We start from the raw sequence: 72,089 nt of genomic DNA on the forward strand, positions 1-72,089 counted from the left end.
ATGCTGAACAGGTTCACTTCCTAAGGCAGTCATGACAGATGCTCAGCATCTTTGAAAATTCAGCTGCTTGTATTTAAAAGCCAACATCAAGCACCTGGGTTTCAAAAAGTTTGGCCTGCCCATAGCATAGCATGTGCTACTGGGTAGCAGGAAGAATAGGTGTACTACCTGCTTTGGCAGAGTAGTCTTTCATGATAGATGGTCCTTATTTTGGGGTTTATTGAAGAATTTTGTTTTATGCAGCATAATGGGAAAGAAAAATGTTTTTTCAGCCTTTCTTTTTTAGGCAAATAGAGCCATTGGATGTCAGACTGGCTTGATTAAGAGAAGACAATCTACAGCACAAAAGAAACCAGGAAATTGCTTCACAATGTTGTTATAATACTGAATGAAGCGTTTTGCTTCTATTGGTGACTAAGGAATTTTATTTTATTGATTTTACTTTGTTTTCTGTTTAAAATTAATGAAGTTTAATTTTGTTTAATTAAAAAAATTCTATATATTTGTTGAGATGCCATGATCTCTTTCATTTTTATTTGATTTGGTAATTAGAACCAATAGGAAGAAGTAGGCAATGTATTGGAATATGAACATTTTTCTTTGATTAAAATTGTGGTATTGCAGTGTATAATACAAACCTCATATAGGATAGTATCTGAATAATGTGACAGGTAACAAATGCTGGCTATGACAATCTTTGTTGAAATTGTTGGAGCTCTGTTATTTCTTTGGTGATAACTCAGATGACATCAACTGACAATACAGAGAAAAATAGTCTGCAATTGGATTAGGTTTTGAAAAGGAAGTCATCAGAGAAGGAAAGCACAAGTGCATTGTTGATTAGGTGAGTGGTTTAGATGGAGGTTTGGGTTTGGGGGTATTGGAAATGCTGACACTGAGGAGAGAGGGATGTGTACTCTGGATCCTTTATTTCAATATAGAGAAAATCAGTTTTCAGAGGAGTAACACAGTGAAAAGATTGCACACTGGAGCATTCCTTGTAAAATCAGGATGCAGAGTAGGAGAATGTCATTGCCACCCGAGGACAAGGGGAGAAAGATTCCTTCGCTGGCAAAATGCTAATGGTTGGGGGTCTAGATAATAAGCAAATGGGAATTCCTCACTTGTGAGGATAAACGAGACGTTATTGGTATGACTGAGACCTGGATGAGACATGTGACTGGAATGCTAAAATCAATGGCTTAGAAAGGACCAGGTGAGGAAAAACTAATCAAACTGTCACTCTTTGTTGTGTATAACTCAGAAGTGAGTGACTGTAAAAACTTGAGTTGAGTCCCAACAAGTGAAACACATGGTGTAATATAATAGTAAGTAGTGCTGGTAGCAAATGTAAAGGAAACCTTTCATCCTCAATCTCTCTCTGATGTATAGGAGACTGACCTGTACTAGCACAGGAGGTGTCATGTGGAACATGTTTGCCAGTACTAAAATATGTTTAGCTTCAGAAAATGATCGATGAGAGTTGCTTAAGTAAGCCTAACTCTGGGAAATTTTGTATTAAAATGGCACTCTGACATGTCTGTGGTTTTTGCGTGTGTGTGTTCTTTGTTTTTTGTTTTTTTTTTAAATAATCATAGAACACTTAAGAAATTCCAGAAGCAGGAAAAAAAAGCTGAGGTTTTGTCAGAGGGTAAATGGAATTACTGTCAGATAGTCTGGCATCCATCCCAAGTAAAGTTAGGAAATGGTTGATGTGAGACTTGATTGATGAAGAGTTTAAGGAGTGGAATATAATGAATGCTGATCTACAGGGATTTGTGGGAAGTAGACCTTAACAAGTTAGACATCACTTTTTATGAGGTTACATGTTTGGTTGATGAAGGCATCTGTAATAGATGTCTATAAGGGTTTGAACTCAGTAGTCCATGGCATTTTGATTAAAAACTAATATTGCCATGGCCCATTCTAAGTGGATTAAAAACAGGCTAATATATTGTGGCGGACAGATGAGTGAACTTTTGCCTTAAACATTTCTTGGTACATAAGGTGCAAGCAAACCAAAACCCCAAACAAGCCATCTGTTCCCAGCGGAAACAGGACTGAGCTGCTGCGACCCCTGAAATGGTCTCCCTGCGACCATTCGGGACACACCGAGCCTGCACTGAACCGGACCACGATCGGACAGAGACTTTGGGACCTGGACTGCAAATTACTGCCGCTTAACACAACTTTTATAAAACTTGCTTAGCCGCACTCCCTAGTTCAGTGAGAAGGGGCCCCAGAGCTGGTGCAGACTGGAAAGATAAGGGAGTTACAAGCAGTTTGCATTCTTATGCGTCACACTCCAGGAGGGAGGATGTGAAGGCTTTGAAATAAGGCCTGCTTGGGCGCCAGGACCCTTGGAAACAAAGCCTCCCCTCACTGCTGAAACAGTGTTAATTAGGGGGGGTCTGGATTATACCCTCCTCGTCAGGACCTTGGAAGATAACACCTACTGTCACTGCTGGGGCAGTGCTAATTGCTGGAACAACACCTGTTTGTCAGGGCCCTGAGAAAGAAGGGCAGAACCCGAGGAATCAACACATTTGTCAGCAGAAACCACAACAGTAAAGATAAGGGAGAAAAGCAGCCTGCCTGGGAACAACGAGGAGACCCAATAGGGAGCAGGAGACCCCAGACCCAAAAATTACTATTGGTCTGAACTACCGCGTGAGGGGTGGGAAACTTAATTTGAAAAAGCTATAATTGCCCAGGGATTTCTTTGTTCAGGGTCCCTCTTCGGAGGCACCCAACTCGAGCTGTAACTACTGCACGTGTGTCATTACAATTTATTTATTTAATTTGCCTTGATTTGGCTCCGAACTTTTCAGCGGGAACCTAGGGTCGGACCCTGCTCGAGTTGTAATTACTGCACGCGCATCACTAAAATTTACACCCAGGGTGAAGAGCACCAACGGGACGCCGCTGGATCCACGGGTGGTGATATCTCTTTCTCTCCCCCCCTTTTCTCTCTCTCTCTTTCTCCCTCTCTCTCCTCCCCTTTGCCTTTCCCCACCTTTATTCCCCACTCTGTGGAAAATAAATTTAAAAGGTTGTACGATATTTGACCGGTTTTAGCGTCTTAATCTCATCCTTGGGATCGTAACGAAACCCTCCCGATATTGGATCGGGACATCTAACTCAAAATATAATTGTAAACAGACAATCATTTTCACACATCTGTGTTTTTGGTGAAGTCTCTGGAGGGACAGCTTTTTGATTCTATGATATTTTACATTTTTCGTTTTGATCTGTAAGAGAAAATGAAAAATTGTCACAAATTAAGTTTGCAGAAGACTCAGATTTGGGGGAACTGGGTCAGTAATGAAGAGAACAATCTGACTGATGCTGAGTAATGCTGAATCCCTTGGTAAACGGGGCATAAGGAAACAGTTTTCAGTATGGCTGAATAAAAAATCAGACTTGTAGCAAGGAATGCTGGGCACACTTAAGGCATGGGACTCTGTCCCATGAAGAAATTTTAAGGGTACAGATCAGCTGAAAAGGATTTCCAGTATGACCTTGAAGGCTAATTTGACAGTTGGATTTAAGAACAGATGAATACAAAGCTGAAGCAGAGAAAGTCAGTGTTTGACATGCTGCAATCAGGATAACAAAATGCTGGAGCATTCTCTATTCAGCAGGTATATTCTCCATCACCAGAAATTTTCATCAAGGTTAGCTGTTTTTCCTGAAAGATACCTGGTTCATTTGGGAAAGCGTGTTTCTGCATGAAGGCTGGGGCCCAGCTGCCACTCACCAATCAGACCTGCTGAATGAAAGATTACTTTTGGTTTGTGAAAAAGGTGAGTGAGATGATCCTTACAGTGAGGATGAATAGCTATACTGGCTTGCCAAGGCACTTCAAAGCATGAATAGAGTGATCCTGCTTTGTCTCCGAAGAGGTGACTTTCCTATCAAAATCTACATGAGATGTCAAAGTAACTCCATTTCTACTACATGAAGATTTGATCAGGTCTTGCACATTGTCATAGGGAAATGCAGGTTCTTGTGCTGTTTCTCAGGTCCTGGTGATGTCAGGTGTATCCTTGATGATGGATCTTCTTTTCCAGTGTTTACTTCTTTCTGCTATTGTACCACAATATACCCTCTTTATAAGCTCTTAAATGCTATGCATAAATAACTTCTATTTAGTCAGAGGCTCTCACAGGTAACTCATACTAGCTCTGCTTTCCCTCTAGCTCGTTGTAGTTTTCCAGCTGTCTTCATCTAGTTTGTCATCACTAATTTTGGTTCAATATAAGCAAGACTTTCTTTGTTACAGGGTCAGTTTGTTTTCAGTTTCTCGCTTGCCAACTTATTTGGTTGTCTCCAGTGTTATCTGAAAACCAATACTACCTATAGATTATATAAACAGCTTTAGCATGAAGTGCTGCAAAAACTTTTAAGAATTTTGGATTATTACCTTTGAACCCTTCTGGCCAGATAATGTGCAGTGGTGGAAGTGGCTTTTAGTGGGTTTTAAAAGCTGTTAGATATTCCATATACACATGTTCTCACAGGTTGTGAGAATGTTTTTGTCCCACAGTTATGTGCAGAATGAAAATACATATGTGAATCAAAGTTGATAATGCTTGATAACTTCAAGGTGGGGATTGATAATGCTTGATAACTTCAAGGTGGGGATTTACATTCATGTAAATATAATCATCACAGAAGTATCTGCTCCTAAATATGCATCTATGAAAATGGAGTATGTTGTATGAAAATAAATCATGAAGGAATTGATAGCAATGCAGAAATAGCACTGCCACCTGATGAGGCTATTGGCTTCAGCACTGTGTTCTGTTAATGTCTTTTTGTCCCTTTCTGAACTTCTTAAGAAAGAGAAAGCAAGTGTCTCATTTCACATCTTTCATGAGAGGAAGAGTGTATTGATTTCTTTTCCCTTAGACTCTTTCATTTCATGATTTTTACCTCATTCCTTTATATGTATTTACTTGCTCTCCAGATTGGGCAGTTGCAAAACACTGGCCAGCATTGATTCTTTCAACCTTCCTATGTGTCTCATGGCACCTTGTGTGAGGGAAAGTATACACGTCTAACTAAACAAACCTAGAAATTGGGCCTAATGAGTGGTTGCTTATACATATAAAATGTTGGTGTAGTCTGTGTGACCATAAATATTTCCAGGCATTGAACATATTCTTCTCCTTCCCAGAATTCCACAATGAGGACAACCTTTTGTGACTGTCAGAAGGGTCCAAGAAAAGTCAAGATAAAGACCTTTCATCCTTATAATTGTTTTTTCCAGGTGAGATTGTGTGGAAATCTTACCTGCATGTATTCAGAGTATATGTTACCAAGAATTGTTGAGTGGGCATCTTTAAAATTTTCAGGAAAGATATATAGTAACATTGAAGCTGTTGTTGTATGGTGAAGGCACATAACACAACTTTGCTCTGCAGAAGTGGTCATTGACAAAGTGCTGTAACAAGTACTCATTTAGGAATACTTTGCTGTTTTCTGATCAGTGGTAATGAGGAAGTTAAGGTGGGATCTGTCTGCACACAAATTTGCAATAGTTCGTTCATTGGTTAAAGCAAAGTGGTATGAATCATGATGGACAGACTTGGTTAAGAAAGACTGCTCCTAATTGAATTGAGCTACCCTGAGGGTCTGGCTTTAGTGGAAATGAGAGGTTCCATATATTTGTTTGCAGCAATTCAGGTGATGTGGTTTAAAATTTAACAGGAGCAAATTACCATGCAGATGGCCTTGTATAGATTTGAACTATGAACATGAGGATAGATTCCCAGCTAATGATACAGGCCTGCTAAAGTTCTTACCATGTTCATAGTGGTATCTGCAAGTTCTGCTTCCTTTCCCAGGTATTTTGTGCTCCTGGTGCCAAACACAAATGATGGGGGAAGATAAATGTCCTGTGAATCACAGGCTTGACGTGGTGCCGAGAGAGACTAATTGTGATTCCAAAGCCATGTTCAAATGTTTCTGCATTGTGCTTCCTCCTGATGAGGACAGATTGCAAATTCCGTCCTTTTGCATCTGTGCTCCTTGTCGCTGGAACACCCAGTTGTGGTTCTGCAGGATGGAATTTCATATATTTAAGTGATGGGCACCAGTATAATGCCCAGTGGGTGGGAAACACTTCTGAGAGTTGCATTGACAGTTACATGCATCTACTGATATGAACGAGCAAACATGAAATTCATTTGTTTAGGTAAAAACAACCACCCCCCCCCCCAATAAAAGTAAGCAACCACCCTTTTACACATGTGGAAGGTGTCACAGAAAGGTAGACATTTAAGTTTATCAGATTTCTCTAGCTCTGTAATCCCTGTGGACCTATGAAGAAAGTGTTTACATGTATATATTCACTCAGGTGCCAAGAAACTTTTTGCATGACAGTTGCTAGTTTCAACAACAGCAAGAAGAGTGAGGGAAGTTCATATGTGTGCACTAAAATACTGATTCTGGTACCTTCTTGCATGTGAGAGGCATCCTGTGATGTCAACAGAAAGTCCTGGCGATACAGGGGTCTGTCAGAGCAAAACAAGGCTTCAAGGTTAGTCGTGTGCAGCATGTTAATGTGAAGAAAGACAGCATATCAAAAAATTTTCTATGCATAGAGTACATAGAACGTTAGATTTGGGCAGTGTTTAAATATGTCCAATATACAATACAAAATCAGTAGCATGATATATTTTATAGAATATTATATACTTGTAGTGGTTCAGAATGACTGTAGAGCACATTCATGATGGCTTACTTCCATGTAGAGGGAGGAGATAGTATGAAAGAAGCAGTTCAGGTATCCACTCAGATGTTTCAATCAGTTAGTCAAGATTAGAGCTGTCAGTTGTGTAGTTTAAAAATACATTACCGAAGCAGTAATGCCCTCCTCATTTTTAATCATTTTCACCAAAGCAAATCCCACTCCAGAGGTTTATCTACTTTAACAATGCATTTGATACAAACTTCCCTAAGGCACAAAGCAAGATGGGCAACCGATTTGGAAATTATAATAATCCAGTCAAGGTTAAGATTGCCTTACTCTTCTGGGATATTATAAAATTTGAACCATGTACATACATCTAAAATAAATTAGCTGTGGGTGGCTGCTGGAACTTTATCACTCTAGGGAACAGTTTCTTTAAATTTGAGATACATTGGACTTCTATTATCTGGTAATGCATTAATTTTAGTGGCATATATTTTTAGATTAATGTTGGCTCAAATTATTTGAGTATTTGGGATAAAATGGGGTCAGAAAAAGATATTTTGAAAGGCAAAGAATATAATTCTTATTGCCAGTGGTCATGAATTTTAAATGAGATATTTAAGTTTCCCCTCTGTTTAAAATATCTGCTATGTTACTATGTGTTTTTTTTTTTTTTTTTTTTTTGGGGGGGGGGGGGGAGAAGCATCATTCAGCTGAAGCTGACCTAATGCTAATGGTTATGGCTTGCTGTAAGACAGTGCCATATCTATGTCATTTTAAATATATGCCTTACATTATAAACCAGATATGTTCTTACTCCAAAAATCTGATTATTCAAAGCCTCATATTCCCCAAGCTGCTGCATGTAGTCCTTCTCTTGTGCCTGTGTTAGGTTCCATAGTGGGGCTGCAAAAGAGCCTGTTCCCACAAATGCTGGAGCAGCTCAAGGTCTGAGCTAGTCAAGTGGATGCAGCAAAAGAGCAGACAACAGTCTGAAGAACATGGCAGCCAGCTGTAATATTTTATGAATGTTTTTTTTAATTGTCTCATAGTCTGTGTTGCATGTACATACAGAAAGGGATAACTGAAGGACAGGTTAATGTCATGGTGGTTATGTTAATCAATGGGAAACACAAAAGCTTTGACATACACTCGGGCTGCACCTAACCAGTGCTCAGGTACGCATTCTGGTTTAACCCAGGCTCATGTTGCTCAGCTTGTGGTTCCTGTCCTCTCCCCAGGGGTGGAGGAGGTGGCAGCAGTGGTGCACATCTGCTGTAAAATCAGGATAAGGGTAAAGCACCGACAGGGCCCGGTGGGTTGGAAGTGCTCCTGGGTGTCTTAGTTTAGGTAAAACCTTTGAGACCACATAGTGCTGTGACCTGTGATTAAGAGCTCTGATAACACCTGGAAGAAAGGGATGGATAAGTGCATTTAGTGTCTCCTTCTCCAAAGTGTTGACCCCTTTCTGGAATCTGTTGGGCACCAGATGGATCGTAGGAGGATTTCAGGCTGTTTCAGTATCTTACAAGATCCAGACAGCAAATTAGCTGGCGATTATTAGTGACATAGTTAAAAGAAGATAAAGGAGAAAGCTGGAGGGACATAGTTCTAAGCAGCAAAAATAAATAGCCTGCTCTGGGGCAAACAGAAGGGAGTAAGATGGTACTTAGGGAAGTGAAACTGAATAAATGTTGTCGTTATTTTTTTGTTTTTGTTTAAGATTGGGCAGGCCAAATTATGGTTAAATAGACTGACAAAGAATCTTTGAAGGTGGAAAACAGGAAAAAATACTTGAGAGGAAGTCAAGTAAAGAAGGAAGTGCAAATGTAGGAATGTAGAAAAAAGGGTACATCTGTGGATTAAAAGCAGCTATGAGAAGAGAAAATTAAATCTCAAATAGAAGCAAAAATCTTTGCTGGGTATTTGTTTGCTTTTGAGGGAACTAATGAAGTGCTGTGGAGCATGAGAAGGAGCTGATGATGAAGAGGGATAAAGTGTGGGCAGGAGTCAGTGGAGGTAATGACCTAAGAACTGCAAAGAGAGGAAAGAGAAGATACTCAGAAGTAGAAGAGACAGGATGAGATACGAGTTAGGGAACTCTGAAAGCAGAAGTTGGTGCAGTCATGAAATTTCCCATGAAGTGCGCGGTGACTGCATGAGGAATGGAAGGTAACAACAGAGGATGAGAAATGAAGTACAGCTTACGTCCTGGGTGTGTGTTTAGGGTACGTGTGATAAATTACTTCCATTTGTCCAGCCACCCCGTCTAGCAAAGGGCAGCACAGTCATTTTCTCTAGCTGTTAACTGTGTATTTCTCACTGGAATGTCACAGAGAAAGAGAGCTGGTATGGCTTCTGCTAATTCCCCAGACAACCAACCCATCAAAAGCAATCAACATAATCCACTTCCAGCTAAAAACAGTAGCAGCCCTTTGTGACAAATTTTCAAGCCACCCTGTTTTTCAAAACAGAAGTTCTTACAGAATATAATGAGGCTGCTGTTGCACATTTACAATAATTACTCCTTTTTTTGTTGGTGCTTTGTAATCTCTACACAAAAGTAATTTTGTATAAAAAGTATCTTGCTTGGGAAAAAATATTTTTCCCAGATTATCTAAACTCTTATGCATAATAAGATTTCTGGGAATTCTTGAGGAAGACGGCTTGTTACATTTTCTCCAGTAAAGAACTTTGTCTATATATGTGGTAAATGTAATTGCCCAAGCAAAACTGGCCCATGTAGCTGGTTGTTAGAGGGAATTGTGTATCATGGAATTTGTGTGTTGAAGTTGTGTGTTTCATACCTGACTTCATATACTAATAAAGAGATGAGTATCCTCAAAACTCTGGCATTTAGTCCAGAGTACATGTGTGTGCTTTTTTCATTGTGCTCGCTGGAGAATCTGTGCATCTCTGTCTGTGGAGCACCTCTCCATGAAGGTGCCTTTAATACATAGTCTCAGTGCAATGAGCTTAAATAAAGGCTTGCCCTTCGTGTGCCCATCAAACCCTGTATGACAGGAGCACTCCATAATCTGCAGCCACTGTAGCAATATGGTCGGATGGAAAACAGCATATAAAAGCCATAAAAATAGTTAATAAAGTTATATTTAACATTAACTTTAAAGTATTTTTCATGTTGAAGTGTATTAAAGAGACTAGAGCCTTTATGTCCATTTGTGCAGAGAGAGGTTCTTTCCCAAGGGCTGCTGAGTTAATTGGCTGCTGAGCAAGAGTGTGAGTATATGCTGCAGCAGGGAGGAATAGATGCAAAGCACTCAGACTTGTGAGCCTGATAATCTTTATTACCCCTTGTGAGATTAAAAGAGTTTGTCTTCATCTCAAAGGAAATGGCAAAGTGCAGCAGTATTTACACAATATGATTGGTATTCAGTACATCGTAAGGCAAATTCAATTTCACTTCATAAAACTCTTACTGTGTGTTGCTATAATCAATAATAATAGTAAAAACTGTATACAAATAGTATATACAAATATTATATACACAAATATATACAAATACTCTTGCTTCTGTGTCACATGGTAGTGGTATCCGGAATCTTGCTGATTCACTTCCTCGTGGAAGGTAGATCAGTGACATGGAATCTGTAAATACTGTAAGTTTTAGCTGCTTTCTTTAACTAAAAACACAGGTTCTCAAGTGGAGAGAGAGTTAAGTTGCTTGATGAGCAGCTCCTCTGGGAGTTTCAGCCCAAACAGCCCAGTATTTTTTAGGGAAAATCAACTCTACTCAGAAACCAAGCTAGAGAGCAGTCTCTCCTTCTGCTCTTAGAGCTTTTTTTTGTAAGAGTCATTGCATTTGTGCAGAACTTGAGTTACCAAAATGAACTAAACATATTTTCCCAAGATTAATTATGTGTTTCCAAGCTAAAGGCTTAGTAGTGGTGACACCTGTGTAGCTATTTTTTTTTCTTTTTTAAAAGCAGTTTTAAAAGGCTAAGCTGTCTGTAATTTCTGCATCTAAAAACTAGCCTGATTTTTTGTTTCAGGATGAAAGGAAAATGAATAACAATGATCATATGTTTGGGGTGGTTATGAATGTTAAGAAGAATCTGTTTGGAAAATCTTCCATTTTCTGGAGGAGCTGATTGTTATTAATAGTTCTGCAGAAATCTAGAAAATTCATAAGAGCAACCAAAATGTTGAGGTGCGTAGAGGTCACGGTGAAGAATTACACCAATGCAGCTTGATATAGAGCTAACTTTGAACATGGCATTAATCTCTGTCTATCCTAGCACAGTAAAGACACTGCAAAAGTCAAACTGCTCACTAAAAAGAGAACACAAATCATTGTGTTATAAGCATAGAAGTACTTGTATATAAACAGAAGCTGAAGAGATTCTCTGCTTCAGGAAGGAGACTAGGTAGGGGGACAACAGAGACGAATATACAGTGATAAGGTGCTGAGAAAGTCGCTAAGATATACCAGGTGCCCTTCTTTGTAACACGAAACCAAGATCCAAAAGTCTTAAAATACTGGAGGTCTGTGTATGACCTCCAGTTTAAAACATGGATTGGATGTTTTCATACTTTAGGAGTCGAACTATTCTTGTCTTCCAAGGACACACAGGTATAAAAATATCATTTGAATGTCTGAAGTTCTAGCTTATACATCATAAATTTCCTGCTGATTTCAGTGACAGTAGTGTGAGATTGGTAGGGCTTTTCCTTTTCCCAGAAATGTTGAGTGCCAACCACTTCAGATGCCATCAATGAAAATGATCAAGGACTGGCTTCTCTGAGAAGTTAATCCTTAATTTCTTTTGTAAATTGAGGTTTTATACTCTAGAGCAAAATTAATAAGTAAGAAAGTGGACCATTTAATTGATTCACAAAAAGGACTGTGATCATAAATTCTGATTCTTAATGTATTTGATGGACTTGAGGTACAGGCATGCCTTGCTACCAGTTGAAAATATTTACATTTTGAATATTCTGATGCAGGCATGGCCTCGTGATAGTTCATGTGATAATCTTAACTGACTTCTGATCTTTTATAATTTGGGTAAAAAGGATATTTCTGGATGTAACCTTTACTGCCAGTAAACAAAGGCTTTGTTTGCTAATATATCTTAGGTTGCTGCTTCACTCCTTCAATGTTGGAACACAATGGCAGGAATGTACTGATATTCTCAGTTAATACGTACTGTGAATCACTTATCAATTATTTGACTTTGAAAGACGAAAGGAGAATTCAGTAAATTCCTCAGCACAGTTAGATCTTCCTTCTCTAGAATCATTTTTCCTTTTTTTTTTTCTTTTTTTCTCTTCTGACTTCTGTATGACTGGGGCTGAATGTCTGAAAAAAGTTTTCTTTTTTTTTTTTTTATTTCTCTGTTGTACTGTAGGTACTGAGTATTTGAATTCTTCAGATTCTGGACTTCTGAACAAAGTGTTCTGCACTATGTTGTTATTGCAGTTGTATGTAACTTATTTTGTTTTGTTTCTTGGCCCCCCAGTCAGCCCTGCGGTGCTGTGTTCCCAGGGAAGAAGGGGACTGAAGGGGATCGAGGTGAGTGGGTCCTGCTTGCATCTTCAAAAGCCTAGTGGGAAACGCAAGTGGATAGTAGCACCTCTGGCTGGGTGGGATTTTGGCGCGCAGAAACCTTTGCAGGCTTTGAAAAGGACAGTGCTTGCTAGGCAAAGCCCTTGAGCATGTTGTGTGTTTCACTGCACAGCGGTGGTAGCAGCAGCAGCTCCTGGCTTTGCACAGCAGGGATGGTGTGAAATGTAGCTCCTCATGTGAGCAAGGCAATCGGTACATAGTAGAATTAGGTTAGCTATGTGTGGTGATTTCCTGACTCGCATGAGATTAATGTCCAAACAGCCATTAACTGAGTTGCCTAGGATTTCATTTTGTTTGGATGACATCCAGAGAAAGGAGAAGGAAGAAATAAGGAGGGGAAGATACATGGGGAAGATGATACTTTCTTTCTGCAGCCTCATTTCAGATGCTAGCTGGAGCTGGAATCTTATTCTAATCTTTGTTGGATAATTTGCAGTAGGGAGAGTCTTTTAACAACCATGAGTTGCCTCTTTTCTTCCTGTTTTGAAGAGTTCTTAATGCAGTGGAGCACACTTGCAGTATTTGTGCTCCATGGCACTATGCTTTGCCAGCTATACAGTTCGGTGTTGCCTGTGTAGCTCGGTATCGCTTCTGAATCCACCAACTTCAAGTGCTTTTTTTCCCCCCATTGTTCTACTGTTCTGTCCTTGAGTTATAACATAATGCATTAGAAGTGACCTACTGGTATATAAAATCCATATTTCTTTGCCCTTGTAAATCTGCAGTGCTCAGTTGCAAGTCTATTTTGAAAATCTTATTTTTACAATAGGGTGTGGGTGTCTTTCTTTGGGGATAACTTTTGCATTTTTGTGTGCTGCAATTTATGGGGGAGAACACTGAAATAGCAATGCAGTCATGGCCAATCAATAACTTTTAAAATCCAGCTGGTTTATAATTCAATATCTGTAGTATTTTTTGTTTATTTATATGCACTTGTAATAGAATTAAAAAAACACTGGATTAATAATAAAAAGGAAAGAATTTGTCCTTATGCTATCTTGTTATTTAAAATAGAGAGAGGCCTTGAAATCTTCTCAAATGCATGTTCAATATTTTTATGCAGCACATTTTCAGAATGTTTTTTCACCTCACTATACAAGGCAATGGGTTGAGAAAGGCTGGGTATGATTTTTTTTCTTTCTTTTGAAAACAAAACAAACAGCTCCAACATCAAGTCTAGTGCCAGAGAAGGCTAGAAGTGTGCTCATAAGGATTTCTGTTGCAGTGTCATATTGTGCTTGGTCACACCGTTCTGTCATGTCTCATTGCATTATGTCTGATTTGATACAGCATACCCATAAGTAACCAAAGAAAAACAATATGATGTGGTTAGAAACCTTTCAATCCTTTGAAAGTAGAGGGTTTTTGATGTTGTTTACTCGTTACCATTTTATTTAAAAACAATGACTTTAATAATCATTTTTTGTTTTCTCTTGAACAGACCCGGGGATAATATATCAGTCCAATATCTGTCAACTACGTGGTGGTTTCATTTATATTCATCAACTGATCATAGCTTGCGACTGGGCTTCTGAGGCTTTGTACCAGCCGGCACACAGTGACAGGCACAGGGGTTTCTGCAGAGGTCTTACTCACCTGATGCTGCTCTGTGGATGGTCCCTGGAAGTGCTGCTGCACCTCTGGGCAGGGCAGCAGCCCCTCCTCCACCTACTGCCATGGCTAACTTATGCCTGGGAAGTGGAGCCAGGCATGAGTTACAGCTGGAGGACAGAGTTAGGATCATGTCTTGGTCACACACTTCCAAAGCAGGTTTGCCCTTCCATAATCTTACCTACATTTTTCTTTGTCTGTCTGTTTTGTTTTTGTTAGTGCTGGAGCACTAAACATGGACCAGATGAATCTTAACGAAACCAAGTCATAAAGGGCTTTATTAATACAGAACCTGTGTTGGTCTCAACACAGCAGTACTTCCACCCATAGGTGGAAGAAAATATGATTGTCTTTAATTAGAAAATAAATATTTTAGCTGGGACATTATGTTAGTTACCTTTGAGCCTTATAATCGCAACAGGTGGAGAGGAAGGTTTAATTTCTTTTTGAGTTAATCATTTGTTGACACGCATATTGAACCTTGTGATTGGAAGAAATTAAGTGAATTTATGATGTCAAAATAGATACCAGAAAAATATTTTTAAAATTGTGTCCCAAAATCACTGATGAAATAAATCTAATTCACATCGAGAAGCTTAAGTGAGAAGTTAGTCTTTTTTCTTTTTTCCTTGCTATCTGGCATGCACAGTAATGTCCTATTACTTCTACTACATCTGGCATCCAACAGCAATTGGAGCCTTATTATGTTAGACACTGTATCTATACATTTTAAGGAGTTTCTAGACATGAAGAGTTTATATTCTGAAGTAATATTACAAGAAATAGAATTCTTGGATACTCTTCTTCACAAGAAGAGGGAATGATGCTCAGAATGTCACAAGACTTTTCCAGATGCCATAGTAATGGTGCTGTCAGAGCTGGGAACTGTGCCCAGATACCTCCAATTCAAGTACAGTGCCTCAGCTGCAAACCCCATCTTCCTCTCTAATGGAAAGATTCTTTTCTTTTCTTTTCTTTTCTTTTTTTGTTACAAAATTATTTGTAGTACAATTTCAGATGGGCACAGTTTAAAATGAATTTTCTGCTTAGCTCCTGTTACTACTTCGAGAACAACCTGGTGAGCATCTTCCGCTTTTTGAGAGGAGCTCTGTGCTTGAGGAGATGTGGCCGTTCCAGGACAGCTTCAGACCTTCTCCTGGACTGACCATCTCTATTACTGAAGGAAACAGACAGGATTTGTGTCATAACAGATTGACTGTATAAAGAAGACACATTCTCCGAGCTTTTTGCATAGAATGATGGAGAATTCAGTGTGCTCAGCCTGACAAATGTATTGGAGGTTCTTTTAACAGTGTATTAAGCTCATCTGGAGAGAGAGATGTTTGATTTTTTTTTCTTATAATTTTTGCCCATATCCAGTTTTTCTATAAGCTACATTTGATGTATTTGACCAACTTTATTAGGAAATGATGATCCTGTCCTGGTTCTTTGCATTTAGATGCAAATCCAAATACTAGGCAATGGAAGATATTTACCAGTGGCAATGTTTTATGCCTTGGCAGGAAATGCAGGCAAATGAGGTAATTGTGATGGCTTCTGGAGATGCTTTTGGACTCTGTCACACAGTTCATGTAATTATGTGCTGATTGGGCTGCCTTGTCCTCCTGGACACACTTTGGCTTGGATTCTTCATTAATTCTGTAGGAAAACAGGCTGTGGTGCCAGTCCCATTCAGCAAGGCACATTCACAGATGGCTGTTCATCATCAAAAAGAAACAGTATTTTCTCACGGCCATATGTTCATTGGGATTTCCCCCTCTGCCTCTCTCTGGAAGTCTGTTGTCCTCAGAGATGATGTATATGAAAGCTGAACATTGGAATTCAACTCAGAAAGGGATTGAAAAACTAATAAATGTATGAAAAAATGCTTATTCTAAAAGAAAAGGATTTGCATATTGATAAACTGGAAATGAAGTAGTCAAAAATTCATGATGGTACATTGTGGACTCAACTCGTGTCTTTGTGATTAAAAGCAGACCCACTGAAAAACCAATTATGAACCTGGAGCTTAGGATGGTCTGTTTCCAAAGTCCCTGAGGAGCCCTTCAGAACCTGGCTAAATTTAAATTAAGGGGCTCCACTGTTTTAAAGTACAAGCAATCAGCAAAACTCAACAATAACAGAATTACTCAAAAAATTCATTTTTCTTTGGGTTTTTATAACTTGGACAATGTATTTACCATAAGCAACAGCTGCCTCCATTTGTTTTACTGATAATGGAGATGTATTTAAGTGTTTATACAGTAACTGAACATATTTTAAAGCCGTCTTATTAAAGTTTTATTATTTAAAGGGTCCAAATTTCTGTTTTAAAAAGGAACAATAGCAGGAAGCAATGCAAAAGGGAAAAATAATTTGTGATTGTAATGTAAATGCCAATGTAGGGGACAAGTTCTTCTCTTTGGATACAAATTCTGCATTCGTTCTTATACCTAGGAGACAGTATTGAAATTTATCCAATAGGCAAAGTGGCTGACATTATGTAGTTGAATATTTTGAGGAATAAATTCTAAAGGTAAAGAGAACATTCTTTTATGCTGCCTAAAGCATATCTAATTATATGACAGTTCCCTTGTCTTTCAGGGTTAGGAATATTAGGGATGCAGACTTCTAGGGGTGTATGTGTAACTTTCACAGTGAATTGGGAAACATACTTTCTACAGCCAAAAGGGATATGACATACAGATCTACTGGAATAACGGATAGTTCTTTCCATTGTTCCTCTTTCCCCTTTTTTTAATTTCAAGGGGAGTGTCAGTGGAGTTGTGGTACTGACCTTGAGTGCTATGTGATTTAGAGGTAATAGTCCAAGAGGACAAGGTGATGGAAACTGCTGGTAAAGATCAGAGTAGCCAGCCAGTCAGAGATGGTAAAAATCTCATTTTTTTTTCTGTGTTTGTGACAAAAAGGAGAGATGTGGACAATTTGGTCAAGTCCTTTAAAAACCTTGAAGGAAATATGTGCTTTAAAGGCACGTAAGACATGCTATTGATATCGCAGGGAGATACACTGTTAAGTACAGCACAGTTCCTTTTGACTGCCGTCATGTTGACTGAGGCCTGCAAGCCAGCAGAATCCTTGAGTGTGCAATGAAGTATGCATTCAAGGAATTCAGAATTAAGGCGTACCGAGTCACCCAGTGACATTTAGCAAAACGCTTCATGTATGCCAGTGTGCTCTACTGAAAACTGCAGTTATGTTTCATCGTGTATTGGCAGTGGGGGAATTCTGGTCTGAGAAAGAACTTTAGGTTTTATCTGAGGAATTCATTCATTAAAAGTAGTAATTTCTAGTGTTTAACAATGCATCGGCAGGTTAGAGCAGGGACTAAAGAGTATCTGACCTACCTGGAATTGCAAAGGGAATTTAGGTAGGCAGGAGGAAATGACGTGAACTGGAATTTGGCCAGGAGATGGGAACTAGCATTGCAGTACTTAATAAGCACCGTGAATAATGAAGAGTTGTCTGCTCTGTTGATTTTGGAATGACTGAATATGATTCATTTTTTCTGGCATGAATTGAATGGCTGACATTGTCAATAACTATTAAGTACTCACTAGGTAAAGCATTTCTTTTGTCTAGTGGGCTTCTCTATGGCAAACTTATTCTGATTAATGATGGGCATGGTTAGGACACCAAGCAGCATTTGAAGAACATTCTGTTTGCTTTGTGAAGTGAACAGCCAAGGTCTTCCTAGGTATTACCAACCCTTTCTGAAAACTTCAGAAAGGGAATTTACAGGTTTTCATTTTCTTTTCCAGGATATTTCAAATGATCATACTGAATCCTAGTATGTGGCAATACAGTGTAGTTATCAAAAGTTATTCCAAAATTTCCATAAAGTTCCTAACTCTTACTTATAATCATCCATTCTTTTCAGTATGAAATCATGATTTGTACATGTAATAAATTAGTTATTATTTAATCAAGATTCTAAATTCTGCATTTGCATTTTACATACCTGTTGACGTGATTTTGTAGGTTCATTTGCCTCCTTTATTTGCAAATTCTTTCAAAAAATTTGAAAAATGTTTGCCTAAGGCATATTGTAAAGCTACTGATTTTTGTTTGTTTTTAAGTAGAGATGAGATAGAAAAGTAAGCCTTTGAAATAATTCTCAGAGGAGAATCAAGACCCAACTGATTTCAAGGAGTTCTTTAGGAAACCCTGAGGAATTTAAATCAGTATTATCTGTTCATTATGCTTGCCCATAAACAGTTAGAAGAACTTGTAAAGTTTGCCTGGGGGGCAATATGGTTTTGCTGATAACCTAAAAATCAGAAATCTTGGTTTCTGTTTCAGTTCAATTTCCTTCTCTGTATATCTCTTTTTTTCTCTCTCCCATTTTTGCCTCTTTTGTTTAATTAGACCACCAGACCTTTGGTCAGGGACTTTTTACTGTTTTTCCACAGTGCATATTGCAATTATAATCCTAACAGTATGTGAAATTCTTAGCACTGTAGAATAACTTTCAAGTGCTTTAAAGCAATACAGAATTACAGACTTCACCAAGACCCTCATTCAGCAAAGCACTGAAGTGTGTGGTTCCCTGTTAGCCTATGAATTCTACCCTTGGTTATTATTGAGACCATTTTAGGGCTTGAAGTTAAACACATGCTAAGTGGCTTGTGGTGAAATATAAGTTAGGGCCAGGCCACTCAGAAATGCATTATCAGTACAGTTTAATTCATTCCAGCTCTGTCGCTCTTCTGAGATAGACTTACCTACTTATGGGGAGGAGCTCAAAGTTCTGCTTCAGTTAGACTTGTGAAACCTAAATAAAAATGAATGAGAAATATTCTTTTCCTTGGACATTAAGAAAGTCTGTCCTTCACGTTAACACATGGTTGTAAGAGACATATTTAGTTGCAGTGAATTTGACTAGCCCAGGCAAGGACCTTTAAGACCATGTGATAATGCAGTCTTCTTGTTTTAGTCTACTAACATGTCAGCTGTCTTCATGCAGCATTTGAATGATGAGGTGATCATTTAGGCTGGCATTTGAAATCAAAGTTCTGCTGAGAATTTTTTAATATAAAATGCAGGTGGGAGAGTTGATTTGTTGGAAAAGCAAAGAAATAAATGTGAAAGCTGGAACACAGTGGTTGTTTGTCAGCTGTGACTGGAGATCTAGTATATTTGAAGAAGACACCTTGAAGAAAAAAAAAAAAAAAAAAAGCAGGAGAATCATTTCAGTGAAACAAAATAGGCAGGATTTGCTTTGACAAACACGTTTCAATTTGAAGAATGATTCAGTTTATGGATGTGCTCTATTCCTGCATACTGAAGTTCCATCTCCTGTGCCACACAGCTCTATTAGCATGAGTAGTTCTGACAGTGCATATGAATTACTGTAAAGCTCCTAAACAAACATCCTTACTTTGCATTTATTTATCTCCTTCTACTCAAGGATTTGGGAGTACTTTACAATCCACAGTAAATTTGGGAAGCCCCCTCGAAAGTCCTGAATCTCAAAAGTAGTTCCTATTCTAGGATCTACAGTGCAGAAAGGCTGGCCTGCTTACCTGGGTCATGAATAGCAGAGCTGGGCACAGGATGTCGAGCCCTGACTTAGGGCCACCTATTTTAAGAATTTTGAACTTGATCTAGAACCTATTAAATCAAGGCTGTTTCATTGTCCCACTCCCTTACTAGTCTTTGGCTGGTGTATTGAAGTCAATGGAAAATCCAAATTTTGAATCCCAATCCTGTGGATTAACCAGTATCACTTTCCTTTCAACATTACTTATAATCTAGCATTCTTCAGCCACTTTCCCTGTCTAGTCAGCCAGCTAAGGTTAGGGTCTTTGTAGCTTAAATGTTTTTGGGGGGATTTTTTTCTTCCTGCTTCCAGTTTTACCTTTATTTTAAGGTCGTTGGTTTACTTGGAATAAGGCTCCATCCTCCACACCCTTCTTTAAATGTAGAATGTTATCAGGAAGATGTTAAATTTTATTGCGGCATTTCTTAAATGATTGCTGCTTATTCAAGAAAACCCATTTCAGCCAGCTAAGGGAAAATAAATAGAAAGATATGCATTATTTACAGGACATAATGTGAGTAAGTAGGTGACATGCACAAACAGCAGAAGAAAAACCAAGCAGATCTTGGTAGGAAAATGGCTGTTGGAGGGGGGAAAAAAAATCTTGTCTTCAGGCATACCTGCTGTATATATACATTGTTAAAAACTAGTGATCAAATCAGTTTTTAACAATAATTGTCATCCACAGATTTCACTTTGAGAAACTGGAGCCAATAGCATTCACTTCGTTCTACAGGTAAGTCTACATGGTGATTACCACCTTCTTTCTTTATGTAAATGGAAGAAAGATTAACTGGTTTAGTTAGGAGACTGTTTTTCCTGTTGGGTAAGCCTTTTTCTTGAATTTCCTGGCTGGCGTTTCCATCTGCCCTAGAAAATGATCAGCAGGCAGCATGGTATGAGTAATGCTGACAAGTAGGATGCAGCCAATCAAACCTTTCCTTACACCTGTGTATTGAACACCTCAAACAATGTACAATTTTCTTGCCTGGTGCAAGGTTAATTCAAAATGACATGTTTTCTTGATATCGAATTAATGCATTCCAAAAATCTCAGCAATTATATGTAGCTTGTTAGAGGTAACCTATTTTCACAGATGTAGAGTGCATTATCTCATTGTCAGCTGTCTCAAGTTAATTAATATGGATAAGACAGGGCATGAGAAGCTACCAACGTTTCTGAGAAGTCAAAGAGCAAGCATCAGGGAGCAGTGGGAGGGGGCTGCTCTGCAAGGTAAAGCAAGACGGGAACAAGGGTGATAATGCAGGGAGTGTCCTCACTGGCTGTTCATGTCTCACAGCGCATGAACCAGAAGAGCAGGGCAGGTCTGATGATAGTAGCCAGGGTCAACCAAGAGTCTAGATCACCAGGCAAGTCCACACTGATGAGGCAGGTCCATGGTGAAGCCAGGAAGGCAAATAGGTGAGTCAGAAACAGTGAGGTGCGAGGATGGGCGCAGGGATACCTGCAGCCTCGCTTGGGTGAGGGCAGGGGCCTGAGCTGAAATACAGCTCCTGAGCCAAGAGGGCTGGGAGACGCCAACCAGGCCTCGCACTGGTCTTTTCACAGTATTCTGATCCTAGGTTACCCACTGCGCCATATCAGAGCTTATCTCGAGGGCAGGCAGCCACACCTCGAGGCGGGAGAGGTGCAGAGCCTGTTATGGCATTCAAGGCCCTCACAATGAGTCTTCAAGTATTCAGGTTTTCTGAAGCTTTTACGACACTACCAGAACTTTCTGAATCAGTAGAAAGTGAGCAGGAACATTGCAGAAGACCTTGTCTTCCTCACAAGACAAGGTGTGTGGCGTGCCCAATTCCAGGATGGCGCAGATGTGATTTAAAGTTGATATATTTTGTGTTATTAGCTGTTTTAGGCTTTCTGTGAGGAATTACAGAATGCGAGAAGATGGGGTAAAAACATTAAAAATGTTCAATAACATATTAGCCTAACTCTTATTTTGCGAGAACTGTTTTACCCATGATCTGACCACAGGACAAATTTGCTTATATTCGTGCACTGTAGGCCTGACCAAAAGCCAATAGCTGCTACTGATTCTGCATCATACCAGACAGCTCACAGTGAAAAGCGGGATCTGGCTACACTTGGGAGAAGAAAGGAGCAAAGTAGATCACATTTCTCTGCACAAATCTGAATAAATTCAGGTTTCTGTTGATAAGTATATTGTAGCTGCTGTAAAGATCATTTATAATACCATATAAATGAGTTCTGCGATGAAACGATACTGTCTTGGAAGAGGAGTTGTGAGTGCATTTTTTTCACAGGTAGGGGAAAGATATATAATTATATATCTTAGTTAACTCATAATAATAAAATTCCTATAGTCGCCTTCCCAGAGTAAGCTGTTAAAGAACCTGGGATGTGGGAAAGCAGTGCTTAGCTTGATAAATTGGTTTCATATGACAAGAAAGAGAATTGTTTAACACAGTTGTAAAATTATGTTGCAGGACAGTAAAATGATATTTCATTAATTAAAAAAAGAAAAGGAATACATTAGTCTTGAAGCTTATAGAAATGTTTCCTGATTAAGATATGAGCTGTTGATAGCATGTATATTTTTCTTACTAAATGCTGATTTGTGAGTTAATTTCTAGTTTTTGGTAGGAAAATTCAAAACAAGCACCTCAAATTAAAACTCATCAGCATTAGCAATGGTGAAAATTTCAAATGAAGATGGTTTGTTTTTAACCAGTATTGCAAAATAAAGTACTCTGCAAAAACTGCAACATTTTAATTTATGCATCTTCAGCTTAGTATGTCAGACCTATATGTTATAGTGCATTCTTTACATATTGACTTGCATCCTCTTTGACATTGAAATTAAAGTGTCAGAGATTCCCTTGAGACAGAAACTGTGCTTTCTAGAGAAGTCTAAATAGGTCTGCTTCTGTTCCCATACTTGTTTGATTTCTTAATCTTTAATGCAATTACTCTTGATTTATAACACTGTAAATGAGAAGGTGTTTTTTAAACCAACAAACATGAGCCACCTGGGTTTTTTTAATTGCTTGAATGAGTTCTTCACATATGCCTACTTTATATGTGATGGAATTATTTAATGCCCAAGTTTCCATTCAAGTGGAGGAGGAGTACATATCTGCAGTGCTGGTGCCAACTGAAATGATTTATCAGTGTATTGCTGTGCAGTATTGTGTGGATTTTCTAACTCTGCAAATAAGCTATGCCTTTTATTGACATCCTTAAAAGCTGTTACCTGTGTGCCTTCCTTTCCTCTTATTCTGGAATGGCTAGAGTGAAACTTAGAGTGGTTCCTCTGCACGTACAATGCAGATGTATCTTATAGATAGTTCTGTTTCACTTAGCTACTTGAACTACACTGTAAATTTTAGTGTTGGGATTGATGCAGGAGATGAAGGCACAGTGATTAAAAGAAACCTCTTGAATTTTTTCCATTTCAAGGTCCAGTTCCAATGTTCATGATGCTCCAGTGTGTCTGGGAGACAGAGATGAGAGACTACAAACAGGAGACATTTTAAGAAGTAAGCTGGAGTCCTTTAAGGATGTTAATAATTGTTTTATCCTTACTAACAAAAGAGGATCTAATTAACATATCTTAGGCTTATTTCACTGACCTTCACTTAACTTTAATCTTGTGCCTGCACCCAGGACAAATGTAAGATTAGATAGGGGTTCTTTATTACACTTGCTTTGCATCTGGTACAATCATTTACTCCTGAGCAACAGCAGAGTAGAAAGAGCTCCCTCTGTGTTTGGCACTTGCTGTTCCTTGGCTTTTTGGTCTCATTTCATTGCTGTTAAGAACTTTTTTAATGTCAACTAAATAATATCTCTAGAATATTTAAATGTACACTTAAGGCATATTGTACATGTAAACATCACATTGTTCACTCTTTTTATATAGTTAAATTTGAGATTTAATAAGCACAGTAATTACACATTTATACTGATGCAGTATATGGACAGTGATTTATTGAAATGGGCCAGCCTGGCTTCTAATGAGACCAGCTCTTCCTACTGAGCTAGGTGGAGGGCTGGCCAATGCCAAAGCGGTAATATGGAAAGCTAGAAATGCTGGCAAGTAAGAAATCAAAATCTGCTCTAAAACCATAAAGACTCATTCTGTCTTCTAATATAGACATAGCTGCTGGTGAAGGCCAGACTTTCCTGAGTCCCTTATTTCTCTTAGTTGATTGTTACTTCTTGCTTTTGCTGTAAATTGACACAACTCCTAAATACCTCCTCTTCTTTCAGACTTAATTACACTTTTGTGCTCATGATTTATTTTAGATCACAGGCTTTCAAACTTCTTAACTCGGGCTTTACCTGTGAGGAATGAGCCCTGGCATGTTGCTGTGAGCTCACCATGAGCAAGTGGCCTGGTAACATCTGGGTCGTACCTGGTAGAGCTCTCTGCTTCCAGATACAAGGGTTTTTTTCTCTTCACTGCTGGAGATTCAGTTCCATGTCTTATCAGTTATCCACCATACCCCACTTCTTTCCAGTAAGAGCACTCTGACGAGAAAGTTTACGCAGGCAGCATTTCAAGGTTTTTTTGGGGATGTTCACTTGTACTTTACACTTGTTACCAGTGCAGCTTTGGCTGTTCTCATGACTGGAGTATCCTGACATGGTGCCTGCTTCAAACCACAGTTTGTGAAGGCTTTATCTCTGCCTTCTTCTCCTTTCCATTCCAGTCTTAAACACTAGGTTTCTTCCCTTACAATTACAGTGACATTGACTACTTGGGAAATAGTAGTGATATATTATTACTTTCTCTCTTCCTTTTTTATGTAATTTGTCGATAGGTGCTTTATAATACTCAGATTGGATATATCAAGGAATAGCAGTTTCTGGACAAATGAAAGGTTAATAAGTCCTTATGAGAGCTGTCAAGAAAAGTAACGGTGATTTAATAATACCTGATGGTTTGCTGCTAAAAATCACCAATCCAATCCATAAAGCCTAAAAATCTACATACAAATTAACACAGATTCAGTGTTATAACAACAGCCAGCTAGGTTTGCGAGATGCTGCTTTAGTAGCTTAAAGGAAGTGTTAGTTCGGTTTGTCTCTGGTTTCACTTCAGAGATCATTTTTTCTTCTAAGAAGTATCTATAGAAAGACTATTACCTATTAAATTCAGTTTAGCTATTAACTTCCACAGAAATCAAAGGAGAATTCTTCCGTTAGCGTTAATGGAATAAGAAGTAGAATGTCAGAAGAGTGAAGAATTCTCAGTGTAGGTGTAACCATTGGCAATACAAACAACATGTTTGTGTACTATTTCTACCACTGATTTTCTGTGGCTAATGCTGTATTTTTTCAATACGGCTGTAATAGCATAACTAATCTGTCTGTATCACCTGCTACAGGATTCTGTGACTTGTGACTGCTTAATGGTTCGAGCTCACAACAATATCCCACAAAGTTGCTAAAAAATTATCTTTTGTAGACAGGGCAACTGAGGAAGGAATGAATTAATGTGACACACCAAAGTGCTAGAGAAAACCGTGATGGGAAAGATGAGTGTTTCATAATGCCTTCATTAATAAGGAGTGTCATCTTCTTTAAGCTAAGAAGAAATGATTGGTTAAGATTGGTTTGAAAATTTCTTTATAACATTTAAGTCTATGCAGCTATTCTTTTTCTCATATTGCTGCTTCAGGGATAAATGTATGGTCTGAGAATGAGTCTCCTCTCAGTAGTATGCTGAGGTACTGTCACTGAAGACAGAATCCACCTGTTGTACTTATATCTTGATAAAAATATTTCGTGAATCTGAGGGGAGAAGCATGCAGAGTACTTTTATTAGTTTGCATATATGTGACAAATAGCACAATTTTGGAAAGCCACTTAGCATGCCTTATAAAATGTTCTTTTATTAGCTGTACTAATAATTTGATACCGTTCTGAATTTTTTGCAAATTTGCTACTGTAAAATATTTTCAGTGCATGAATTAGTAGTTACATACATTTTCTTGCCACTGCTGGGATTTTTGGAACACTTTCTGAACACAATATTACATTGTATGATAACCCTTAACTGGCTAATTTTGTTGCTTATCCCTGCAAAAATAACTACAGAAAGGTCTGAAGGATTTGGTTCCAAATATTTTCACAGTTTATCTCATTTTCTATCAAAAGGGATAGGATATATTTGGAATATGGAAGTAATGTCAACTTATATGTTACATATTAACTCTTGAATCTGTGAATTCTAAGACAGAAGAGTGTACAAGGCCTAAGCATCATAAGCTATGGTAATAAAGGCCATTTTAAATAAGTCAGTTGAATAAAATGTTTGATTTTAGCCTTTATCTTTTCCGGTGATTTAGCAATTCATCAATTCAATCGCAAAAAACAGTAATGAAATATTTAGGACTCAAGCAGAGTATTGATGCTCAATGGCTCAACGTCATCGCAGTCCATTTAGCTTTGTAGAGAGGTGCCAGGCTGGTTTTGACCTAAGTATTTTTTTAATATTTCTTTTTGTCACACACTACTGAATTTATTTCATAGGACATTTCATTGTGTGCCTGGACCACTTGGGAGTTCAACTGCCAACCAGATGGAGGTAAGGACAGTTGCAGTCCTCTCCTTTGGTCTGGCTGTTTCCCCAGGTGAAGTCCTCTGCTGCATGCGTGCCCCCTGAGGTGGCTCTTGCTCCTGTTAGCCAAAAGGCCAGCCATTTGGCACATGGCAAAATTCTGTTGTCTTTATGGCAACTTCCGCATAAACAGGTTTGGATAGTTTCACTGCAGGAGGAAGCTTTGCTTTTTCCACATTTCTGCCTAAGGTAAGAAGGCTATTAACTTAGGAAAGGCTTTACAAAAATCAGCTTTGTTGTGTTTCCCTACTCCTCTAATCCCACTGTGTGCTGCCTTGCAGTGAATGCACTCTACATAGGAAAATTCTCTTTTTCTGGCATTCCTGTCAGATCCTAAGGTCATAATGCGGTCAGTGGGAATTTAAGTTGCAAAATAAATTATTTATTAATTACCTCTCCGGATTTAAACAACTGGGTTTTTTAAAGAACATGCACAGAACACTCAGCACTCTGTACAGCAACATAATAAGGGCATGTTTGAGCCCTATGATATTACCACAGTGAAATAGTGATTCTTGGATGCTTTTTCCATCAACAACTTTATTGTTCTGCTGCTGCATGAAGGAGGTGATAGAATTGTTCCATGAAGGTTATGAAGCTTAACCCAAATTTACTTTCTCATTTCATTTGTGTTAGAAGTATAGAAGTTGACCTTGGCTACTATGTCTCCTGAGACTACTTCAGTTGTGCTTGTCTTAAAGGCAGGAGATAAGGACAAAGTCTACTAAGGTCACTGAAGAAGTATTTAAAAATGTGCAAAATATCCATGTTTGAAAGCAGAAGAAGAAAGATAATAAGCCAGCTAAAAAATTGGTGCATTTCAACAGAACAAGGAGTGCAGATGAATCTGGTGAAAAGATTATTTAATTATTTAATTTTACACTGAATAACTGTCCAGCTAAGTAGCTTGTGTTTGCAGCTATGTGTATGTACAATAGCATGTATACGTACATTCAGATTGCTTTAATCTGGTAGAATAGATGCCCGGTTTGCTGATACCTAGTAACCTGCTCCATTTGAGGAAAGAAGCTTCATTTGAGAAGAATGTGGGTTTAGAATGAAAAGAGGTTTTCTTGCCCTTGATTTACCTGTTTTCATCAGGGTGAGCAGAGAAGAAAGGAGTGAAAAGATGAGTCAGATTTCCCCCTTTGACTCTTGGAATTTTATCTCTGTATAGTGACACCTAGGTGGAGACCAAGATAAAGGGCTCAGTTCACAGTTAACTGGTCAGGTCCTGGGAGGGGCTGAAGCCTGGGAATTCAAAGTGTCTCCCCCGCAAGTGCGCACGACTGTCTTAGAAGCTGGAGTTAGAGAACTTAATTGGAATCAACCAAAAAAACTACATTTAAAAGTATGACATAGATCCACTGACCGTAATCCTTGGCTACAGTTGTTGAAGTGGATGGTTGGCCAGTATTGTCTGTACTGAACATAGGAGAAATTGCCTAAAAAAAGAAGGAAGTGAAAGTTTTGCAATACACCGAGAAATCCCCTCCCTCCAATGCCTATCTCTTTAGAGTGCTGTTGCCTAGAATAGCCCCTGTATATCTGCTGCATACAGAGCTATTTGGATTACAGGACCTGTGAGCAGAACAATAACATTTTATGCACTTCTTTCTGGAAGACAATGAACAAGCAGGTCTTTTTTTTTTTCAGACTTGTGTTCATGATGCTGCTGATATTTGGTTTTAGTTGCGTGATAAGGAGCAAGTTAAATTGAATCTATAGTTAAATGCAGTCATGGTGACAACAGATGTATTCAGAACGTGGAAAAAGTATTCACTGAGGGAGAAAGATAAATTCAATTTGATGAACTGGAAGTTCTAAATGGCCTTGAGATTTTTGATGTTTCTTTTAGTAAGTCCTTGGCAGGGAACTGCTTAGCTGGTACTGATAACCTTTTTCTTTTTGTAGGTTTGATTAAAGTGTTTTTTTCCCACATTGAACCCGTCATGCTAGTGGTGCTTTCCTTTCCTACCTGTACCACCCATAATTTTGTCATGTTGCCCCAATATTTCCTTCTGCGTTCCACTCCTCCTTTCTGCACCTCTCTGCCTATGAATAATGTCCTGCAGCTGTTTGTATATTGGCAGATCATATCACTTGCAGACTGCCAGGATGTTTGTTTATAGCCTTTACCATCCTCTACTAGTTCTGGATTGTTTTTTTCCTCCTTTCCTCCTCTTCCTCCTCCTCAGCTGCACTGATCTGTTTTGGAACTTGCTTTAGCATCTAAATCTTCCATGCATCTCTGAGATGTCAGTACATTAGTGTGGACCGCATAGACTCAGTTACTATGAAAGTAATGGAGTGGAACCATCCGAATAGTTATCCTGAAATGGTTGAGTGTCCAGACAGAATAGAGCTGAATTGAAATATCTTTGTGGAACACAAGAAGCTTCCATAGTCAACATATGGCAAGTTATGGCAACAAAAGGCATACACAATTTTGTTCTTACCAATGCTGGGAAAGACATATCATTTGGGTAAGCATAATTACATTAGAATATTTATAGCATGAAACTCATGAAAATGTGGACAAACATGAGAGAATCTCCAAAGACAATACAGTTCCATGCAATATTACTGTCAACTCATTTTTTATAGGAAGATGCGTTCTATAATGCTATATATCTCCAGTTTATTTGTCAAAAATACAAAAACTGACTTTTAATACTAGTATAAGCAAAATTTGGAAGCAACACTGAGCATTTCTATATGATTTATAAAATAAGGATTTCCTAAATTTGCATCTACATCAATTTTTGTACATTTAACTCTCCTAAAATAAGGATAATGTTGCAAGTACACCAACTTACTTAGAAGCAATTTCTGACAGCTGAGCGACTGTAACTAATATTTTAATCTAAGAATAGGTTAAGATACCATCTGAAAAGTCCTGGCCCTAGTTTTGTATGGCTAATGATCTTATTTGTCACATCACTTGTCAGCGATCTAGAAGCAAAGGGTAATATTGAGTTTGTTTAGCTGCTGCTCTTTTGGCTACCTCTCTTTTTATCCTCCACTGCATCTTTTGAAAGGTAAGTGTTTTGTGTGTGTAAGTGTACCACTTTAGCAGTAATTTCTATGTTTTTTTTCTTTTTTTTTTAGCTGTAGTGTGCTTGTTTGGATGTTTTTTGAATAATCTCCTTCTACTGCATCTTACATTCTTTCTTATACATCCCATGTTGGTGGTTGTTAATTTTTCTTGGTACAAAAAAAAAAAAAATCCTATTTGTAGTGAGCAGGGCAAGACTTGGAAAAGAATGGTTGGGAAGTAGTGCCAAGTTACTACCACGCTTGCTGCAATTTGTTTTGTCACTCTTAAATGCTGGAAAGTATTTCAAAAGTCCATTAAAAAAAAAAAGCCAAACAAACCACTAATATGTAAATTTTATTCCTGTGCATTGAGAGAGGGACTCATCCACAAGCAGTGTGCAAATTTGAGACTAATCTTTGGTGGTGGAGTGGATAGAAGAGGAGACTGAAAAAATCTAGCTTTAATTTGGCAAGTTGTTGAGGCTGAAACATGGGAAAGGAAAAGTAAAAAATGCTCTCTATTAAACATGTTTTGCCAGTCTAATGTTACTTAGCACTGGTTGGAAGCTACTGGCAATCATTATGCTATGGCACAACCTTGAAGAAGAGAAGCTACAAGTAACTACACATTATCAAATTCTGACCTTTCTGATGTAGGGTTCATTTTTCTGAGTGTCCAATATGTACACTGAGTGTCTGAATAAGTATGGACTACATACAGGATACCGTGTTAAAAGTCAAACCTGTGGTAATAAGCTAAACTAAATGAACTTGTCCTGTTTTACCCTTCATAAGTGTCCATATTATGCTAATAGAGCTGATCAGAGAGTGGATTTTCCTGCCAGTAAAAAAACTATACATCTTTGAAAATTTCCCTTTTTTAGGAATAAAGTTTAAAAATTTCAAGCACATGTAAATGGGGGACAGGACATTGAAAAGCCTCAGCAGGCTGCTGAGGACCAAGGCTTACTGGGCAAAGAAACTGAGAACCAGTAAACCAACCAATCCAGTGTTGTTTGACTTGTGGGGTAATTTGGACTGAAACAGAAGGTGGTACCAATTAGCTCTGAGCCATCTTGCTGCCTTTCAGTCTAACCGTTCAATGCTATTGATATGTTTTTGTGGAAAATGGAGTTTCTCTGAATTAGCGTTTTCTAAGATGAGCATTATTTTGTTAGCAGTGTTTTGACCATTTCTATACTTTTTTCCCCCACAAGATCCATGACCATTTCACAGTACAGAAATGAATATTGCTCAACAAAGCTGCAACCATTCAGTATTTTGTTTTATTGTCAGAGGCCTTATTTACTGAATGCTACTCTGCCCCTACTTTGCATGAGGAATGAATAATTGGCAAGTTTTTCCTCTTTCTTGATTAGAGAAACTTCTGTTGGATTAAAGAAAACAAAAAAACCCAAAAAATAAAGAAGTTGGGATGTTATTTCAGGAGTCAGAAGACTTGCTAGAACTCTGGGAGGTTACTGTAATTTTTTGTGCCAAGCCATGTTCTCCCATAGTGAATAAATACAGCGGCTATCCTTTCTGTGTGGGTGACATTCTGAGCTGTCTTGGGGGATTTCAGCGTTTTCAAATTCTTTGTTCACAGAGTACTTACTTTCCCTTTCAAAAATGCCTGACACTTTTTTCTGAATTGCATAGTATTTTATAGTTTATGGATAAAATACGTAAGGAGGAATGAATCCAACGAAAGGTCTTGTAAAATGCACTCCTTTAAGATTGTTGTTTTGAATACGACAGGGCTAGAATTGATTGAAAATAGTCTGGATGTCCTCAATGCACAATCCAGCATAAATCTATAATAACCTCTAGGGAGAAAAAAAAGTTTGGGGGTTCAGTGACTGTGAGAAGACTTCCCAGCTCCAAAGCTGAGTATACATGGTGTAAAGTGTTTTTGTATCAAACAAAAAATAATAATTTCCTTCAGCCAATTTCTTCAGTAACTATGCAGGCACATCCTCGCTATAGCCCAAAGGAATGGAATGAATGCCTGCCTGTAAAATAATATTAAACAGTAACCATCAGTTTGGAAAATCTCAAGGCAAACACATTTAATTCCCAGGATTTAATGTTCATATTTATTTCCTAGCTTACAAACCAATGCAGCACCTGTAGGGGTATATGTGCATCACTGATGGATAACTTTGTGACGTTATGGACTATGCAGAAAAATATAACAAAGTGGCTAGATAGTAGTTACTGGTGGTTAGTCACTAGCATTTTAGCAGGAAAAGGAATGAAAGAGATTAAGAGAATTCTGAATCATATCCAAGGAAAGGATGATCCTGAAATAGTTTTATACCAAATTTTTTATCATTTCATCTTTAACTTAAATCAAATTGATTGAAATTAGAAGATTGGTTTAAATATGATTACCTTAAAAAGGGAAATTCAGAACTGATAAAAGGAAATACTTTTTTATGCAACTTTTGATTAGACTTTAGCACTTTCAGGCCCAGGAAGCTATCGAGGTCGAGAACAAAGGATTTATGAAATGATGAAGTAGGTATTTATATTGGATATCCATAACTGCTGTAATTAATGACAAGGATTTCTGGAAGGTTTTCTAACATTGAGCTTCAGGGTTTAGACAAATATTTATTGGAGATGAGGTGTGGGAACAGATTATCTTCTGCCTTGTTCTGTAAAAACAGAGCGTGTGAATTAGCAGTGTGCTATTGCAAGAAAGAAGGCTGATTGCATACTGGCTATCTTGTAGCCAGCAGACTGAGGGAAGGGATTATTTCTCTCCAGCCAACACTAGTGAAACCACGCTGGGAGCACTGTGTCCAGTCTGGGGCTCCCCAGTGCAAGAAAGACATTGATATACTGGAGCGAGTCCAGGGAAGGCAACAGGGATGGCCAGGGGGCTGGAGCACAAGGTGTCCGAGGAGAGGCTGAGAGAGCTGGTTTGTTCAGTTTGCTGGAGAAGGGGAAGGGGAGATCTTGCTGCTGTTTGCAACTACCTAATTTGAGAGAACAGAGAAGATGGAGCCAGACGATTCCTAAAGGTGCTCAGTGATAGAACTAGAGGCAATGGACAGAAGCTGGAACATGAGAAATTCTGATTAGATAAGTTTTTGCTTTGTTTTGTTTTTATTTTTTGTCTTTTTAACTGTGAGGGTGGTCAAACACTACCTAACACATGAGGGTGGAACAGTTTGCTCAGAGAAGCAGTGGCATCTCCGTTCTTAAAGATATTCAAAAATGTGACTGGATGTGGTCATGAGCAGCCTTATTTAAGTTGATCTTGCTTTGAGTAGGGTGTTGGACCAGATGGCCTGCACAGATCCTTTCTAACCTAAATATTTCTATGACTGTGATGATTTTCAAGGCCTGATGACTGATCAGCTGGAACAGATCTGTGATGCTTAAACTTTCTTAAAATGGGACTAACATGAATGTGGAAGATATTTTCATCAAAAATTTATCCTATGAAATTTGTATGTATGGGTTGGATAGCATAAAGAATGAATCTGTAGAAAATAGGCATTTATTATGGTAGTTGCACTCTGACTGTAATTTAGCTGAACACTTTTGTTATGATAGGAGTGAAAGAGCTGGAAGAAAATTTGTAATGTGGAATTTTCTTTTTCTGTCTGTCTAGCGTTAATCCAGTAACTCTGATTCTTTTCAAGGCTTCCTGGAGCTTTTGGTGATTCTGTTCTGTTCTCCTCTTCAAAATGTTGCTTTATGTGGATCTCAGTACCCATCAGACACCCAAAAACATGTGCTGGAAGAAACATGTCAAGGACTGACAGCAACTCAATGGCAAACTGATGGAAGTTTCCCCAAATGGTCAAGTGGATGTGTACTGAATGAGATGTGGAAAGTGTACTGACATCAGAGTATTTCCTAGAACTCTACTATTCATATAGTGTAGAAAATTATTTGTCTGTCTTTCAGAAAATGTCTTCCTTACAAAAGATAAAAAAAAGTTTCCTTTTAAATATGCAGTGAATTCTTTAGGTTGTATATAAAGTGAAAAGGCTCTCCTTTTTTATTATACAGTGAACCTAGCAGATGTATTGCACTCTGGCTTTTGTTTGTTTGGGTTTTTTTTCCCCCCATTTGCACTGTGATTTTAAAGCAATAAGCCTTTCCAGCTTTTCTGTTTGCTTCTCCCTGAGGATGAGATGAACTTTCCAATTTTGAGTTCTGCAGTGCCTAAAGTCTTCTTGAGCTTCAAAAAAATTTATATTGTCTATTGCGTTAGTATCAGAACATTCTCAATCTTCCATAAACTTCTCTCAAGAGTGAGTGACTGTCTCTGCTTGAAGATTCTGTTTGTTGTATTAGGGATTAATTCTGGGCCCTCCAGTAGTGTCTCTTTGAATGGCACATTTCAGAAACCAATAACAATCTGATCTCTTGGCCAGAAGTCAACCTCTAAAAGTTGCAAGGTTGGCTGTTAGCCCTAAATCTGGTGTAAACTCTGTTTTCAAGTCTTTTTGCACCCTGTGATTAAAAACCCAAGGAATGCCACCTCTCTCATGTTTTATTTTTACCTGCAGTACTTTTCTAATGTTTATAATATAATTCATAGTTGCATGAGAATCATTTAAAAAGTACTTTGAAAAACACATTATTGTCAGAAATGAAACTGTTTTTGACTGTTATCTTTATACTTAAAATCTATTGCTTACAGCAACATGCCAAATGTTTCCAATAGTCCCACATGTTGTCAGGGGATTTTGTATCCTGCAGAGGTTTCAGGAGATGTGGTTTTAAGGTTCTTCTTTGCTTTATTTTTTGATGTTGTGTGTTGTGCATTGACCACCTAGGACCAAGGAGTGGGGTGAAGTCTACCTCACAGAGTGGGTGAGTCCTAGCTGGTACATTATTTGCAATATGAATGTCTTCACAACTCATCTGAAGTGGCTTGTATTAGGAAACTATACCCTTATAGGAGTCTTGAAGTGTTGCAAAGATTATATAGTGAACTTGCAAGATGTCAGTGTTGCTCTTGTACATTCTTTTGTCATCTCTTAAGTAATCTCTTTTTAAATTTTTTTTCCTTCTTTATTAAAATTTGTATTCATACATTGTATGCAAGGTGTCTATATTAAGCACTGCCGAAACAGTTTTTCTATAATTCTGAAACTGTGTGCAGACTATATTATATTCAGGTTTAAATACCTTCAGCTAATTTTTAAATGTAATCTTTCAACAATTCTGTCACCTTCAGCTAATTTTTAAATGTAATTTTTCAATAATTCTGTCACTTGGTTGTGTAACAAGTTGCTCATAGCATAATGAAGTTTATTCTTAGACAGTGAAAGACAGAACAGCCACCTCCACTGGGCTTATACCTGCTTTTTGGAGAATGATTCTTATTTGGAAAGAATGCACTTGAGACTTGGTATCTTGGGAAGCTGATTCTGGAAGTGGCGTTTTGGAAACACAGCAGAGGGGAGAGCGAGAGTTCTGGCTAGTGGGATACTGTAGTAGGGAAAATGAGAAACATTCAGTGTGTTACTGAGTTGGTTAGCAGGGAGAAAAAGAATTGTTTCTGCAGCACTGGAAAGATGGAGCTGCAGCATTAATGAACTGGTGGGTTTGACAGAGAACAAGCAAAGAACAACAAAGGTGAGCTTAGGTTATGAGCCTTGGAGATGAGAAGAGTAATGAAGACACGAGACTGAAGGAAAGTGAGAGTTAAATTGGGTGCGACTTCTAGAGTCGTCTCCTGGGAGAGGGGAACTGAACCTATTCAAGAAGATGAGGTGATATGGACAGTTCAGTAATAACACCATAAACAAAGCCATGAACCCTGATTCACATCAAGATGGAGAAAGGTTGAATAACTGTTAAATATTACGAAGGAGATAGAAAAATGCCACTTCAATAGCAGAGGAAGTCACTAGTCAGGATAGGACAGAAGGACGGAGAGACAGAAACAGGTATAGAAATGGACTAAGACTAAGTTGTCTAAGAAAAGAAATTTGATCTCTGAGTGATCCTTCCTTACTGACACATTGTCTTGAGCTCATTTTATAATTAATATTGCAGTGAGGAACATATGTGAGAAAACATGTAAAAATATTTTACTAATAAGTCCAGACTATTCAGTATAACAACTTTTACATGTAGAACAATTTCTAGACTCTGTGAGCCTTAAGATATCTAGATTCAAATGGTCAGATTGAAGCAACTCTACAGCAGCACTGAATTGAAAGTAAACAAAAAATTAGCAAAATCTGAAGACTTTACTGTGCAATTAATATAAACTGTGACCTAAACTACCTTGAAAACTCAGTTCAGCTGTGTACAGACACATGAAACACTTTGAAGCAGCATACAACTTGCAAACACCAAATACTTTCCCCAAGCTTGTTTATATTTCTAGTACATTTTAGCGTGCTTGTTCTACTTCTGTTTGAGAGGAATACCAAATGAGGCATTTCTGTAGTTGCAACTATATGAAATGCACTGTGTTCATTTGTCATGCTGCATTAAACTGTAAAGGTATTAATGACCAAAACTGGGGAACTGAATCATTAAACAGAGACTTAAGTAGACAGAGCTGAGATCATTAATGAAGCCAGTAGGTGGGAGATAGAAACTGAGGGGACCGGTTACGGATGTGCTTTATTTATTACTGTATAAAAATCCAGGAGATGTGGAAATAGCCTTGAAAATCAGTAGGAATGTGATGTCCATACTGTTTGAAATCAAGAGTTACTTGTTAAACAGAATAGCTCCACTGTAGTTTTAATATTATTTAACGGATATAAAGAGGACTATGCAAACCCACAACAAAATGGCAGGAAAACTAGCAAGAGGAGAGAGTATTTTGCATAACAAACTAACTACACGTTTGTGGGAAGGTGGTGGGGGAAAAAAACCTATTCCTTAGGCACTGCTTTGCATTCTTAGTTCCATTGCAGCTGGCAATGGAACCAGTCGCATATGCAGCTTAACACTGAAAATACAGTGCTGGATTTTCAGGCTACGTGATCTCATGATACCTGTTTATGTAGCTATGCTGAAGCTACAGTATAGATGTACCATCTCAAGGGATAACTGTGTACTTTATAGCAAGTTTATATTCTCTATAATCTGTTACATAGCTTATTGCTCATGCACAGTTCTTAACTAGATGCGGTATGGTTTTATGAGAAGACATGAATTACATTTTCCAAAACTATTATTTTTCAGAACACTTGGGATCTATTTCCAAAGAAGGTGTTGGCACAGCATTGCACAACTCCATTTTAGGTGTTAATTAATGGCCGAACATTAATGGCTGAACAGAAAGAACAGTCACACAAAAAGTGGGGAACCTCAGGTACGAGTCCTTCCTCGATGTGAGGGGAATTGAATATAGATGTCCCTAGAGAATAACCTTCTCACCTGGCTAGGAGTGAGGCTGAGGAGTTACAGCCGTTCTCCTGCTGAATCTCCTGCTGAACTGGAGTCACTGTGCAGCTGAGAGACAAGCTGAGGGAACCAGACAGAAGGCAGCCAAGGGGCCATGTCCCCACAGCTCAGCTTTGGAGATTGCTGGTCTCCACTCTTACGGCTCCTTGCATAATTTAAGGAGCAGAACTATTGCAAAGGCAGGGTGATCTGCCCTGTGCCCCGCTGTGGAAAAGAGGGTGATATGGACAGTTCAGTAATAAGAGAAGCTTTCAAGTCATATCATCTGCTGCCACTTCTGCTTCCCATCCTACCTCTCCCATGTGAGCACAGAAAGAACGGTTACCTCCTCCTCTGTGTGCAGCACCCAGAGGAGCCGGTGAGGGGTGGGTGCCCTGGCTATCGCAGCTGCTAACTGTAGCTCTGTGACAGAGCGACTGAATAAAATGCATGAGCAAAGCTGCTACCAGAAGCACTATGATTCACTGATGTAAGTACTACGGGAATAAGGATCTTTAGACAGGGCTGAGGACCAGCCCTGCAAGCAGCAGAGTTTGGGAGGCCTGAAGGGGCCACGAGGCTCTGGAAAACACTGCTGCAGTGGACCAGGCTTGGTAGGAATTTTTAGCTGGTGCATCAAGGCGTGTATGTATCCTGTCCTATCTGCTGGAAGCTGAAGAGGTCTGGGCTTGGAGGTATGAGAGAGATACCTACTTATCTATGTAGCTCCCTCTATCTATGTGTTATTAAGCTGCAGCCTCCTATTTCAATCCCATAGTGGTTTGTGATAACCCAAAAATGAAGAGATGGGAAATAGATTAGCCTGAGGCCAGCCCACTCTAGCACTGTGGAGTACTGTGCTGTCATGATGCTTAGCCCTGGGGAGCAGAGAGTTTTGAAATCCAGGGACAGGAGATAGAAAACCTGGACGTGGACTTCAGGAATTCAACCTCAAAACAGGCTAGGTTCTGACCTGTGCATAGCAGTGTGAGCATACTGGTGTTAAAGTGAATGCAACTTGAATGCCTAATTCTCTTAAGTGCTCTGGAAAACGTTACTCTTTGTCTGGACAGGCGTAGACAAGGAGTTGTGGAGTGTACAGTGGAAACTTCCTTTGTCTAAATCATTTTTGTTTGTGTATAGATGTTCATCAATCCTCTGATGATATTTTCAGAGGGATGGAGAAGTTAATAGTACTTTTTCATCACAGCCACTGCTATTTCAATACCTTTTTATGTGCTGTTTGTTGGCATGGAAACATGATACTGAAGCTTGGAGAGCTCATCTGTAGCGGCCAGTATTGCCAGCAAGACTCCCGCCCCTTCTCACTGTCTCAATCTGATCTATAGCCTGCAACTGAATCCTAGTTAGAAACTGAGAACAAATTGGGGCTGTGTTCAGGGATGAAAAGAAGAAAGAGCTTGAGCTTTGTAACCATGAATACAGGACGTAAAAGGACAGAGCAGGGGCTAGTGGAGGAAATGGTAACCTGTAATGTGGAATACGATCTGATTTTCTCAATTAAACTTACTTGGCTACATCAGTAGCAGATTCTGCCCAGTTTCCGTACAGATATAGCAGTAGTACATGTTGAGTAACATATGCTTCAAGTTTGCTCATATGATTGCAGTAATAATATAACTAAGCAAGAATTAACATCTGCATTCTTGTCCAAAGAGTGCATTGGTGTACTCATACTTTTATGATGAATGAGCTTGAAGTTATTAAGAATAATGCTGATGTGCTCTTATTTTATTTATTAGGTCAATTTACATGACTAAATATCTTTAGAAATTTGCATGAATGCTATTCTCTGCTCTAAGTGATTGAGCAGAGGTGCTGATGAAACTATACCCATGCTTACACATAAGCATGTTTCTAGGTACATTACTGATCCTTAAGCCCAGAAAAAAGGAATGAGTTAAGAATGGTTAAGTATGTATTAAAGATTTCTCTTCACGATAATACTTCAACCTAATTGCTCCTTGACCTGCTGCATTATGATTTTTTCCATGTGAAATAATAGCAAAAAACTGCCGGATAAAAATCATTTTGCACTGCTTGTCCTGGTGCCTTTTCCAGTCCCATCTTTAGCACAAGATCATTAGCACACTTGTGTGGAAAAAGTCACCCAAATATTACCAGCATGTCTCTGTTTAAATACCTTGTCATAGAGGTTCATTTCATGGGAAAACTCTAAGGAGGTATCACTCATCTCTTTTAACCCACTACATGTTTGACACAAATCCACAAAATTGATGGTCATAGCGTCAAAGTGTTCCATAGTGGCACAAATAGCCTCTCATTCTGGTGGAATATTGTTTTTCCATGTCAAAGTGTATTTGAGAAATAATACGATTACCCATGGATAATGCTCTTGGCCTCACTTTGTAGATTAAATAGCTGCTCAGTTTGCAGTGCCTTCTGCAGCCCTCTGTTGAGTGTGACCTTTTCTCCTGGCTGCAATGCACCGTGGCACATTAGCATGTGTTCTGCTCTTTGCAGGGACAGCTGATTGCCATTCTGAAAAACGTCAGATATTCCAGTTAATACGTGATCCGCCTTTGTTTTCTCTTGGCCTTAACCTGCTGTCACTGTATATCCTGAACAAATGTTGAAGACAGTTGGTAATATTGTAGAAAAATTGATCTCGGCATCTGGCACAATGTGCTTGGCAAAAGCTAGCTCTTTAAGAATGACTGTTGTGCCTGTCTTTGTCTGTCTGTATCCATTTCTCTTGCATAAATATTTGTCTTCAATTCTGAATCTTCCATATAGTTGGAGTAGTGTAATGCTCAGGTACTATAACTGAGATTTGGAACGAGATTGGCATATAAAGCAGTAGTTAAAGGACCATATGTATTCAGTAAAAGGAGTGTCTAGAAGACTAAGCCTTGAACTAGCATTTAAATGGGATTTGTTTTACAGCTTAATGCACATCTTAAATGTTCTAGCAAGCCTTTTTTTCTTTTCTTTTTGTTTTTTTGTCATGGGTATATGTCTTAACATGGAAGTACTTGTGACCGCACCACAAGCTAACACTGGAGACTGAATTCTCATCTCATTACCCTGAAGTTAAATATAAATTAGCTTCATTGGTCACAGTGGAGGTGTTTCAAATCAGCGCGAGGATACCAAGATCAGAATCCAGTGTGTGGTATCCAGCAACTTACGACAATACTGTTGAAGTAAGATGGGGCAGTGCTACCTCAGCCCTTTCTGCTCATAGTGATGCTCTTCGTGCTGCCCTATCCCATGCTTACAGGGCTAGTGCTGTTGTTGCTGCACACTGCAAAGTGTTGAGTCAGCTCTCATGTTCTACATCCCTCCATGCGAGAAGCTGGAAATTAATGTTTTCTGTAGATGTGATGAAAGAGCTGGTACAGGATAACAAGTGATGTGTCTCTGAAGAAGAGGCAGGTGTGTAAAGGGGTTTAATGATTTTACGAGAAACAAAGGAGATTTCTTAAATAAGGAGTAGTGGTTTACCTACGATTCACACCGCAAATGCACTTCTAAGAGAGACCTTGCTCGAATGAGGAGATGTGCCTGGATGATGCCATAGGATGGCCTCATAGCTTTATAATGTTGCCCTGGAACATCTTGTTCTTGTGTAAGGAATTCCACTCAAGTGTGGCCAATATGAGCGAGGTGTTAGTTTATCCTCCATGTAAATGCTAACCAGCTGAGCTAATGTAGAAACTGGCCAGCTTATGCTTGAAATACTAATGTTTTCGAATTTTATAGAGTCTTTTTGTGTGGGAATGGGAGTGCAGTGCAGCTGGCTTGTAAATGATGGACTCCTGCTTCTTTCTGCCATTCACTGCTGTTCTGGATTTGTTAAGCGTCCTTTGCAGATTATGACCTCTACACAATCTTTTAACTCTTCTTTTATTTTTTTATTATACATGAGGTAAAAAATTAGGTTCACAGTCAGCTCTTGGATCTGATTATGATTTTACACCAACATTAAATTAATTTAACATTTTAATTAGTTTAACATGAATGAAGTTAATGTAAATTAATCAAAAATTAAGCTGATTGACTTAGGGTGGACTTCTAGTAATGTAATGAACATGTAGCTGGGGAAGAACTGGACTTATATATTAAAAAGTCCATGGATTTTAGTCTGATCTTATGTCACTGCCAATCTCCCTCTGTCTGTATAAATAATTATACCAATTTCAGTGTAAGATCAGAGATAGTTGGATAATTTGACCTTTTGAATCTACTCTAATTGGCTTCATGCTGTTAAGCAAACTATCCTCTCAGACATTGTGTCTTTTCACTTGGAGAGGCTAGTGTCACTTCACCGAAAATACAGGTCATACCCTCAGTTTGTGTATGCTGTCTGGTTGTATTCATGTTAATAGTTAGGCCTGTTTCCTAAACTGGGAATCTATCTCACATTTTCTCATAAACATATTTTGTATACAGAAACAAGTAAAAGCAACTAAGTGGGAAGAGCTGGTTTCCATAAGTAATAAGGTAGCTACACAAGGTTTCTGTCACGATCTTCAGCATGATCTCTCACACCACATTATTCACTCCAGTGTTTGTTCTCAAGCATCAGGGCTCCTGCTTTAGAGATGTGTTAATGCTTGATCAAGTCTTAAAGCTTAAACGTTTTAAAGATAGCTGAAATTGTTTTCAGTATTAAGAGGTGAATCAGAAACTTTGATACTCTGATCTATCAGTGATGCAGAAGAGAGAATCTTTTAAGGTGCACTATGCATACCAACACTCCTCATAAACCCTGCAAGTTGGGAGAAATCAGTATTCCTTGATATTAAATTAATCTGATCCTTAAAAATAAAAAAGGTGAATACAGAGCTTGGAGATAAAAAGTGAATTACTGTATTGTTACTGCAGTGCAGTTCTGAAGAATGAGCTGTGCACTGAAGCAATGGATGCTACAGGATAGTTAAGTTAATATTACTTCCTTTTGTTAATTTTACCTTTTAGCTATGTGTCCTTCAAATGTATTTTGCATATTTTACTCTTTGAATAACATGCCTTTGCAATGAATGGCTGAAAACAAACTAATAAATGAAAGCACTCTGAGAACCGATAGGTTCCCTGGTCTTGCAATAACCTCATTAGTTATTGGCTGGATAGCCAGATTTCTTTGCATAATGAAAATCATCCCTATGTGAGAATTTCAAGATGGGATTTTCAAGAGCACCCAGGGGAATAAAGTTTTACATTGTTTTTAATCTGTTTTTCAATGCCTCACTCCTTTAAGTGCTTTTAAAAATTCTTTGGAGGGGAGGGGAGAAAAGAATATACATTCTCTAAAAGGCAGTGCATCTTCTGTTTTGAGTTTTGATGTACATTGGTGGGTTTAACCCTTAAGTCTTTTAGCTGTCCATTTAGCTTAGAAGAGGAAATGATGGTGTAGGTTTGCATGGCATATCTTTGACAAGGGCATTTGCTTGTTGCAGAGTTCTCAGCCCTTTTTCTGCAAGTGAGTTTCTTTTTTGGTGTTCATTAGGCAATGGCAGGACAATATGGCAATGCTTGCTGTGCACTTTAGTCTGTGGTATGAGCGTGGAATGCCAGATCATTCTGCTGCCCCAGATACTTTCCTGACATCAGAAAATCTGATATGATGACTAAAAGGAATCGAGATCTGACTCCAGTTCCTGGTGCTGTCATATTACTGGGCTAGTTCATCTTTATAACTACAACTCTTCCATTTATTTGCATCACTTTAACAAAGTCAGGGCTGTAAAGAGGATTGTTATTGAAATCTTCTAGTGAACTTCAGGACACTGGTAGTTTGCAGCCTGTCAGACTGCAACCTGAGAGTTGAGTCTAGGCTATTTTTTGTGTCCTTGAGGAAGCCACTGAACCTCTCTCTGCTTCAGTTATGAGGATGAATTCACTCTTGTTGAAAAATACTTCGATATTCTCATCTGGATGGAGTTATAAAAGTGCAAAGTGTAAACAGTGTACCACAGTCTATGGCTCAGCAAACTAAAGAAGCACCAATGAATATATATAGCTGAACAATCTTCAGGTATTGCTAAATCTTCTTTATATCCCTAGTGATTGTACTGCTGTAGTGTAAATGCAGTTTTTCTTTCAAATTCATTGAAAAGATAAATAGTTTACTTGCAAGACAAATGAGGGTCTCTTCCAAAGTTTTAATACCCACATTTTATGTGCTGCAAATTAAATGTGGTGTGACATTGTCAACATATGATTTCTGACATGTTTTCCAGAAATACAGCAAAAATAAATTGTGCTTAACATATTGTTTGCAAAGTAGGTTTCCACCTCCTGGGTTAAAGTTCTAAGAAAGCATCTTGTTTGAATAGGAAAATAAACAAATGCATTTGTATATCATTCCTTCTCATTCCTCTTGCTACACAGATCATCACACAAGTAAATGGCATAGACCTGTTAGTTCCTGCCATATGTAGTTGGTTTAAAAAAATGTGGCAGTTCATATGTCAAAGCCTTTAGAAATGTTCCCCCTTTTTAGATCTACGTATTCCGTATTGTCTTCTAACTAGGCTTTTCTTTCATGATCTGAAAAGGAATATTAAATCCACAAAGCTTACATACTTTACTGCAGACTTTTAGCAACAGAAATTTATAGTTGGAAAAGATGGAATAATTTGCAGAGAATAGAGTTTAGAAGAATGTTCCTTTTAGCACTCACTAGCGGTATATTTGTGAGCAGACTGTGGTTTACTCAGATTTTTGAATTTTTTCAGCAGATGTTTTTGAATGTCTACTCTATTGATTGACGGTGAATATTCAGTGTTGGAGCTCTGAGCCTACGAGCTCTGAGCCTACGGGCTATTGATCAGAAGCATTTCATAATGCTTTTTCTACTCCTTGATTAGACAAACATATAAGTACTCCAGCACAAATAATTGTGGGGTGAAACTGAGGCTTGGCTGGCAGGAAAATCCTTTTTGGATCTTTAAAATTTCTTCAAAGTCTTAAGTCAGAAAAACAAGGTGAAAAACATTTTCAGAGAACCAATCTAAAGGGCTCAAGCAGGATTGAAAAGGGACTTAAAATGCCCAAATGAATAGTTGCGGACATGCTTTTAGCATTTGCCTGGTTCTATTTAGAACAAAGCAGAAGATCACAAAACATTTTAGTACCAAATGAACACACCTGTAAGTAGCAGTAGCATTAAAGGTTACTGGTTTTTTTGAGAGAAACACTTGTATTGATCCTCACCCTTCAGCCTGATCCACAGGACAATTCCCACTGGGTTTGGGTCCCTCTGATGTTAATGGATATGAGCTGCACTTCCTCTTCTGTGACGGGAAGAGCTGGGCTTTTAATTGACTTCAGTGTTTGGGGGCTGTAGGTAGCAAGCTAAGAATACATCTGTAAAAGTAAGGATATGATCTTAGTTTCCAGCAAAAGCACTGAATCTGGTTTTGTGCTGAGGATTGGGAATAAGGAATAGGGGGCAACTATTAACTGAGGTCTCCTTAGAGCAGGAAACACTGCACCTTTCCTTGTGGTATGTGAATGTGTCTTGTAAATAGTAAAGAATATTAGAGCTACTGAAAACTGCTCAGCTACTATTCAAACTGTGATCTGGCTCCTTTAAACTTGTCAGCTTTATCTCATAAGCTCACTTTGGTTCATGCAGGGGGTCAGGGAGAAGAGCAAGAATTGTGCTATTGAGCCATCGAGCCACTGGGAAATGTCAAGCTGTCAAGCTCTGACTGTGGGAACCAGCAGAGCTTTTGAAGTCACCCAGCATGAGACAGGATCTCTTCTCTGTTTTGTGGCACTGTTCTAAATATGATTTCAGTTACATGGATAAGCTGAGTCTCAAGCCTCAGAGGGGTGTGGATGTCAATAAAACACTTCCCACATTCAATAGTGTGACAGTGTTTAAGAGTCGGAAGAAAGGTCAGTTCACTTCACCCTAGCCCAAGGTTTTACCTACTGAGTGTGTCTGGACGTGTGCTCTCTATATATCTTTACCAGGGTTCATAAAGTGGTTTCTGCCAGGAGTAGAGCAAACTGAATTATTTATTGCAGTTAATGCAGACCTTAACAAATTGTTCAGGAACTGCTAGAGTATTTGTTCATACTTATTTACCAAAGGCTGAGTTTTGCAAACTGTGTGATATTCTTCGAGGTCTTATTTTCACAGTGAAATAAAAACAAGGATCCAGTGAAATTAAATGAGAATTTGGCTCTTGAAACTGGTAGGCCTAGGACTGAGCATGTATTGCTTTGTCTGCCTGACTGGATCACTGAGAAATTTTAAACCAGTAAATAGTTAATGAATGAATTGTTAATAACCCAGCTTCCTTGTGTAAAATCTGTATAGGTCCTTCTTCCTGGTGTGCTGAGCAGGTTGGGTCCAGCTGACTAACATGACGTCCTTTTGCTCTGCTTCCCCTAACTTTTAGCTGTGGCCAGTCTGTCAGTTGTGGATTTATCTGTCGGGAGGGACCAGCATTCTGAGAGTGTTTGGGAAGCATCTGTCTACCTGGGCACTCCTAAAAAATAGGCGAGTAGTATGCTGTAAGTCCCCTCCAATAAACAGTGAGCAAGAAGGCTGATATATGGGACAAACTGAATTGCCTTGCAGAATAACAAGTGGATGAATAGACTCCTTTTGCTACACATGACTTGCTCCAGGGGTTCCCTTTTATTTATTTAGATATGTTTGCTCTCAAACACATCTCTGCTACAGACATTTACTACCTCTGTTTATTTGCCAATTTATGGTACATATGCCATATTCCTCTCACTCAGACTGAGAGTAACACTGAAAACCTTTATTTCATATAGCAAAGCATACAGGGTTCTGAAAGTCCTTCAGTGAGATGGTTGTAATGATCTAAGTTTTCAAGGCACACAGAGTGCTAAAGGGCACAGGTTTAAATTCTGGTCTTGACCTTGAGCTTTGCTGTTACATGTTGTTGTAGGCTGTTTTTTGCTGCCTTCCAGTTTTGAAGTTGCTGGTAAAAGATGACCATGCCTCCTACAGTCTCTCTGTAACTTCAAATATTGCCAGACCTACCACAGAGAAAGAAGTGTGGACAGAGTGAAAAAGTTGAAAAAAAAAAAAAAAAAAAAAGAGAGAGAGAGAGAGAGAGAGAGAGAGAGAGAGAGAGAGAGAGAGAGACATCTTCTATAATGGCTACTGTGGAGCTGGTTCAGCCTTCCAAAATATTGTTGGGAGCTTTCTAACTTTGCTGTGGTGGATCCTGCAGACCACCACAGAAGCCAGAATCGTGGTTGCATCGATCATGATATATGGTTATTCTATTCGTGTTGCTCACACTCAGTGCAGCTCGCTCTTGTTTCTACCATAGCACGTACCATGTAGCTCTGCAGTCGTGACCAGCTCCTGTTTACTGGAAGAGAAGTGTGGCTTCTGCTAGCTTCTAGGCCTTCTCTACCAGCCCAGCTGGGAGAAGGGTCACAAGCTAAGATAAATCAGTTCTGTGAAATTTGGAACAGATTATTAAAATTTGGCAGTTACGTGCATCATCACGTAGTCAACAGGAGGTCTGGAAGAGGCTTTTTCTTGAATATATGGGTGATTATTTTTCTTTTGACTTATTAATAAGCTTGAACATTGCTCTGTCTTACAACACAGCTATCCCTGCATCTCATTTGTTACATCTCATTATATCTTGTACTTTATTTTACATCTCTTGCATTTATAACTTTTTCAAGAATGTAGTTAATGTGCTTCTGGCATGCACTTGTGTATCATTATTGACATATTTCAAAGTAAGCTCATTTCTCATTGCTTCTTAAAATTTTTCTTTTTTTTCTATGGAAAGAAAAAACATTAGGCTCAATTCCTAGAGGATATAACCTAGATATGGCTGGCACACATTTATCTATTGTTTGTCTATGCAAAACTCTAATCCTATATATACATACTCATCAATTAGTTGATTTGCATGCCCAAAAGATGGTGGATGCATCCACGCAAAACTCCATGCTTTTTTCCCCCTTTTCAACTTGTGTCTTTTTGTCAGCAAGAACAGTAACAGCTGGAAAGAGCTTAATTCATTCATAAAATCTGATTTTATTTTTTCAGTTTGAGGTGGTTTTGGCCTGGAGGCTATGCGTTTTTGTGGCTTTTCCCTTTCGTATGGCAAAATTCCATTGTTGTGGGTGGCGAGGGCAATCACAACACCAAGATTTGAAAATGCTAAACATTTCCACAGATTAAAATGTTCACACTTCTTTAAGGCTCAACTTTTCCAAGGGACAATTATTTCTTGAATGATTCCTGGCAGATATTTCTGTGGTGCTTTGGTTGTGATATAGAGCACAAATTTCATTTGTGTATACACCTGAAAACTAAGCTTTTGTACAAGATGATTATTCTGAAAAATTTAAGACTTATAGTCTAGATTAATAATGATTACAGAATGATATTATGTCCTTGCTGTGCTTAAAGCCTAAGAGCCTTAGATGCCTTGTAAACTCAGTGGTAAAGTTTATTTAAGCTATTAAGTTTGTCTGATATCAGTATGAGCGAGCCTGTGTGAGCCATGATGAAGGGGATACAGCTCTGTGAGAGAGCATGGGAACTGCAGAATTATAAATTATAAATAAATAAATTATAGCAGTCCTTTATTATAGTTAAGCCATAAAATAAGAGAACAAAGCCAACATGTACGTTAACTGTAATATATGATACATGTAATGAAGCACCAAGGCTGTAATAGGGTTTGATTGCTAAACGAAATCATTTAAACAATTTGCAAGCACTGATACTAACTTGCTTTTGGAAAGCAATCAAAGCACAATCTTGGTACTAAATGAACAGCAGTCAGACTGTGTGTAGACAGTTAGTGAACACGAAAAAGGTCAGAATTGTCTCAGATTATTTGCCAAGCTTTTAAACAAATATGAAAATTATAGGATTATAAACTATTTTGTGTGGACTACCTCAGAATATCCTGATGTTCTCCAGGCATGTCCCTTTTGGACTGGAAAAGTTAGACCTCTGTTTTGCTGCTATTAATGATTGCTCTCTTGGCACGGAGAATTTCTTAAAAAGCTGTCAGCTCTGTAGTGTGGCCAAGAATCAAAATCACCATGGGATTTACAAAGTACCTATTTTGTTGAAGCCAGCTATTACAGTTGTTTCATTGTCTTTAGCTGCTAAAAGAAGTGACCTTTGCAAAGGAAGAAATAAAGCATATATACAAGATAGGCACTGAGAGAGGAGGCAGTAATGGATTTATGGTGGTGCATGCATTTTCAGAGTCTTAAAAGTTTCATCATTAATTATTTTCTTCAGTTTCTCCTCTCAATGGACAGTCGGTTTAAGCTGGGCTTGTTTTTTTCTTAGGTTTCATGAAAGCTAGAGACTTACAATTTTGCAATTATAAGGCAATAATATCCACACACTATAAAGCATTAAAAGAGCACCTTGTGGTATTTGTATTTGTGGTATATTGTATATATTGAAAATGGGCCTTTTCTAAGTAATGTTCTATCAAACATTCAGATATTAACAGAAGGAGGCACCTTGGCTCTTCATCTTTTCACAGGCCTAACCCTGTCCCTTTCCAGGCGTGCCTAGAACAGGGTTCATTAATTAAACCTTGCACACACAGAACGATTGATTTCCCTCTCTCTAACTTTCTTCATTCCCCATGATACAGAATGGCTACTATTCCTGTCCGCCAGGATGATGACGTGGTAGAGCTAATAGGTGCCTTTTTTAATTCCCATCTGCATCAGGCTCAAGTCTTGCTGTTTTTTCTTCATAGCCCTTTGAAGAGCCAGCCTGTTGTTTCTATCCACCAGGAACCAGGGCCCATATAATTCTCCTCCCTCCCCCTTGCCTTTTAATTGCTGCCAGGTCCCTTCTTTTCACTTTCCTGTTACCTTCTCCCACACTGTTCCAGCCCACTGATAATGTGGTAGTGAACTTTTTTTTAAATTCTATTACCAGATCACAGAGTTTCAGATCTTGTCCTTTTCCTTAAGGCTCCATTTAAGTCCATGTCCACCCGCATCTCCAGTCTAACTACTTGTTACTTAATTCTCTTTTTACTTTACTGCAGTTTTCCCCCCTCATCCTTAAACATGGTCTGTGCCTTTTTTCATCTTGTCTTCTGTTCGGAGAATATCCTGCCAGGTTGAGTTTGATAAGCCGTTGCACCTTCCTCATTTATATCCCTTCTTAACACTTATCACTTTTGCAATGCCAACAAGAGGTGAGTCTTTACAAATGAAACCCTCACTTCGCTGCTGGTTGAATCTCCATGTGCTTACTTGAAGGCAGAAACTGAACAATTGTTTTCAACGTCGATCCTGTCCTGTCTTCTCTTTCTTACTCCCACCAACTGCATCCCATTGAAAACCAGGCAGTGAGACACATGAAGACCACTATCTGGCAAGAAAGATTTTCTGTACTAAGCATAAAAAGTACTTATTTTAAAACAATGTAAGTGAACTGGAAAAGAAAAAAGTTGGGAATATGTATTACTGGTGCAGTAGAGAGATTCTTTGGGAGTACTGAATCTGTGTAAGACCATTTTCACAATAACCACATAATTGTTCTCTCTGTGAGAAAGACCTTGGCTTACCTGGGTAATGTTTTCAATCTTATTTTTGAATTTTATGAATTCAACAGAATGCTTCTAATTCAACTTTATCGTCATTACGCTCATTAGACTCATCACTGAGAGGCAGCTGGGATGGGGATAGAACAAGGCTTAAAGGAAATTCAAATACAGGGGCTTAGATGAGATATTTGTAGGATAACTTAAAAAAAAATTCTGAGACAGAAACATATGACAGTGTCATATTCCAGCTGCAGATGTCTGTGGTATTTGTGTGATTCTGTATGGGCTAGAGGCTCTGTGATGTTTGGCTGGGGAGTAGGCAGTGTCATTTTTAGCAAGAGGTTAGCCCTAAAAACCTCTGCATGAATTAGTGGAAAGAAAGGATATCAGACTGGTGAGCTCTGTTGATGATTTTTTTATTTCATTAAGCATTGATTCTCATCCAAGGACCTTAACAAATATATATGAATTTCTGCTTGACCTCACATGTGAGTAGATAGGAGAATACAGGACACTATCTTTGCTTATTCCTCCCCCGTCTCTCCCCCCACCCCTTCTTCCCTCCCCCACAAAACTACAGATTTCTCTTTGGCATTTCTGCTCCAAAGGAGGACATGCCCTCTTCTCTATCTGCAGTTACTAGCTTGGCTGACATGTGAGAGTACCCCAAGCTATTCACTGTTCACAGCTCCTCCTCCTGCCACGCATGCTTCCTGCTGTTCTGGAGTATCACTTCTCTCAGCATAGGCCTCTATGAACTCTATACAGTCTGTCTATGCAATGAGAATATACACTCATTTCTCCAGAATAGTGTGCTTTTATAGTGAGATAATTAACTCCAGGTAGTTGCTTTGTGGCAAAATCCTAGTTGGAGTTGAGTGGTCCTTACCTTAACGTAGCTAGGTGAAATTAATATAATTCCTCTCTGCTGTAATTGACCTCAGCCAGCTATGTTAAGATGATATCTGTATAGCTGTTTTTCTTACAATATTTTCTAGCTAAATCAGGTTAGTTCTCTTCCTGTCAGCCCACTTTTTCTGGGGATGAAAATATAACCTCAGTGCGCTGACAGTAGAACTCTGTCAGATGGAATGAGGGTGGTGAAGTTAGAAGCTGGTGAAGGAAGCAGAAAATATCCCATTTAATTCTGTGTTGGAGTTTCTTTTCTTTTCTTTTTTTTTTTCTTTTCCCCTGAGTTGATTCTGCTCTCTTGAACATTTTCCTGTGATTTCTGTTTCTGTATATATTTGTTGGGGAAATCCCGACATGTGCTGTGCCTAGGGACAGAGCCTACCTGGATGATTTGATTCCTCTTTCCAGAGAATTTACATGCCAAGAATTTGTTTGTAGACATCTACCTGTCATCTTTATTAATCTCCTGGAAACAGCTTAAAAAAATCCCCTCTGTATCTGTATAGGTTCAAATTTCCTATACTAAATTTTACCCTCTTTGAGGAAGGAATTTCTATTTTTGTTTTGCATTTGTGCAATACCTACCTACTACTGTAACCTGCTGGTCTCTGGTTAAGACAGTAAGATACTGTGGCAGTATAAATAATGCTTATGAAAATAATTGAGTATTATAGGGAGAATGAACAAATCATTTAAAATTTCCAGTGTTGTATTGTGCTAAACAGAAGCATAAGTTCATTTGACTGAACCTTACAATTCTTTTTAGCATGTGATAAATCACCCCTTTTCCAGGATCACTTTCTCATTGTTTACTTTTGGAGCTTGCTCCAATTCCTCACCAATAAGCAACTGCAATCCTAAGTATCTTGATGCTTAGCAAACTTAGCACCAAAATTGCTGGTATTGTCAAGATTGTCTTGTTCCCTATGCACCTTACAGTAGTAGTAGTAGTGATGCAAACTAAAACTAAGGCACTACTGTCACGAGTACATGTAAAGTAAGAAATGGTGAGAACCCTTATGAATATACGTTCTTAATGGGCAAACAAAGGCTGAGATTAAGAACTGTTAGTATGGTTTTAAGTTCCTTTTTTTTCCTCCCAGAAAAAGACCTGAAATGTGGAGAGATTGAGTGATACCAAAGGTCATGCAAGGAACCCATTGTAGAGTCAAGTGAGTCCAACTCACCAAGTCAATCAAGTCTTGTGTGTCTGTTTGAATAAAAGATTCTTCATTTATGGGATTTTCTTTTGAACATCCGTACAAGGTCAGTTCAGTCATACAGGAGAGCTGCATGGTGGCCACTTTATTTTACATGTTTGACTTTTTCAGTTGGTGCTCATTGTTTATTTGGGAATTATGTTTTCTTTCTTACTTCCTCCTCCTCTTTCGATGTTGCTTCCTGTACCTAAAATGTATCCTGTTATGCAATGAAATTATACAGTTTAGTTTTTGAATTATTAAAAAAGGAAGAAATATTCTGCAAAACAACTACTTCCCCAAGCACGAGTAATGTTGTTCATCTGCATTAAAAAACAGCAAACAAAAAACAAGCAGAAACAAACCAAGAAAATTTTTCCACATTAAGGAGGTATTAAAAGAAAAGATTGGGGTTAGGGGAACATAAAATAGATTGTTTGCATAATTTAACTGCTAATGATGATTTATTTTTAACACATGGATTCCTTGCTGTTTCTACTCAAAGATCACATAAAAGATGTAAAAAAAAATTAGCATAAGGCACCTGTGGAAATTCTTGCCTAATACCTGGTATGCAGCATCAAAATCACGTCTTAGAATTTGACAGTTATAAACAATTCAAAATAATTCATTTGGAGTTCACTTGACTTAGATTAAGTGTTAAGAAGCCATTTTTAGAAAGTCATTTCAATTTAAATACTTTTGCATATTGCATATTGTTACCTAAGGAAAAAATGTATAGGATTTCTTGCTGATGATCTAAAGAATGTGAGTAAGAGAGCTGGCAGATGGCTTCCAGATATCATTCTGAAATATCTTATACTGGCAAATAACGGTATGTATAATTAGCACTCTGCAGATGGTATGCCAAATGATCTGCACTGTCTTAGTACAGAATTTTTTTTTAAACAAAGAGACTATTTTTGAGAGTCAATTTTGAAAACATGGCTTGTAGTTCCATTCAGGATAGATCTAAGCATAGCTGAGAATGTATTCTTCATATAGTTCTGTATGGGAATAGCCCTGTGACTTTGGGGGTCCTGGTCCATTTACACCGTGCTGCCACAATAAAAGTAATAATGACACGTAATTAGATCATATTAGACTAATATAAAGTTTACAGACTTGTAAACAGAGAAGGTCCAGAGACAGGGCACAGTGGAATCATTTAGCTTTTCTCCTCTGAACTTCAGAAATTATGAGGTATTTTCAAGCAGGCAAAACTTCTGTAGCCTAAATGTTCTCTCCCATATGAATGATTGTACTTGTGCTTTCGTACTGGACCTAGTGTTGATCCTTGCTTATGTATTTTCACCCAGATGTTGACAAAGGCAACTGGCAAAGAACAGACTTCAATGACCTCTTAGTATAATGACGTTGCTACTACAATTTATTTGTATTATCATAGCAATTAGGAGCCATCATCATTGACCAGATCCCATTGTGTTAGGAATTACAGTAACACAAAAATCTCTTTCCTTGCTTTAAGGAACTTGCTACTTAGACTAGTGGCTGCAGGTGAGCCCACACAGATAGTTGAGACACTGTAAAGAAATAAGAAGGTGATACTTTGTCATGCTAGGGTATGACTTTTCAGCTCCTATCACAGCTAAGGACACAGAGTTTAGAGGGAAGCTGGCATGAGGAACAGTGATAAGGCAAGTAAAATGATACTCATAAAAAACAGTAAATAAATGATGGCAGGAGCTAGTCTTAAGCCAAATAGGCACTGAAAGTAGTCTTTCAATAGCTAAAGATTAAAGAAAAAAGATTGTGAAGTATCTTAAAAGAAAAGGAGGCAAATTAATTTGTGACTTATGTGACAGAGGAAGGAGTCCACAGAAGGATGCAAAGTGGCTGGTGTAGTTGAAGTGATTGTCTAAGAATAGGATATGTCCAGCACTGTTTGGGATGGATGTGAACAGGTAAAGGCTTTATTTTTCAAAGACAGAATAAATGATATTACAGTAAACAAGATGGAAGGTGAGAGTGTGAAAATGAGTTTAGTAGCACGGCAGTACTTAGGCAGGAAAGACTGTAGCTCGAAAAAGGTAGGCAAGAAAGAACTGCAGATCTCAGAATTGAAGACGACTCTGAGTTTTATCATCCTGAATAACAGGCAAGATGGCGGACTTAAAGTGATCAAAGAAGGAGAAAGGGCCTACGGAAATGAAGGGTCAAGGACTCTTTTTTAGGTCTTGTTGCACATCAGTCAATGGGTAACAATTAATTAGAAGTTGGCTGAGATTTGAGTTTGCTTAAGAGACAAATATGAATTATACACAGATATTTGAGGTGATAGCAAGACAAAAATAGATGTGTCTCTGATCTCCCATTACTCTGGGATGTTCTCTAGAAGGAGAACTGCCTCCTGACAAAAAGGATGCACTTGGACATAAGAGAGTAAAAAGAAAGAGAACAAAATCATGGAAACCAAAAGAGATGATACCAAGAAGGTCATTTCAAAGCACATGAAAATGGATTTCTTGCTTTAAAGCCAAAATTACAATGCAGCCAGTAGAGAATGGCAAATATAGCTCAGCAGAGCATGCAGGCAAGAAAAGCAGAAGCTGGGTAAGAAGGCTGAACTGTAGAGAAGGGGCTCTGGATAGCCAGTATCAATAGTGTAGTTAAGGACCTCAGAAGTGAAAGGTAGAAGAGGGATGTGACAAAAGGAGAGGGTCAAATGAGGTCATGGGTGTGGAAACAGTAATAATAGCAACGGAAAGAGCAAGAACAGTGTGTCTTGAAGTGGTATAGATACCTTCAGCTGACCAAGAGGACTGAAGCAGTGAGATGAACAATCCAGCTACCGGTTGTGTAGGTCACCAGTGTGAGAGTTGGAGTAACCAAGAATTACTAGAAGTGTGGGAGGAGAAGGAGGGAACAGCATAATGGAGTAGGGAGAAAGTAAGTGCTACTCAGAAGAGGAAAAATGAAGGGAAGGCATTGAAGAAGTGGGCAACAGCAGAGAAGCCGCTTGATATGTGTTCTGTGCTATGCCTATGTGATCCGAGGAAAGAGCAGAGGGCGCTATAAGGGAGAGATGCTTCATAGGAACCTTCCCACTTATTCAAGCAAAGAAAGAGCTATGTTAGGTAAAACTGAAATGCCTGTAAGTGTAAGCCATCTGCTGTCAGATACCTGTATGTACTACATATCTTGTAAGTCTGCAGCCAGACTTTGTCATTATCCTTCTGCACATTGGTCTTATTTTTGTCTTCTGAATCTACCTCATCAGGGAGGGCAAGTACCTAATGGGATGAATTTCAGCAGTAATGAAGTTGATCTTGGAAACAAAGAGCTAGACCAAGATGTGTAAGTTCAACTTGCACTTACACATGCATCCAGTCTGTAAGTGTATTGGTTCAGAGCCAGAATATCGGGAGGAAAAGCTGGCAGCTAGCAAGTAGTAGGCCACGCTATTTGGGGGATGAAGAGGACCCTAGGAAGAGCCATCTAAAAAAACTGCATAGGCACAGCATGTAACTGGCGAGGAGAGACAGTACTGCAGGAGATGCGTTATGTTGGATGCAAATTATAACAGACTGGTTTCGACAGCAGGTTCAATAAAGCAGATCGATATACCTCCACCCAGCTCAGCATGCAATCGCAGTAGTGTATTTTAATACTCCTTTATAGCTTCCTGCTGCTATAGTTATACCCACCTCCAAGATAGGAGGTCAGTTGGATTTATTGCTTACTGAGAGTGAAATGAATACTAGGAGACTGAATACATTTTTTTTCTTTTTCGATGTTTAGGTCTATTGTATACACCTTTTCTACCAGTGTTCTTAGTAAGGATGACTACATCTGGCTTGACTTTTTCTGGCATTTAGCAGCACTTTCAGAGAGCTGTCAGAACAGCACACCTAGTGAGATATTCTTTCTCAGCTCCCCTCTTACACTCAGTTTTTTGTAATATCTTGTGCCATTCTTGTCAATACGTATCAGCACCTCTTCAGCCAGGTGGTGTCTGTTGCTCAGCCTGTCTTTGAATTTAGATGGGCAGCTTTGGTTATTCATGGTCTGACCCTGTTAAATATGGTCAACACCACTACACTGGAGCTCTGAAAGTGAGTAGAATTAATGAGACATCTAAAAACTGCCTTTGGGTCCAAGGATGTACAGGAAAGGCTTAGAGGAGTTTGAATAATGTGGGGTTCTTAAATACACTCTGGAGGTTTACTCAGTGATATTTTCCCAGAGTTTGTGGTGCATAACTTTATAGAGTGATGAACTGTATATCTCTAAATGTTCCTTGAGTAATATTAAAGTTATTGGGCTACTACTGCTCAATAGAGGATGATCGTCTAGTTCTGTAGTTCTAGTTTCTACTTACAGGTGATCTATTTAAAGTTTCAGGGGGCTGTCAATGAACTGAAATCATGGTGTGGCTGGTTAAACTAGTTGTGGGTGCATTTTTTCTTGATCTCATATTATTGATTTAGCAACAATTACCATCTGGGGAAAATCTGCAGTAGTTACAGTAAAGCATTTGGTAGGTGAATTGGAACATCATGGCAGTGATGTGTTGGGGTCTGAGGATAGTTCACCCCTAGACTTACTAGATGATGCAATTTGCCCATCAGAGAATGTTTCACTCCAGTGGGTTCCCGTGGGACCCAGGTGCAGCACGGCTGCTCTTGACTTTTCACTACTTTGGCTTGCTTAGGGAAGAAAGAAACACAAAGTACCAGCCCCATGGTATGGCATAGGAAATTAGAGCAGTTATTCCAGGACAGAACTGGATCCAGGGAATTAAAGGAAGACTCAGAAAATCATGTTTTAGCTCACCCTCTGCTCTTAACCACCAATGAATGGGCCAGTTTGAATCCAGAAGCCATTGGGATGTGCTAGCTCAAAACTGTTTGCACTAGAAAATGCTGACTCAGATGCCTTTCAGTGCTGTGTGAATATGGCCGTCTGGCATCCCGATCAGTGCAGACTCCTGCTCAGGGTGCAGGCGTGGGAACTGGGCAGCTCTCACCACTGGACTAGGTAGAGATGTCCTTAATGGATGATTTGCAGTGTGATAAAAGATGCTTAGTAATGTGTGGTTGTGGCCTAGAGAACATTCTGAACAGTTCACAATTTTTTTCCTAACGCCATTTTTTTTCCACATAAATCAGTACAGTAATAACATGTGTACATTTGTGGACTGGAAAATGAATGTAGGTGTTAAAATACCTTACAGCAACATACAACAAAACAAAAATAGCTGGTATTTTAAAAAAGGATATGAATATAGTAGAGCATAGCAGAAGCCAAGTGGAGGAGCTCGTTTCATTTTATGAATACTCTGTCTAAAGACTTTAAATTTCACAATTAAAAAGACACTAGAGAAGAAGGTAATATTCCACTTTGCTACATTAAACCTCTTGTTTATGTTTCACTTATTGGGTTCTCAGTGGTTGTATTTAGATATCAAGGTTTTCCTGCTTCCCAGCAGGGAAGAAAATGGTAGAAATGCTCTTTGATTGGGCAGTGTCGCAAGTGAAAAATAGCTTAATCTGTGAACAGGAACAGGTGGAAGATAATTGGGGGTACATGTGTGTGGTAGGGTGAATGTCCAAAACTGAACTTTTGAACTCTCAAACAGAAGCCAGCTACTTGCTAGCAGCAACTGGTATGGGCTGGATTTAAATATTGATAATCTTAACAGAAGTGGCAGGTCCTGAATCGACCAGTTAATAAAGAGGCAGGAGACTAAACGACCAGTCTGGAGGTTAATCGTGTGCTGTACTTCTGCACAAAGACTATTTAAATTGGGAAAATGGGGAGCCTGGGGTCCCAGAAAGAAGTAGGTCTGGAGGCTGAAAAGAAGGGTTCTCAAAAGGAAGAAGAGGTCTCAGAAAGGAGAAGGGGTGCTGGAAAGAAGGTGGTGAAGGTCCTGACTGAAGGAACGATCTTGAAAGTGGAGGAAGATTGTGGAGATCATAGATCTGTGGAGAGAAATGCTGGGGGCCACCCAGGGAATACTGGCTGCTCCTGGCTTTTTTTTCTCTGTAATGGGCAGCAGCAGCAGCAGTTGACATAGATATGTTGAGAGATGTCACCTGCATGTGGCCTGCTTTTTAGTGGTTTGCATAGTTGGGAGTCTCAAATTTCTGTCATTTTGTGCAGACAGTGCTAACGGTGTTCGGGGAACTTTACAGTGGTCCTGGTATGAACCTCTAAAAAACCATACAGAAAGTAAATATAAGAGGAAGTTGGAGGTCCCGATGCTGGCAAATTCTCATTCATGACATTGGGTTTGACTTCAGGATTTGGTTTATGCTTTTCTGCAGAGGAGCATAATCTGTGAGAGTCAGAATTGCTAAAGATTAAATGTAGAAGGAAAGCATAGAATCTTTAACTTTCCTTTCAGCAGTCCTAATTCCCACCTGTATTATTCCATAGTTAATGGAGAGTAATTTCTTTTACCTCAGTGGTGCCTTTCCTGATCTGATTGTGTAAGTGAGAGGAGTCTCACATGCATAGACCTTACCTGAGAGCTCTCAAATTTGCTTTGCATTGTCACTTCTGTGAATCTTTGATTTCTTCATTTCAGTTGGAAAACCTTTTTCCCCTTCACCCATTTGTGTCTTTTGCTGTTCTGTTACAAATGTGAAGGCTTTCATTATTTCTTTGTGCATTATTATAATGCCTGAGGACCCCAATAAAGATTTCAATTCCAGTGAGTGGAAGCACGGATGAGGACAGTCCCTAAACAAAGAAAGGGAGGTAATTCTTCTCAAAAAGCCAGATTAGACTAGAAGTTAAGACGTGCAGGAATAAAATGAGTTTTGCCATAAGCCAGACTAAGAGAGAACTTGAAAGAAATATTAATAGGAAATGGCAAAAGATTCTTCAGCCATAAAAAATAAAAAGAGAGGATTTGCTCATACAATGAGGGCAGATGAAGCATAATCCAAGTATAGCTAAGAATTAAAATGAATGCTTTTCATTAGGATTCAGTAGAACTATGATGTCGACCATTAGAGCAAAGACAAGATGCCTAACGGAAACGTGGGTATGGAAATAGAAATTTCCAGTTCCTAGATGAGAGCCTAAAGAGCTTCGTCCCTTCAAGTCAGGGGACCCACTAACTTCCATCGCAGACTGCTGAAAGAACTGGCACATGAAATTGCAGGACTGCCAGTGAATATTTTTAATAAACCTCAGGGTGGAATGGATATAACTACAGAATAGCAAATGCAGTACCTTTATTTAAGAAGGGGAAGAAAAAGTGATGGGGGAAATGACAGGCCTATTAATCTCACCACAGTTGCATGCATGGCTTAAAACAAAATTTGAAGGAAGGACTAATTAAGACACATGAGAAAATGGACAATGGGATAAAGCATAACCTGGGTTTACCACAAGTCACATAAAGAAAAGGCAGGCACTTGTTTTTTTGTCTAAAAGAAATGTGCTCAAAAATTTGAGAGTTCTTCTAAGCACTTGTTCTCTGGAGAAGATTTTTAATTATCACTCCTTAGCGACTTGGACTTCATAGCATTTGTACTCAGCATTTCCCTCCAGACTTCCCTGAAGTTTCCTACTGAACAAACTGATTTTAGTAGCTGTTTAAAACATATTTGGCATCTCCTCTCTGCATACCAAACACCAAAATCTAGATGCAAAGCTGAAGCTTACAATGATACCAAAATGTTTTATATGATCATTACTACAGTATTTTATTTTTAATATTGATAATTGCTTTATGTGTCTGCAGTTAAGTGTCCTTGTCTCAAAACAAGGACCACGAGTATAGAACCCACAGCAATATTAAAAGAATTTTTTACAGGAGTTTAATTTTGCTTCAAAACAAAACCACAGCATTTAACTCTTTTCAAATGCTTCTTAGGAGCAGCCTTCAATCTAAATTGTTATGAGCAATCAGATGGTTATGTGAGCCATGTGAAGAGAGCATTTTTCTAATAAATGTTATGCAATTTAATCATATTATCTTAGACTTACTTAGAATATGTTTACAAGGTGGCTATTTTTATGACACTTGTGGAGTGTAGAGAGATATTATCAGGGAAAATCAGCCTGTATTGGGCAAAGAGCTGTCTCAGCTTGCTTCCACCTTCCAAGCAAGCTCAGATATTTCTACACTACACTGTAATCTGCAATATAGACACACACAGTACCTCTGTAGCAATCTTAGATGAAGCATGGTTGATAGTATAGGATTTCATGCTGCCATATCTGACATTTCCTTTTCTTTAAATTGCAAGGTCTATATGCAGCAGTAGCCATATATAATGATACAGATAAACAAAATAGAAATCTCTATAATCAGCAATATATGCGCAAAATGCATTCCCTTTAAATGTTACAGTTTATAGGTTTTGCTCTGTATGTAAATGATCCCTATACATTTTGAGCTACTTAGGATGTTGTCTCATCAGAGAATGTTAATTCTTACATCCTTACAGCCATGAAAGCTTTTGATTCTAAAGATATTTCTGATTAGTTGCAAATTTTAGGCTGGTAACCTATGGTTTGTTTTATAGACAGCTGAGAAACAGGAAGAATGTAGCTGCTTGAAGCTACAGAAAATAGCAGTGGTGATATCCATCTGCTGTTTACCTCATGAAGCATCTTGACTTCCTGAGAGGCTTTGAGAAGGATTTGCATGAGATGCTTATATGTATTAGGCAGGCGTGGCTTTTATATCTAAATTCTGCTCTGGAGGTGGAATGAGTACTGCAGAAAATACTAGCCACCAAAGAACAGGACCAATACTTCCCAAAGGCCATGCTAAGCCAAAGAACTATGGGCCTGTTCTTCAAAAAAGATGTCGATGAGGAAGACAAAAGAGTGGATGTATATGGGAGATTTAAATGAGGAAGACCAGGGGGTCATGACTATGAAGTGGGGGAAAAAACGGAACAGAAAAAAAATGGAAAATGGGAGAATTTAGGAGAAGAGAGAAACAGCAAGTGTCTGAAGGGAAGAAAAGAGGCTATGTATGGATGAAAAGGTAGAGAAAAGAAGAGGGAAATTAGAATTGAGGGTGGCTGTCAGATGAAGAGGGAGGGATATAATGAAGGGAAAGAAAATATGGAGAAATGCCAGCCCTTTCTCGATAGGAAAGACTACAAATGTCGCAATTAAGTGGTAGTTTGAGCTTCCTGATCATAGTAGAAGTTAGTAACAGTCAGGACAATTGTAATCTACTTGGCTCTCAGATCATGCAACTATATCACTAATGCCACAGTATTCATGGATGTGATTCTTGCTTTTTTTTTTTCATTTTCAGTCAGCTGATAGCAAATGTCTCTACATTATATTGTCCCTTAGAGTCTGCTGAAACATCTTTCTGCAGTTCCTAAACTCAGCCAAATTCTGAGTCCCATTTGTCTTGCTGAGAATGCATATTTTTCATGTTTTCAAGTGCCTGCAGCAAACAAAGGGTTTCCCCAGTTTTAGATTTTAATCGTCCTGGTCTGTGATACATCCTAGTTACTTCTGTCCTTTCTTTTGTCTCTCTGCTCTGTGTAGACCTCTTTCTACTGTTCTCAAGACTGAATTTAGCTGATGATGGTGAAAGAAATAGAAAACAGATATGAATAATAGGAACCCCTCTCCCTCCCCCCCCAAAAAATATAGGAGCAAGTTGCTACTTAGGACAGAAGATCTTGAGAGAGTAATAAACTTATCTTCTGCACGTAGCTTAGTTGACCGTATTCTTCCTAGAACTAATCTGATAGGACAGTATTTGTTTAGGTGTCACTGAGGATGAAGCATAGAGAAAGAGGAAGAGTAAAAGGAAGCATAAGAAAAATAGTGTATCTCTAGACTGCTGCAGGTGTGTAGAACTCTGTCAAGAGTATGGGTTTTGGAGAAAATGTATGATAGCATGTTGCTTTTCCTTTTTTGTTTTCTTTAAGTGGGCAGAGTTAGAAAAGTTGCCTCAGGGGAGAGATTGTATGTTCCAAGTTATCTAAGCTAAGGAAATATTTAACCACTCAGTTTGCATTGATTTCTGTTCTTTGCTTTTATTAGGGTTTAATCATGTTACCTGCAGACATCAGTTTCAACACTTTCATTGAATTTGGGTATGTCAAGATTTCCGAGACTGATGTCAAGTTTAGGTCACTTTTTGCTTCAGTAGACTCACTTTGCATTTTTACAACACTCCTATTCAGTCTAGACTTTATTGTCTCTTGGTTGCTTGATGTTTTCTAAAACAGTGTGAGAGTAGAATCAAACTTCAGAGTCAATTCTTATGAACTTGGAAGATGTTAGAGATGAATCAAATATTGCCTTGAGCTAACTTCTGTCTGGGTGAAACAACTTGCAATAGCCAACGCTCTCTGTCATCGCATCCAATACTTAGGATGATTGGCAGAAAAATTTAAAATACATCATTATGCACTAGTTATGTGACCTACATACAGATGATCTGACTAGAGATAGTTGGCTCCTAAATTCATATTGACTTTAGAGATATTACTGATTTCAACAATATGCAATGTATTTAAGGTGGAAAAAGGGACTAATACGATATTACCTTTGGAATAGTAATCAGGTATATATTATGTTTAAGGACAACCATAAAAAGCAGATATTTACGTGGTAACCATGTCTGCTGTTATTTTTCTTCAAGAGTCCTCCTGTTGCTTGCTTTCTGGAAAACACATACTAGTGAGCAGAAAAAAGGCCTTCATATTCTTTGTTTTTAGATTGCCATGTGTCTTTATTTGTATCCCTTTACTTTCTGTATGTTTGGAATGTACTTTTAACTTAGTTTAGAAAGTATTTCAGATGTGTCCTTTTAGAATGTTCAGTCCCCATAAACAAGTCATGTTCCGATTCATTTCATGATGAACTTACTTTTAATTACCATTTCACTTTGAAATGCTAACTCTGTTTGTTTTCTGCTCTGCTGTGAGATTGCCAGAAGAAAAAATGATGCCTTTAGATTCAGATCAGTCCAAAGCTCCATGAAGCTCTATTTAAGATATGTATCTCACAAACACACACAACATATTTAATGTTCTGTACTTACAACTGGGCATTGGCCTAATATGCATCATGAGTTAGAAGAGTACCATCTGAAAACAAGGTGACACAGTAATAATGCATATAGTTATTTCACAATTCATTGTTAAACTGATTTTTATTGAATTAGAGATTTGTATAAAGACTGCAAGCTAAATAGTTTATCTAACTGGAAAAGAGTAGTTATGCAATAAAACATGGAAAATTACAGATGGTTAATGGGTGCAACATTTTGATGTTTTGGTTCAGTAAAACTGATAAATTATTGCTGTAAAGGTATGAAAAAGGCAGTGTTTTTACACAATAACTGAAATTAGGTATGCTCTTTCTGTTATGAACACTTAGACACATTTAATGGCCTTTTCCTTTATTTATTCACAAGAAAAATAAATATTGTATATCTAATTTCAAAATGCACAGTAGCTACTACACAATGGCAAGTAATGTCTCCTTATAAATCAACTGATAGTGAGAAGGATCCCTCCTAAATTACTGATTTCTCTTCAGAGTTCCATGTTGATTCAGTGGTAAAATTTTGCTTAAAATAATCATTGGTAAAATATGGCCTGTGCTAAGAACTCTGTGAAAGAGAACATACCCAAACAAATGTTTGTTAGAATCATTTCCAATGGATATAAGACAGGAATGTCATAGGTTCAATTTGGACTACAAACAGTTATTAAAATGGATGAAATTAAAACTATAATATACATATCAAAGTTTTGGTAAAATACTTATTTTCTTCAACATGTAGAAGAAATATGGATCATACAGTGGCCAAAGCTATTGAATTTAAGCCATAAGGCAGATATAGCAATGAAAGTCATGTTTGTCTTATAGCTGTGGTATAGCTTGGTATAAGGGCTGTGTACCCCTGTCCAAACCTAGTGCACTGAAGTCCTTAATTCTGTGGTCCAGGAATTCACTGGTATAGATGCTGCACAGATGTGAAAATCAACTGGTTTGAGCCCATAGACTGACTTGAGACAAGATGATTGACTGAATTCCTAACCTGTTTTCCAACAAAATATTTCACTATTTGTTACAAGAACTTTTTAGGTGGGAATTTTAGACAGTCCTGGAAGGTTCCCTCAGGCAGCTCCTGCTGTACCTAGACCAATTTGGGTTTCTCAGTGTGTTGATTAACATCCTGAGTGGAGAATCTGGGCATCCTACAGACTGTAAGTGATTTCTGCTGCAGAACTGACCAATCTGTACATAGATAAGACACTTCTAGGTAGTCAGTAGAAGCTGTTCTTTCAAATGCAGAAATTGTCATGTAGGACAGTCTTTTGTACATAGTTAAGATATATAGGAGATATTTTGTGATAGTTTAAGATAATCGATAGTGATGGATCGTGGATGTGCTGGAGTTGTTACGTAAGACCACAGACCAGCTGGATACAAGAAATCAGCCAAGCAGCAGTTCAGGGAGGCTCTCCCAGTCAAGCTGAAGTCACTGTTGCAAGGACACTTTCAACTGAGTCTGCCACTGACCATCCTATCTGGAAGATTTGATTTCCCATGTAAGCAGTACCTTATGCAACAATATTCATAAATTAGGTTGGGTTTTTTTTAACACTTTTTTCTGTGTTTATCTTGTATGACAACAGTTATACATACTGCATAACAGTCCATCACAATGAAGTGACTTTTTTGTGCTAAGATACTGAATGCTATTTGGCTGTAGAAATATTTACCCATGATAGTACTGAACACTTGACTAACTATATGCCTAGCATCAGTGCAAGGATAATCAATATTTGCTGAGTTTCCAGGGTCCCAATAGCTATTTGGAAGCCAAATTACCAAATAGAAACTGCTGAATAAATGTCATGTTATTTTATTCTGAAAATCTTACTCTACCATGCTTCATCTTTTCCACTGAGTAACAGGGTTTATTAGCAGTTAGCCCCTTGGAGAATGATGATTAGTCTTTGAATGCTAACCCCCTTCAAAAGGTGGATGATGGATAGCTGGTGAAACTGTGACAAGGACGCCTGTTCATTACTGAAGTCATTCTACAAACAAAGCCAAAAAGTCATTAGAACTGGAAGGTTTGGTTAGATTCAAAAAGTTCTTAAACAGCAACTGTTAAAAAGAAAATGTTTTATATCCACAGATCTCAAGAGCTTGCAAAGATTTTTCTTGGATCACTGATGTTGATTTTCCAGAAATTTTCAAGATCGGGAGAAACTTCTTTCACTGAAAGAAAATAAATAAGCAACATTTAAACGTGCTAAACAAGACCATTCTTGTTAGTTCTTGGCCTGTCAGTCTGGTATCAGTCCTGAACAGAATAGTGCTAGACATCATACCTTTATGGAAATGTCTCTTAGTGTCATTTCTGTTGATTTAAAACATTTATAATTTGATGGCAGTGTAATTAAGACATTGCATTGGTACTGTACAACTGTACTGCACTGGTGCAAGGCACTGGGGATAGTGTTCATTATGATCCCAGTAACAAAGGCACTCAGACTCTGTAAAGTATTGATTAAAATACCATTTATTGGACTTAACATAAGAAGGAAAAAAAAGATAGATAATCTTACATCCCTTCAGATGCTGGGAACCCTAAGTTGTACAACATCAGACAGACCTCTAATCAGGGCACAGCAGATCCCCTCCATGGAGACGTTCACCAGCATTTTGGCCTTTAGAGCTCTTACAGGATTTTCTTTGAAGAAAATGATTCTGTTCATCATTTCTGTCAAATAAAACGATGTTCACATGTGAGCGTGCTGTTTCACTTTAAGATAAAGACAAAGACATGCAGGTGGTGTAATTGCCGGTACCACGTAGGAGCTGACTATGGGCTCCTTTGTTAGGATGTCTAAGTTTATCCTACGGCCAAGGGATATTCTCAGTGCAGCACACGCCTGAAGGCCCAGCTACACGTACAGCATGGCACAGCACAGCACAGGCCTGTGCCTACTCACTTTTGTTATGCAGGCCATTAACTCCTCAATGTATAACAGTCTTCTGTTTAAGATCCCTACAACAGCATTTCATTAATAACTAAAATGACACCAAATCAAAATGTTATATGATATATGCAAGAAAAATAGCTAACTGGTATGTTGCAAACTTGACCTGTAAAGAGGAAATCCTTGAGAAATGTGTTTCTTTTTGTCTCTTTCAAGAATCTGCTTGACAAGATGTGTAGCACTGGTGAGGTCTAAAGGTGGAACAAGTATTGAGGACATGGCAGTCACTGGAGGAGAGGAGGCCACTGATGCAGAATGGTCTGAAATTGGTTGGTATACTGAAAAGAGCAAAGGACATGGTGTTTTAGTCTGAATTTTTTCCTGTAGTGATAATGAAAGTAAGGATGGAGAATTCTATCCTGGTAAGCAATAATTGAAAAAGTCTTGAAACTCGTATGGATAATCACCTGAACGTGAAATCAGTGTAAAGCTGTGAAAAACCCTCACAAGATCTCGGCTGTATACACAGGGATGTATCAAATGTTTGGGATATAGAAGATGCATCATCTGTACATTTGGTATGTGTAGTCGCTAATGGACTACAATGTGCATTTCGGTAAGTCAATACTGACCTAGCCAGCTCCAGACCTGAAAGCAGCCTGGCTCACTCATTGGCGGTACTAACAGTGCCATTTGGAGGTCTCTAAACTGTTCTCCTCTGGGAAGTATAGATATACTATATAAGAAGTGGTAGAGGAATGAGGAGTCCATACTGGATGGCTGTTTGGTCAGGCAGATATGAGAATAACAAAGTTAGGAGGCAGGGAGCAGCAGGTGACAAATTCAGAGATGAAATAAATTACATTAACAGGGAAGATGATTAACTGTTTCACTGGCATGTCAAGCATAGTGGTTGTCCATCTTCAGAGACTTTACAAAGAATGTGCATCCTCCTGAAAGTGCACATGCTAGTCCAGGCAGGGAGACATTCATATTTATGCCTTATGCAAAAAGCCAGTCATTGATCACAGTGTTCCCTCCTGGCATCGTGATCTGAGTTAGGAACCTCAGAAGCAAAGGTTAAAAAAAAAATAAAATACTGCTGTTGTAGTGACTCACAGAACAGCAAAGCTGTGGTCAAATACGTTACTGTGAGCCTCCTGGTAAGCAAGTAAGCTGTGCCATATCACAATACCTCTGAAAATGCTCCACATTGTAAAAGAAAACTACTGGCTCTTGGTTAGCCCCAGAAGCTTCATCAGAGACAAATTAGGAAAAGGTAAAACTAAAGCAAGATAACTTGTATAATTTACATTCTTCAAGTGGGTTTGGTTTAGATGGAGATACAATACATGGAGACCCTGAGGGCATGGTATTCTATCACAGAACATTATCAAATGCCAGACCTGACAGCCTGTGAGCTGAAGGCCAAGAATTTATTATCCTTTCATTAAATAATCAACATGGAAATCAAAGGACAATTAAAAAAAGAGAAAATATCAACAGTTTTAATGGAGCAAGATTAAAACTAGCTCTTTCAAGAAGGATTACTGTTAAAGTCTATTAGATTTTAACAGTAAATGGCGAAGTTGTGTATTTTGTTGGGATTGAAAACTCTGAGCTGCTTTCTTCAGTGCAATGACCTATCTGTTATAATTTTCCTTTGAGCAAATTGATAATAGGGAACTAAGAGAGAGGATAATCTCACCCCAATGTACTCTGCCCATTCTTTCTCTTGCCAGGTCCTCAAGATTCTGTTTTGAAATGGAAGAAAAGAAAAGGCCTCCTTTCATTTGGAAACTCATGAGCTATTTCACTTTAAATAGCAGGAGATCCAGCAGCTTCAGTGATTCCAGTAGTTTGCATTCTGTGAATAATTATATTCTTCCTATGCAAAAATGAAATTATTACCTGGTTTAGTTTGTTGCTTTTTAATTCAAGAAGAGATTTGCCTTTTTAAGATTTATTGCAAAAACTGAATTTTTCATTGTCTTCCTTCTCCCCTTCTCCTCCCCCTCCACAAGTCCTTCCTTTTTACTATGTCTTTAAGAGAACTAAATATATTTTAGCTACTTTGGGCTCGGACACAGTGTGATACAAAGAAAAGAGGAAATATCTTCATCTTGGATCATATGGTGATTTTAAGCAAATACGTGCATTTTGTCTGCCTCTAGACTCTCAATGATGCTTTAATGCGAAACAATTACTAATTCTTTATTGCTGAAGTCAGCAAGTGTCCATTTTTCAAATAAACTGGTCTGCGTTTGAACACATCCTGATTATGGCTTTAAATTGATAGTGCAACTGGGTCTAAAAAGACAATAAGGGCAGACAATAAAGGCACAAATCCAGTCTCATAATAATGTAATTATTTTATATATTCTTCTTCTTTTGCAAGGCTCTGATTCTATTTAAAGGAAAATAATACATTCTTCTTTTGTTCTGCACAGCGACAGCCCAAGTTGAGAGTAACAGAATGTTCTATTAACTGAACTAATGGAGCAGCCCTTTCTGCTAAACTTACATAACTCTTTGGAAACACCATGTGCTGCTCATTCAGTTTCAGTCTATTTCCTAATAATTTTAACAACTCAAGTAAGGTCCTTTCCTTCTTTAAGGATGTTTTCTTTCCTCACAGTCTTGAAGTCTCACTTGCTGCTAATTGCGGTGATTGCGAGCATGTTGACACTAAAGCTTGGTGAATGCTGAAATCTGCAAATATTTATTTGACTTAGTAAACTCATTTGTTCACACCCCTTTGGAGATTTTCGTTCACTAGCAAATATCTTAGTGACATGAATGGTTACAAAGCAATGTATTTTGAATAAATATCGAAGATTTCTGGAAAGCAGATTTCAAATTCATAATGATACATATTCTTGCTGAAAAACTGGTGTGCTGTCCTGTAGATGAAATAGCTTGTGAGTGTTCAACAAAGTATATGAAAGATCAGTGAAACTGCCAGTTTACACCAGCAAAAAGCTCAATGCAAAGCCGTATCCGTAGAGCCATCTGGGCATCATTACTTAAGATGTGCACAGTTTGTCCTTGGGGAAATGAGGGATTTAAATGCCAAAATAAATGTACTGTGCTACAGTTTAAAATATACACTGAGAATGTTTTAACATTCTCATCGATCTTTCTTCTTGGAAGCTGCAGAACTGTGCAGTAATAAGTTTAGTAGTGAACCTTTGTGAAAACTAGTGCTCAAAGGATTTCTATTGCTTTGTGTCTTCATTCTCTCTGAAACTCCTCAGATGCTTCCCTCGTAGGATTTTTGCTCGCAGCCCTACATGTTTGAGAAAGTAACAATAAGAAAACGTGCTAATTATGGTTGAAAGAGAAGAAAGATACAGGCTTAGAGACAATGGGAAAGAAAGTAAATAGTCCTTATTTCTAAATAATTTAGCCAGCATTATGTCTGTGGTTTAAAGAGGAAGGGGAATAGATGAATTTATAATTTCTGACTGGTAAATTTCAGACTTGTGACTACGTATCAGGAAAAGCTGGTAAATTATATCAGAATATTATAAAGCTATGAAGCCTACTTTTTAAACTGCCCTTCTGCCCTTGGTCTCCATTATTTGAAATTTAAGTCATGATCAGGATCATTATCAGTGTTACCTTACAAGGCTGAGCATGGGAAATAAAATGACTTTTTTCTTTCAATTCACCTGTAATGCATACATGACAATTTTAGGGGATTTTTTTAGGGGGGTAATGTTCTGTAGCATTTAATCTTACACTGCTCTAGGCTTAATTTACTGAATCCTGTTTTGATGAAGTTACTTAGAAATATCAAATGACAAAAATGTGCTGATACTCAACCTTACAGAAGTTGTATCCCAAGCTTACAGGAAGCAGTTCTGTCTTATCTAGGTGGAAAATGTAAGATGTTGACAAAGCCGTAAAAAGAATTTAAGGCAGAAGAAAGAGTTATATTCCTTTAGAAAATAGTATGGTTGCCACATATTTTTTCTTTAGATGTTTCCCTTTCTTTTGCCATAGTCCCTGCTGATTAAAGTTTCCAGGTTGTTAGACAGAAATCTTAGGTCAGTTTATTGTCTCTGTATATAGCTTTCCTCAGAAGTATTATAAAAAGAAACCAAATCACCTGCAATGTTTGGAAGCACTTTAGTGTTTCTCTGTGTGTACGCAGTGTCTTACAAAATACAGTTAATTGTTTTAATCGTTTATTTAGCAGTATCTGATTAAACATGTAGACATATCACCATAATTAAGCTAGTTCTGCTCTGAAGTCAATAAATATCAGCTCAGCTGCCAAGGTCTAATCACTGGTGGTTTTAAGCACCAGTTGCATGTGGTGAAAGGAATGGATGAATATCTTATGGGAGCTTGAAGCTTGAGAGGGGGAGTTTTTACCAGGTTTATAGAAAACTGTCAACCTGGCCTCAACTGGCATGAATGATAATGTATGCTTCATTTACAGACTCCTCAGACCAAGAGTGTTCCCCCCCTCCTTTTTTTTTAGTAACGTACAAAGTTAATAAGATGCTCTTTGTCCTGAAGATCATACCTTTGAAGTATACAAGACAGGCAAAGCATAGCAGAAGGGAAGAACTGTTTTAATGAATTTACAGGAAACTGAAGCTCAAAGACGTTAACTTTTTCCAAGATCAGACAGGAGGCCTGAATTGAATCAAGGTACGGACCTTAAGGGCAAAATATTCTTTCTGGATTTGTTTGCTTAAATATTGGAAAGAAAATGTTTGTGATCTCCAGATTTGATATAGCAGGGATATTTCTCCCTGTGCAAATCTCCATGGAAACTCAGCATACAGACTGAGATGGAGACTGCAAAGCAAAAGTAATGCAGCCCTGGGTTGTTTTACTGTAACACAGAATTTTCTATGTGGTAACATCTTTAAAAGTGGATCAAGACAGTGGTGGATAAGGGACTGTCTTTGTCAAGGATGAAAGCCAAAACTTCTGTTGTCAGTGAAATGTTGAGGTAGCATGACACCTCTGTTAACAGGGTTATCTGATTTAAAAGCTGAAAAAGTAGGTCAGATCCAGAAGACAAACCATGCGTATCTTAAGCCACACTTGCTTACTGCAGCTGTAAGGTAGAACTGTGATTGCTGTTCATATGCACAATTTGTGCTGTATTTTTTTAGATGGGCAGCAGCTTGTGGAAAATGAAGAAATAGTCTTGTCCAATAAACGTTTCCAGTGGGTACAGGGTTTGCTTACATAGAATGAAGGTTTTGAAGTATAAGGGTTGTCTGGCAATCCTACTTCAACTTCACCTGGAGTCCTAGTGCACAGGTGCAAGATTCAGCCCATATTGTGTGGAACACCACAAAGGAGAAATTTTGTAGTTTTTCTAAGATTTCATGGTGGCATTAGGCATTGTGGTCCTTTTTATGGGGAAGTAAATAGTTCAGAGGCTGACACTACTTCCCTCTGCCCATAACATCATCTTAATTTAAATCATAGTTTTGTGGTCCTAAGGAATACAGATGGCATTGCTTAGTCAGTTCTACCAATGCTCAAACATACACATATAATTTACATATATGCTACATTTATTTAGCTTCATTGTTATGCTATTCCACTTATATTCTGCCCATGAAATAATGGCTAATAAAGTTTTCCTTTAATTAGTACATTTTGATTTAATGCTGTTATAGCTCAAGACATTTATTTTCTTCCTACAAATTTATGTTCCTTTACCGAGAAACCATGTTAACTGTAAATGTCAGTTTGCTTTCTGACATGCTCTCTTGCATAAAAGAGTAATAGCTTGGGATTTCTCATCAAAGATAAAACTGATATTTGTGCAAAGGTCCTTATTCTGCAGTTAAATGTATGTTTAAGCACTTAATATTCATGCATTTAAAATTAATACCTTCAAGTGTTGTTTTTTCCAGGAATGGGGTCTTTGCACATTCCGAAGTGTGTGCGCAAAGTGATAATGAACATATAATCACTGTGGGAAGCTTAGAAATCACTTTCATTGCAGGAAGCTACTTAAAAACATCTAAGTCCTATATAGATTAACCTGAATTAATGAGACTTTCACTGCAGTAGAACTGACATCCTTGCTAATGCTAAATAGAATCATGATTGTTAGTCTAATACACAGAATAAGAAATCTGTCCATAATAGTTTAAGAATATGGGACATGTGAGTCACCTGATAATACGTTCATAATCAGAGGTGCAGTATAAATACAATGTAGGTAATTGTCCCCACTGGGAGGGTGCACCATTCATGGTGTAGTGACATTGTGTCCAGGCACAAGCACTGGGAGCAACTTGCCGCTATACCCAACTGACACGCCATGCAGACTTAAATGGAGTGTCACTCCCTGCAAGCTCTGATGCATGACCTACGGAAGAGATTGCCTTTGAATTTTAAAGGGGAAGAGGATATTCTCACATTGTTATTCTCCTGTAGTCAGGAGAAGTACCCTCCTACTGAGAGCAAGTGCCACCAGAATCTTTCAAGCAACTTTGCTCATTGAAGTGAACCAATTGCTTGTGTTACAGCAGGGATGTACCAGACTTCTGGTGCTGGAGTTGTTTCAAATGAAGTAGCCATGAAGATCTCAGACTTTCCAGTCAGTGCTTCTTCTCATGGTGCCCAGAGCCTAGAAGTGTTGGCTGTTGCAGAGGTTCTCTGAGTCTGCAGGACAAGAAACTTCTTTGGGCCACTGAGTTCCTGTTATCCTGTGTCCTGGATAAACTTTCTCCTGACTCCTCTCACTAGTCTTTCTATCACTTGAGACCTGTTATGCTACAATTATGGACTTGCCAACAGAGAAGCAAATTTGACTCTGTCAGAGGCAGGCGCTTGTACTCCATGGACTTCACAAAACCGTTTTTTTTTTTTTGTTTTTTGTTTTAACAGATGAGTTAAGTTGTTTTTGTCTAGCATTGCAGCTGTTGATATTTCTCTTTATGGGAAATTTTTCTGGCTTTTTTCAATCTTGTGTTGTTTTTGTGGTAACTTGCCCAGAGTGGGAGTTGGAACAAATTCA

The 72,089-nt window shown here is 38.4% G+C and overlaps 1 long non-coding RNA gene across 1 annotated transcript; it reads left to right on the forward strand.

Annotated features, from left to right (window-relative positions):
- The first annotated feature begins 728 nt into the window (after positions 1 to 728).
- Positions 729 to 34,302, forward strand: LOC112980506 (uncharacterized). The gene is made up of 8 exons (XR_003258447.2): positions 729 to 3,806; positions 5,183 to 5,275; positions 12,187 to 12,239; positions 13,735 to 14,063; positions 20,156 to 20,203; positions 21,493 to 21,752; positions 22,909 to 22,988; positions 32,773 to 34,302. It is a non-coding gene; the product is annotated as an uncharacterized LOC112980506 (long non-coding RNA).
- Positions 34,303 to 72,089: the final 37,787 nt, after the last annotated feature.

This window comes from Dromaius novaehollandiae, chromosome 3 (genome assembly GCF_036370855.1).
Source record: "Dromaius novaehollandiae isolate bDroNov1 chromosome 3, bDroNov1.hap1, whole genome shotgun sequence".
Taxonomy (NCBI): domain Eukaryota; kingdom Metazoa; phylum Chordata; class Aves; order Casuariiformes; family Dromaiidae; genus Dromaius; species Dromaius novaehollandiae.